Genomic DNA, 51,418 nt, shown 5'->3' on the forward strand with positions numbered 1-51,418 from the left:
GAGATCTTTGTCTGTTTTGCTATGGACACATCCCAAGTGTGGAGTGTGATGCCTGACACATAGCAGATGCTCAAAGATATTTGTTGAACAGGTGAATGTATACATAGATGTATACTATGCATATCATTAGAAACTTTTCACTTAATGACATATTCATTCATTCGACAAATATATCTTGGAAGTCTAGGAAGATTTTATCAGCACATACACTTTTTTCTCCTTTTTTATGGAAGCTTATTATTTCATTGGAATTGCAGCACTGGAAAGATGTACCATAATTTACATAACCAGTTCTATTGTTTCTAGTCTTTTGTTTTTACAGATAATACTGTAATGACAATCTGGTCCATATATTATTTTACATGTATAAGAGTATTTGTAGGATAAATTCCTGGAAGTGGAATTGCTGGGTCAAAGGGTATATGCTTTTTAATTATAATAGGTATTGCCAAATTGAATTCCATAGAACTTGTACTAATTTATGTTCCCTCCAGCCATGTACGAGAGTGTTTGTTTTCTCACACTTTTACCAGCAAAGTTTTATAATTTCTTACGTTTGCTAGTCTGATAGGTAGAAAATGAATTTTTAATGAAGTTTTAATTTGCATTCCTCTTATTTTGAGTGATTGGAACATTTCTTCATAAATTTAAATGATGTTTGATTCTTTTTCTATTTTCTAGTTATATTTTTCATCTATTTTTCTATTGGATTGTTGATCCATTCCTTATTGATTCCTAGAAGTTATCTATATAGTAGAGAAATTAGCTCTTTGCCTAAACAGGAAATGGAAATATTTTTTCTCTTGTTTGTGGTTTGTCTTTTGACCTTGCTTATGATTTTTGGCCTAGCAGATTTTTTAAAAGTTTTTAACGAAGTTGAATTTATCATTTTTATTAATACTTTTTTCTTCTGGGCTTTATGACAAACATAAAAGGCTATCCTCAATCTGATTTATTTAAACATTCTCAAATGACTTCTAATATTTTTGCAGTTTTGCTTTTACTTTTAAACCTTTGGTCCACCTAGAATATATTTTGATGAACTGTAAGATAGGATTCAATCATCTCTGCCCTCATTGACTATCTAGTTACCTCCAAACCATTATTTAAATGAGGCATCTTCACTATTTCAAGATGCCATTTTTGTCTTATGTTAAATTAATAAGTGACATTAAAGAGATCTGAAATTGAATGTTCCATATTTTGGAACAACACCCCTAAGTCTTCCCTATACCTTTACATTTTATTCTTAAATTGTATTCTGTGCCATTGATTCTTGTGTCTGTTCATGCCCCAGGACTACTTTTTCAGTTTCTAATGGCATAGAGTGAAAAGGCTAGTGCCCCATCATTGCATTTATTGTCAGAATATCCCTAAAAATTCTTGCTGCTTAATTTTACACCTGAAATTTATTTTTTTAAATATCTTTATTGGAGTATAATTGCTTTACAATGTTATGTTAGTTTCCGCTGTACAACAAAGTGAATCAGCTATATGTATACATATATTCCCTCCACCTGAAATTTAGAATCAGCTTGTCTACTACCTCTCAAACAATGCCAAGACCAAGGTCAAAAACAACAGTAACAACAGCAACCCTGAAGTATTTCGGTGGGTTCCAATTACATTCACACTCTCCAATTCCAATCCTAGCTATTACCGTTACTGTCCTGAAATCATTGAAAAAGTCTTTTCCTGTTTTGTCTCTGAGCTAATTCTTGCTGGACTTCTGGCTGCAGGAGCACGCATAGTTTCATCTTTATGGCTGCCCTGGGCTGTTGTCCTAGGCTCTGAGCCCCACGACCCTTATATCCCTTTGTTTTTTTCATGCTATAGCATAATTTAAAGCAGTTTGTTCAAAATCATAATTATAAGGGACTTACCTTAATACGCCTTTTATTAACTTCTTTCACATAGAAGTTTTATAATCCTGAAACTATCTTGCAGTCATTCCAATTCAAGTCTGTATGTTGTGATGCTGACCTTTAAACTTGTAAGCATACCTTCCACCTGAGTTTTTAAAGATTCAGACACACGGCTGGTTTCTATGCACCCACTCAGGTGAAGTACATATTCTATCTTGCAGCTTTCTGTTCCTTAGCAAAGTACTTAACATCTGTAGTCAATAAACATACGCCACAGGGTGCAAGAGAAAAAAGGAACTGAATAAAACAACTTTAAAATAAATGTCAGCAGGCCTCTCATAAGATTAAATTTTTAAAGCTAAAATAAAGTTCTACTCACCACTGACTAAATATACTTTAAAATCTACAAGCAGTAGACTATAATTCACATCCACGTGTATATATATATATATATATATATATATATATATCCATAAAATACTGAAGAAATAAAAATTAATAAAATTGGTACATTCTAAAAATTAGAATCAGTGGCTATAGGATCTGCATGAAAAACGCAGAGCCATATATGACTTGTGATCTCATTTCTGTAGGGATGAAAAATAAAAATAACTAACAGTTACCAAATACTACTTGTTTGTCAAGAAGTCTTTTCAGGCAATCAGTCTCATGTTGATGACTGAACGAGGCAAAGAAAAGGCCTGGAGATGAGACCCAAGGAGTGACTTGGTCACACCCTTCTAGAGTGTCATTCTCCCTGAGCAGCTTGCCTAAATTCCTCAGCAATAGAACAGTGAGGTTTATTCCCACAATGGTCCCATTACTTGGGGGATGCTCCCTGGCCAAAGTCCACTGAGTGTATCTGTGAGACCAGAGAGTATGAAGCCAGACCATGACTCTGGACTCCCTGGAATGGGTGACAGCAGTTGTAGCATTGTCTTTTGTGTCTTCCTGAGGCCTCTGACAAAGAGGCTGGAATTTCCTTGTATTCCAGAAAACTCAGAGATGGTATTTTGTCAAGTAGGAAGCTGTTGGCCTGAACCGACAGGGGAAACAACCATCTACTAGTGGCCACCTAACAACCTCAAGAAGAACAAAACCATATGAGAACTAGGGAAATTTATCTTTGAGATTGTAGAACCCACTTTGCTGAAAAAAAAAAATTTAAATCAAGCTGTTCCTTCACAAATGTGGACAGGACTAAGCACAAAGCAAGAATACCAGTTTGGCTAGCAGGCTACTGATGGCAGATATTACTGCCTTGGCAGTACAACATGACATGACGTCAGAAAATGATCTGTGAGCCCATTATTGCTACTTCTCCAGCCCTCGACAGTGTTATAATGTATGTACTCACTATCCTTCTACCCACTTAGCTGACTTCTCTAAGAGTAAGGACCACTACCTATTTCATGTACCAAGAACCCGAGCATCTAACACGGCACCTGGTATACAGTAGGTTGCTTCCTACTGCATGTTGAATAAACAAAATCAATAATTAATATCCCATACATCTCTATGATTTCTAGAGATGTAGATTCTTTAGAACAGATTGTAGAGCTTCTAGAGATATGTAGATTTCTAGCTGAAATGCATAACTCTATGGATACGTTCTATTATGTAATTAACTGATAATCCTTCAAATGGACCAATAATAGAAATAGCTTTCCTTGGGAATACTGAGTGGGGGGAGAGGGGATGGGAAATACTTATGCATAGAGTGATATGTCAAGGATACTACCTGGTCCTGGAGTTTGTTATGGGTCCTCAGCAGAGAGAGTCCAGTGGATCTGAAAGTCCAGTGGTAGGAAACAGACAGCCAAAGCAGATGGAAAGAGTGCTATGAGAAATAGGAAATATCACATATGGTTAAAAGTAAGGAAAGGCAGATCGCTAAACTCGAATCCTTGCTAATTTTAAGACTTAACATGCAGTTGCTATGTAGAAAAGGATAATTTGAACTTCATTCAATTCAATATTAAAGTGTTTCTATTTAGAACCAACTAGAGTAAAACCATTTGTTTTCAATCCTGCTAGCTGGAATCAGATGGTAATGCGTTGAATGCGTCTGCACTTTTCAAATGGAGTGACGATGCGGAATACCCAACCTCGATGTGCTTGAATTTTTTTTTTTTTTAATGTTAAACCCCACTTTACTAGAGTTAGTTTCTGGACACATTAACTCATTTTTTTTAGAGAAGAGGGACAATGAATCTCAGTTTGCTTACAAGCTAGGAGGTCACTTTGAATTCTGCATTTCTTAACTGCAAACAGATATAGCACTTGTAACAGGTTATAAATAAACTGGTTTTCAAGCACAGAGCCAGCCCCAACAGTAATAGTACACTATTTAAAAAGACCTAAGGCAATGAATTCCATTTCCAATGGAAAAAAAGAATCATATGGTCTTGGACAGACAATTCTGATGGTTTACTTAACAGTCACTTAGTAGTTCTTCCTTGTTCGTAGAACTTTATGATTTTTTTGAGGAGTGAAGCATTCCGCTTTAGTGGATAAATCCTTGTTAGGCTGAGGCAATCATTATCATATCCCTCTTTGCCATGAATTGTCTTATGAACGGTCATATCAATCTGTTTTGGCAAATAAGTAATTAGGGGAAGGCTGTTACTGTGCTTATGAGAATGATATTTTTCTCTGAAAAAAGATAAATATGCATTAGGAAAATGACCATTTGGGCTCTTTTTCTGCTTCCTCCTTGTTTCGTGAGAATATGATACTTGGTTGCCGTGAGGCAGGAGCTGAATAACGCAGGTGAAGCACTCACGCATGGCCTGGCTTCCAATAACTGGACACAAAAGGCAACGGTTTCTTCTTTCCTCTTCTGAGTGATCTCAGCCAAGCAGAAAGGAGAGCTTATTAGAGGCAGTAGAATGTCAAAACCCTCTGTTCTGTAAACAAACCTGTTTTGTCAAATAGTGTCTACATGATGTCAGTGAAAAAAAGGCCCCCAAAGCTAGAATATGCAGGCTGTAAATAGGTCAAATGGAATCAAGGTTAGAGAAAGACAGTACCAGAGTGCCTTCTTTGTCACATAAATGCCCAGTGATTACTAAATAGCCCGACCTGTGCTTTGTGACTGCTGTGGGGGTGAGGTAGCTTCTCCATCTCACCTAGGGATGCTAGGCACCTGTTTCCCAGCCCACAGGTCTCCCGTCTCTAAAAACAAGGTTCTTTTCTTGGTGGATTGACTTCTATAAAATTTAACTACAGTAATTTCTTAGGGTCCTCAAATTAAGTTCCCAGATGGCCTCCAGGAATTAACATAGCTTCCTAAATATCAGAAACCATGGGAGCTGCACAGACTCCTACTGTACAGGAAGCCTCTAAGACAACTAAGAAAAATGCACTTTAAGCTCTTTGTTTGTTATTGGCCGCGCCTCGCAGCTTACCGGATCTTAGTTCCCAGACCAGGGATCGAACTCAGGCCCCAGCAGTGAAAGCACCGAGTTCTAACCACTGGACCGCCAGGGAATTCCCTAAGCTCTTTTAAAAGTAACTTTCCAAAATGGTTACAATTTTAATAACTTGCATGGGGCTTAGTATCTAAGATCTAGAGTGGCTTTTCTAGGTATTGTACTCAGTAATTGGTACCAGGAGAGTTACTAAGTGTTCTCAAGACAAGTTATACTAAAAATTGGTTCACACAGGGAATCTTTCTTTTTGAAAATAGTCTGACTTAGTCTCAATCAGATTTTGTTAGAAAACGTAAGTGTCCCACTGAGATTTCAAAGACATACCTCACTTTCAATTTTTCACTTGACATTGCAATTCTCACCTTTGAGCTTCTGTCTCCAGAACCCGCCAGGGACTCTGCCCTTCTCGACACCTGCGTGGTGAGAGGGAGCTCTGGGTTATGCCCCTCCATAAATTCTTCCCTGGGCTCCGCATCAGGAGGGTTCCTCAAGCACATTCAGGGAAGGCTGATCAATTCTTGGCTCCCAGCCCATGCCCACTGGAAGAGCAAGGGTACTGCACAGTAATTCAGACTTGCCTGCTACAATTCCAATGTGTTTTGAAAGCAGTGCACCCCTGACGCCTACTCAGTGTTTACACAGGCACTAAATTAGGCTCTGTGCTGTAGCTGTGGAAAACACATGGCTCTGCAGTCAAACAATTTGTCATTTTTCAACAAGCGACTTTCCTTCTCTGAGTCTCAGTTTCCTAATTTTCAAAATGGGGGTAATAGGAGGCATCTTACAGGGTTGCTGTGAGATTTCAGTAAGACAAGGTTTAGTAAGGAATTTAGTGCCATAGCTGATACATAGCAGATGCTCAGTCAGTGGTCGTTGCTGTATTTTCCATTGTTTCTTTTTTTTATCCACAAGGATCATCCTTATCAGTGTCATGGAAACAAGAGACTGCTGAGGGCTTCCCTGGTGGCGCAGTGGCTAAGAATCCACCTGCCAATGCAGGGGACACTGGTTCGAGCCCTCGTCCGGGAAGACCCCACATGCCACAGAGCAACTAAGCCCATGCGCCACAACTACTGAGTCTGAGTTCTAGAGCCCGCGAGCCACAACTACTGAGCCTATGCACCTAGAGCTTGCGCTCCGCAACAAGTGAAACCACTGCAATGAGAAGCCCGCGCATCGCAACGAAGAGTAGCCCCCACTCACCGCAACTAGAGAAAGCCTGCGCGCAGCAACGAAGACCCAATGCAGCCAAAAATAAATAAATAAATAAATTTATTTTAAAAATAAAAAATAAAAGAGACTGCTGAGAGGCTCCGTACATGGGACTGTGGAAATACGAGGGAGGTCTCATTTTTAGTTTACTATCAGCTTTTTCTGCCCTTTAGAGCAGATTAGCCATTCACTTTGAACTTTAATTCTCAGGGGTATATCATCTTGGAGACATTCAAGCTAGAAAGAACTGTGCCTTGAAGTGATCAAGGTTTAGGATTTGGGTAAGAGTAAATAAAGATACTGTTTCTTCAAATTGGCCTTGGGGCAGGCAGAGCAGAATGAGAACAGAGGACAGAAGAGGTCCCCTCCCCTCCGTGGTTCGTGCTGACTCTAGGCTCTAAGGCAAAAAGCAAGTGGGGTTCTGGGATCAGGTCAATCTGTCCTGACAGAAACCCCTGCGATCACCCCTACAACAAGAGGGCTGATTAGCACTGTGGGGAAGCGGAGGGAGGAGTCCTCTGGTGGGCAGGTCAAGCTGGGATCAGGACAGTAACAAGATCTCTAACTCTGCCCTTATCGGAAGCATCCACATTACTTTAAAAACCCTAACAGAGCTAACGTTGGGATTGGGGTGGGAGCTGAGGGTGAAGTATCAATATAAACAAGGAAATACTAAAAACACGGATAATTTATTCCAATCTGGTTGAAGCCTGAGAAACTAGATTCCTTTTTCCAAACCAAAACTAAGTCGCCTGCTTTCTTTTTATGCTACGCACTGTATCACTGATACCAAAAGACACACCTTCACTGTAGCCATGAAGTGAATGTCTTCAGAAGATGCTTTCCTTCTGCTTTCCTTCCTTGTGCTCAGCTGCGAATCTGGTGAATGACTCCAATAACTCAGACACACAATCCTAGGTACAACTTCCTTTCACTTCTACAAGGGACAAAAACGATGCCTGACGTAGAGGACAGACCACGTCCTTCCAGTCCTCATTAGAGAAGCCACGAAGACACACACCTGCAGAGTCAACCAACCAGGCACCAAGGCCTTTACATCTGAACAAAAATAATGACGGAAGGCGTGGGCTGAAGACTGACTCTGTGGATTTGAAAATGGCTCTGACCCTTCCTCGCTGTATGACATTGAGAAAGTGACTTGACCTGTCTGTGCCTGTGTTAATGGTTCCTACCTTTCACAGCCTGCTGCGAACATGAATGAGTCCACTTGTGTACGCATGGCTGGCGCATGCTAGCACTCCCCAGTGCCAGCTGCTGTTCTTATCTATTCAAGTCTGCAAAACCCAGGTCTCTCTCATGTAACCATCTGCCTGTGCCTTGTCATATTCTGAATTCCCTCTCTGTCACTAGCTGTGTGCCCTGGAGAAAGTTACTGAATCTCCCTGAGCCTCGGTTTCCCTCCCTATAAATTGGGGGCAGTTATAATTACTTTCAAAAGTCATTGTGAGGATTAAATATTAAGGTTTTTAAAGTGCTTCCCATGTAGAGAAAAGGAAACCCTCCTACACTGTTGGGAATGTAAATTGATGCAGCCACTATGGAAACAGTATGGAGGTTCCTTAAAAAACTAAAAATACAATCACCATATGATCCAGCAATTCCACTCCTGGGCATATAACCGGAAAAGATGAAAAGCCTAATTTGAAAAGATACATGCATCCCAATGTTCACTGCAGCACTATTTACAATAGCCAAGACATGGAAACAACCCAAGTGCCCAACAACAGACAATTGGTTTAAGAAGATGTGGTATATACACAATGGAATATTACTCAGCCATAAAAAGAATGAAATATTGCCATTTGCAGCAACATGGATGGACCTAGAGAATATCATACTGAGTGAAGTCAGTCAGACAGAGAAAGACAAATATTATATGATATCACTTATATGTGGAATCTAAAAAATAATACAAATGAAGCTATATACAAAACAGAAACAGACTCACATAGAAAACAAACTTATGGCTACCACAGGGGAAAGAGGTGGGGGGAGGGATAAATTAGGAGTATGGGATTAACATATACACACTACTGTATATAAAATAAACAATAAGGAATTACCATATAGCTCAGGGAACTGTATTCAATATCTTGTAATAAACTATAATGGAAAATAATCTGAAAAAATATATATATATAACTGAATCACTTTGCTGTATACCTGAAACTAACACAATATTGTAAATCAACTATACTTCAACTTAAAAAAAGTACTTCATGCATGTAAATACGTACATAGTAGTTTTCATGTTATCATTTGTCAAAATGGGCTAACAACCCCCCCTGTCCTGCTTATCCCATTGACTGCTATGAGAAGAACGTGCTGGAAAAGGCAGTGTAAAGTACTGTATAAATGTTCTGACTTCCAGCCCCTAGGCAATCGATTAGTATGGACCGCAGTAGTCCTGCAGAATCAGGAAGCTAAGCACTAGGAGAGTGTAGTCCATTATGCAGTTGTAGACAAATCACTACTTTTATCATTAGGAAATCCCAGACCAGTCAATGTAGACAAATCCACCTAAGGCCTGCTTGACAATAGCACTTTTTAATTTACTGAAAACGGCTTTCCAGGTACTTAATTTTAAAGCCACCAATATAAGTTGGTGATTAATAATTTAAGGATGCTACATTAAAGTGGATAGATTTTTGGGGGGCAGTCTTTATGGCTTGGGTTTTCTTCCATTTTAATTCAGTAGATGTTGACATTTGTTGGCCCTGAGCACTGCGGTACAGAATGCTTTTCTGCATTTTGACCTAAAAGAGATGAGTTCCAAGCACTCCTGGGCTTGGGTATAAACATAAGGGGACTCCCCATCCCTGAGGCAAGGAATCTGACCTCTAAAGACATATTTTTCTTTCACAAATGGCAAATATAAGATAGTCCTTTCTGAATTATTTTATATAGGCTTCCCAGAATTTAAGTTTTATCCTATTGAATCTGAGAAACACTGCTTTTTTTCCTACAAAGCTATTGCAGTTCACAAAATAATAATCTTTAGACTAGATTACTAGACATACTGGATTACTAGACACACCTCTCCACAACGGAAACCATCTAAGAACATGTCCCTTTACTGTTTTTTAACTGCAACAAATACTAAAATAGTTAAATGTCTGATGTAAACGTGAGTAAATCCAGATACAGAAGCATGTTTAGACTTCCAAGAAATCTTTTTCCCTCCTAGTCAGTTTTGACCCCTCTCACTGTTATCTCTCCTCCATCAGACTTGGAACCTCAACGTAGCCTGGAATGTGCTTTTGCATATTTTGGTTTTCCATCAAAATGCTCACAGCTCACTAGTCCGCTGCACATAACCGGGGATCGATAAGTGGTTTTTGAGTGGATTTATTGAGTCTTTAGAACAAGGTCTTTTGTAGTGCCATTTCAGATGAAGACTTCTAATCAAGAGTTGCTTGGCTCTCCTGAGTAATAAGACTGGAAGGTATTTTCTTTCTTTCTGGCAGAATAAAATCTGCCTGTCCCGGTGAGAGCTTTGGAAACGTATAATTGATGTATTTTTGAAACGCTACCCTGGTTTCCTGTAACTCCTCCTCCAGGAAATCTTTCCAATTTGTCATGATTTCCAGTTGCTTCGCCATAGACAGCAGCTTCCCCTGAGTGCTAAGTAGTTTGTCCATCACATTTCCAAGCATGGCCTGATGTGTTTTCTCTGCTTCTTGAAGCACTTTCTGAATCTCTTCTTGCTTCTGTTTCTGAGCCATGCAATAGTAGACGTTCATTTCATGTTCTTTTTCCTTTATCAGTTGGCTCACACTGTTCTTTTGATCCTTCGTAACTGTGACACCAGCTCTCCGAAGTTCCTCCATGGCCTTTCTACAGAGAGGAACAAGGGTTGGATATTAATAGTTAGATGGATTAGCCACCAAGAAAAAAAGAGTTTGTCTTTCACCGCAGATGTAGGAGAAATGCTTTCATGGTTTACATGAGTCACCAGTCTGAGACAGGCTGGTGGAGATGAGCTTTGATTAGATGTTAACAATAAAAAAATATTTTTCAGAGCAGGGAAGGTGCACATTGATTTCCCCACTGTGGGCTAGGGCGAGGCCACTAGTCTAGCGTCTAACGCTAACTTTAGGGACTCGAGTCCACTGTAGTCAGAAAAATATGAATGCAGAGTTCTAAAAAAAAATGAAGAAATAGGCTCAGATTTCCAAACCCCTAGAGAAAGTATTTCTATATATCAACCCAGCTACTCACCTATAGCCAGAGGGGAGGAAACTGTCTCACAGGGTGAGTTTAGCCCTATTCTTGATTCTATCTGAGCAATACTCTAAGACAGAAGTCTCAAACTTTTTGGTCTCAAGATCACTTTTCACTCTTAAAATGACCAAGAAACTCAAAGAACTTTTGTTCATATGGGGTTATATCTAGTGACCCTAACAGTTTTAAAAGTTAAATGTCAGACATTTAACAAACATTTATAAATTCATGTGAAGTATCGATAAATCCATTAAACATTAACATAAAACACTTACCTCGTAGGAAAAATATTTTTGCTAAATCAAAAAACTTTTGGTGAGGGCTTCCCTGGTGGCGCAGTGGTTGAGAATCTGCCTGCTAATGCAGGAGAGATGGGTTCGAGCCCTGGTCTGGGAAGATCCCACATGCCGCGGAGCAACTAAGCCCGTGAGCCACAACTACTGAGCCTGTGCGTCTGGAGCCTGTGCTCCGCAACCAGAGAGGCCACGACAGTGAGAGGCCCGCGCACCGCGATGAAGAGTGGCCCCCGCTTGCCACAACTAGAGAAAGCCCTTGCACAGAAACGAAGACCCAACCCAGCCAAAGATAAAAATAAATAAATAATAAAAATTAAAAAAATAAAAAACTTTTGGTGAGAAAAGCGGCATCATTTTACATTTGTGGCAAAACTCTTTACTGTCTGGCTTAATAGAAAAAAAAAGCTAGATTTTCGTTTCATTTCAATCTGTTGAGATATCACACATAAAACCCTGGAAAACACCACTACATACTCATGAGATAGAGTGAAAAGGCAAATCACATCTTAGTATTATTAAGAAAACAGCTTCGACCTTGGGGACCTGCTGAAAGGGTCTGGGACCATACTTTGAGAAACATTGCTGAATGAATTCATAGGCCTCTGGTTATAATGTATACAATTATATAGAATTTATAGCAGCCAACTATAAACGCAACAGTAACTCAATGGTTAATATATTAACTCAAGGGTTACTCAAACAAGTCTACGAGGCAGTTCAGTCTATGAGGCCCATTTTATAGATGAGGAACTGTGGCTCAGAGAGGTCAAGCAACTTGCTCAATCTCACTTAATTAGAAAGAGTGGCAAAACAAGTGCTACAACCCAGGCAGTCTGGGTTCAGGGCAAATCTCTTAGCCACTGAGATACACTTCTGGTGGATATCTCCTCCTGACACCTAGTTGGAATAGAACCTCTAAAGATTTGAGGATTAAAAAACCTACAAATGTTGAATTCGAGTATTTATGGTTTTTAATAAAAACCCTCCCCTCTCTGCCTCCTAGTCTAATACAGTCCTTCCAAGACTTACCCCAGCTTCTACCCTCCAAGGTGCAGTTTTCTCATTGTCTCTGATTCTTTCAACTTGACTTTCAAACCTGACAGATTTTCCCAATCTGGAGGTAAACATCATTTGTCCTGAGCCTCTCCAGCTGCTATGCTAGTTTTCTCATTCCCTCTCCCACCAACTAGGCTATATCCGTTATTAATAAAAAGGGTCACCACTTATTGAGTACTTACTGTGTCCCAGGGACTGTGATAAGCAGTTTACATGCACTGTATCTCATTTAATTTTCACCCACTGAAGCCGGTTCTATTTGTATTTATTACCTCTTATTATTCCCGTGTAACAGGTGAAGAAAGTGAGGCTTGGGGAGACAGTTATTGTTCAATGTCACACAATGGAGCAAATCGGAGAGTTCCTGCCCTTCAGTAGAAAACACTGCCTGCTTCAATAGCATAAGAGATCACTGTACATTTCTTATCAGGAGGGCAACACACTGAAAATAACATTTTAGAATTGTTATTCTGATAATATCAGGTAAACTGAATCCGAGTTGGGTGAAGTAGAGAGACCAATTTGTACTATTTTGTAACATTCTGAGTGTACAATGATCTAAATTAATGATGAAAGAGAAAGGGATAGGAAGAAGGAGAGAAAGGGGGAAATCCAAGAAATATTACAAAGTCACAAGTGCCAGAATCCGTTATTGCTAGGATTTAGGGGCTACAGAAAGAAGAGGAATCAAAACCAAGTTCCTGATTCTCAGCCCAGGTCACAGGACAATAGAGGCATAGATAGTGTTCAGAAGGTGCGTCTACACAACCTTAGGATTCAGGCTGATGATTTATAACTTTAGGATGTTGGTGAGATTGTGGAGATGATGATCAGAGCCCATGGGGCTTAGATCAGAAGGCACTGGAAGGCATTTCCTTGAGCCGGCCCCAATTCCCCAAGGAGGAAGTTACACCCCTTCTCCAGAACCACGGCTCCATCACAAGCAGGTGTGAGCTTCCTACTAGGTCAACCTGGTTTTCTCTGGACCCACACAGAGGAGGTGTCCATCTAAGGGGCTGACTAAAAAGCTCCACCAGAGCTGATCTCAGGTACATCTGCTCAAAGTGTACCTTAGATGACACCAGCTCCCACCCTCCATGACAGCCCCCTTTAAACTCCTTACTACCGAAATCTGTTCTCGCTTAAAGGGATCTGATATTTTTTTAAATGTCCTTTCCAACTTTCGCCAGTTATTTTCCCAGTGTCGGTACAGCAAAAACCAACACTTCATTTCTCCATAGGCAATTCCTAAGTTACGCAGGGATCTGTTTCCAAAATTCATTTGTGCATCCAATGTTTGGAGAAACACTGAACGTAGCAGATCATTTGCCAGGTGAGCCCACAATGAGCTATTTCACTTGAACTACAGGGCTCTTAGCACTATTTTAATTAGCCATAACCAGTGTGCTTATAAGGAAAATATATTCTGATGTTCCACCCGAGATGCTGGGAACCTACTGCACCTGGTCTGCGGGAGGATTAGTGCTACCCAAGCTGGGGCGGTAGACATCAGACGGGGCGGGGAGGAGAGGAGGCATCTCCAGAGTCCAACCTTCAGCAGCGCGTTTGTATCTCTGGGGTATTAATGCTCCCAACTTCCCGTAGCTCCGCCTCATTAAACTCCCCACCTTCCCCTCCATGTGTTTGCTCATGCTGTCCCCACTCTTTTCAGTCCTTCACAAATGGGACCTCCTCCCTTCTCTCTAGGGCCCAAACCAAGACTAACTTCCTCCAAGAAACCCATCTCACCACACAGCCCACACACTCTTTGCTTGATCTTTCCAGGACCGAGAACTCCTCCAGCACCCATGTGTTCTTTGCACAAGTCCCTCTAGCCTTGCTCAAAGGGGACAGCTGTGCTTTAGTTACTTCACATAATATTGAGGCAAGAGCCTTATTCCTCAGTGCCCGAGCTCAGAACCACAGCCCCAGAAGGCACTTGAGGAACCCTGGTGAAGCGAGCAGGGTGGCATAAGGGAAGGTCACAAGCTTCGGTATCATACACACCAGGGTTTGTATCTTCTCCAGGTGACCTTGGGCAGTTGCTTAGTCCCTCTCTAAGACTCAGTATGTTCATCCGAAGATACGAAAGATGACTGAATCCCCCAGGAAGGGATATGAGGATTCAATGAGAAGCATACAAAGGGCCCTTGCATGTTCTAGTGTGGAATAAAGGGCAGCTGTCACCAGGAATTACAGCCATCACCACACACATTCCTGAGCAGCCACTTCAGTCATGCCTTTGCCTTGGGCAAGTAAATACTTAGAACCTTTCCGAGCAAGATGTTCATTTCTTTTTTCTTTTTTTTACCTTTAAGAGAAAGAGTACAGCGTCTCCTAGATAATCTGTTTAGAACTCAATCACCTCAACCCACAAAGAAAGTTTTGAGCATTTAACAAATTTGTCACAATATGTAAGTATTCTGAAGTCTTGAGTGAAAGTCTATAGCCAAGTAAGAGATCCACAGTGGAATTCTCAACAGTGGCCCTTCTCCATATATTAATTTCTGCAAATGCTCTAAAGAACACTGGAATCTAGCAATGTCTCGAAATAAGACCTGGTGTGCTGCAAAGTGGGTTCAGCTGACTGGAACAAGCTTGAACCTTTGATAACTATTTAAAGAACACCCACCATGCGCTAGGTTCTCCACCAGGCACTTGGAACATATCAATAACAAAATGGACATTCTAGATGGATATACTTAAATAACAGGCATGGCAGTTCCCTAATCTTAGTCAACTGGCTTAATGAAAGGTGGCTGTTGAACCTAACAGAGGAAAGGGCCAAAGGGGGACAAAAGCGAAAGAGGGAAGGAGGAAGCAGGAGGCTGCCGGTGTGTGTGAAGAGAGGACCCAGAGGCTTCTTCAGGATGGACAGAGCTCCTGCAGATGGAGGGTGGGAAGCAGAGGGAGAGGAGAGCCACCTTCCACTGCTTTGGACCACAACTCACACAGGAGCTACCGCCTTCTCTAACTTTCTCCTGAAATCCTCTTTCCTCTTCCTCCTCTGCCTCACAGTGACTTACAGCCTGCGTAAGAAGGGGGGACCACCGAAGAAGCCGCGGCTGCAGGCTTCATTCCTATTTATCTGCACCCCCTACAGAATTTTACCTTTGGCCCTATTCTAAACAGTTCTAACAAGGACAATTTTACCCATTAATTATATACAAATAGATTTGTTAACTCAAGTAGCAAAGCAAGAGACAAGTCCTAGCCCAGGAGGTGGAGTACAAAGGTTTCAGTTTTGGTCCTGCTGCTTCAGCTACATGAGCTTGGTCAGGTCTCTGAACACCTGGAAACCGAGGTTCTCTCTTGGCCACTAGGGCTCCGGACTGCTGTCCTGTTCAAACTGGCCAATTCCATCAAATGTTCATTACATATTATAAAATGGTTCCTTTGGTATTTTTCACACATATATATATGATCCAATTTACGTAAAAATTATTTCAGATTATGCACATATATAAGGCTGTAAATACATCAAAAGGGCACAGAAGGATACAGACCCCGTTCTTTAAAATGATTGTCTCTGGGAGACAGGGACGGGGTAGGAAGCAGTGAGTTGGGACTTCGCAATTTTTGCTCTCTATATTTCCATAAGATCAACTTCGTTTACAGCATTATGACTTGTGTAATAAGAAAAAGACCAAAAGTAACCCATCCACAGTAGCGTATGGTATGGGCTAGAGAATGTGAAGACTGACTTATATGTGTCTGTGGAAAAGTATTTCTTGATTCCTCTCTGTCCCTAAAACTGGAGATATAGAATGAAAAACACAATTTTTAGAACAGTAGTTATCTCGCAAGAGGGGGGAAAGGAAGGAAGTGTAGTTGAGGAAGAACATGGGACTTTTTAATCCCTTCAGATGGCTGGTAGGCCCTTGAGTATTCGTGTTATTTTTCTTTAAACCACACACACACACACGTGCGCACACACACACACACACACACACACACACACACATTCTACAATACACTATATATTGTTCTCTATGTTTGATATATTCCATAATAAAAATGTAAGAACAGGGCTTCCTTGGTGGTGCAGTGGTTAAGAATCCGCCTGCCAATGCAGGGGACACGGGTTCGATCTCTGGCCCGCGAAGATCCCACATGACGCAGAGCAACTGAGCCCGTGTGCCACAACTACTGAGCCTGCGCTCTAGAGCCTGCAAACCACAACTACTGAAGCCCATGCGCCTAGAGCTTGTGCTCCACAAGAGAAGCCACTGCAATGAGAAGCCCACGTGCCACATTAAAGAGTAGCCCCTGCTCACCACAATCAGAGAAAGCCCGCGCACAGCAACAGAGACCCAATGCAGCCAAAAATAAAAATAAAAAATAAGTAAATCTTAAAAAAATGTAAAAACACAAAAGCTGGGAAATATCCACCTATGTGCTTCAACCTTATCCCTTTCTCCAAGTTGATTCTGACAGAGTAAGACACTGATTTGCAGAGATGCCCCCTGGAGTACCTTCTCTGGGCCTGGATCTCCTCCTGGGCTATGTGCCTCTCCTGGGCCCGGGCTTCTTCCACGGCCTGGACTTTCTCCTGGTGGCACTCCATCATGATCCTCTGGATCCTGTGGACCATGCGTTGCTCGGCAGCCAGGCATTCTCGCTGTAGTTCTGCCTCCACGTTTTGATGCAACTCGATCTTGGTCTTAGATACCATTTCCTTAAGCAACAGAAAAACTAGGTTTAGGTGTTACAGCTTTGATGTTTAAAAACGTTATTCAAATCATAATTCATCTGCCTGATGGAATGTACGCCAGTTAAGCCTAATGATTTAAAAGAAGAGTGTATTTAAAAATGAAGCAGACTCACAGATATAGATTTAACTAATGTTTACCAGTGGGGAGAGGGAAGGGGGAGGGGCAATACAGGGGGTAGGGAAAAAAAGGGGATTATGGGGTTGTATGAAATCATGTGTGTGAAACTTCTGAATATTGTAAAGCACCATAGAATTTAGTCTTTCATTCAATAAAAAAATATTTTTTTAAAAAAAGTAAAGGAATACAGAAAAAAATGGAAAAAGAAAAAAAACTGGAATGGCATATCCATACCATGGAATATCACATGGCTATTAAAAGGAAAAAATAAAGAAGAGTGTATACTATATGGAAAAGTTTCATTTATAATGATGTTAAGTAAAATCAGAAATGCAAAAGCTAGCATAAAATACGTATATAGATAATATTGTAAAGGAATTGCAAAAAGAAGAGTAATTGGGTCACAGGTATTTTTTCTTGATTGTCCAAATATTCTATAGTGTCCTATTACCTTTATCCATGATTAGAAATACAGAACATGATACTGCTTTAGGAAGTCAGTCCTGGAAAATGGCAGAAATAATGACTATGAGAGTCTGCTGGGTAGGAGGACACCTGAGGCCCGGGCAGCAAGCACTGCACACAAACGCAGTCACAGGAAGCTGCCTGCCAGTCCCCACTGTCGTTCTGGAGCATTCCAGCTCGTTCGAGCTGAGGGGCTCTTCCTCGTTGACAAAGGGGATGGGAGCAAGGGCTCCACTGCGCCAAGGTAGAAGGACCTGTGGAGGCTTCAGCCAAGTAAAAAGAGGAGGCACTTGCCAAACCAGGACCTGAGGGAAACAGGCTCCCAAGGAAAACCCTGTATCGCTGGAAATGTCCACCGACAGCACGGTGTGACAGGCACAGTGCTAGGCCCGATGCTACAGACAGAAGGAGGCTGGAATCCGCCTCGGGACTTGCTGCCTAGCAGAGGAGACCCAGACCCCATCCTGCAACCAGTGGTTTAACAGAAACACATGCCAGAAAGGAGGGGCAATTAATTCCATCCAGGGGTTTCAAAACTTTCATTTAAAGGTCAGTTTGTATCTGTTTCAGGGATAAGAGAGAACATAAAGAAATAAAGGTGCTCAATATTCTGTGATAACCTAAATGGGAAAAGGATTTGATAAAGTACAGAAACATGTATATGTATAACTGAATCACTTTGTTGTACACCTGAAACTAACACGACATTGTAAATCAACTCTGCTCCAATATTAAACAAAAATTAAAAAAAAAAAAAAGAATAGGGGCTTCCCTGGTGGCGCAGTGGTTGAGAGTCCGCCTGCCGATGCAGGGGACGCGGGTTCGTGCCCCGGTCCGGGAGGATCCCACGTGCCGCGGAGCAGCTGGGCCCGTGAGCCATGGCCGCTGAGCCTGCGCATCCGGAGCCTGTGCTCCGCAACGGGAGAGGCCACAGCAGTGAGAGGCCCGCGTACCGCAAAAAAAAAAGAATAAAAACAAAAGAAAATAAGTTATTTCACAGAGTGAGTCAGTGGAACAAAAGCAGGATTCTCGCCCACCAGCTTCTCGCTTCATTGCTGGCTGTGATGCTGGGGTCTTTCCAGAGATTCATCAGTTTATTTTCCTTCCAGAAACGCCGTCCAGGCTTATAAGACAGTGAGGTTCCTCCCTCCCTCCTCCTCCCTATCTCCCAGAGACAATCACTGAGCAGGGAATGGAAGGTTCTGCTACAGGTAATAAGCCTGAGTCTCTATGTTGTAGTCAGAGGCCGTTGTTTAACGTCTTAGGGGATATTTTAACTTCTTAGGGATTATTTCTGGGTTTTCAAGTACATTTTCAGTAACTGAGATTGCTGAATGGTTGAACCTTAGATAGATGTATTATCATAATACATTTCTATTTGAATCACAGAATTTAAAAATGACACACCAGCCCTTTATTTTGACTGGGTTCTGAACAAGGATTCAGAGAATTAAACCCTGTCCCTCTTTTATGTAATGGTTTAGTAAAACCAAAATCATTTTACTGCCTCATACAGCATGTCCAATACCTATTTAAAGCTACGAAAAAATAATTCAATGACCTACTGTTTGGTGGTGTTCTTACTCAATGGAAAGCCTTCCAGTTAAATTACTTTTACTGAAATGCACTTTGAGTGAATCCGCCTCTACCTGGAGATAAGAGACAGCCTCATAAAATCCATTCTCTTTACTGTGCAGATGTTTGACAGACCTTCCTTTATTACACAATGCCTCCCCCATGAGAAGTTTCTCTCAGGTATCACATGGAGGAAGATCTGGGCCATCTGAGTACCGGATTTGTTTTTACCTCATGGACATGGTGATTCATAGCACTTTCCTCTGTGCATTGACTGTCAGAAAGCTCAAGGGCCAGCTATGGTAACTGCACAGGACCTTGTGGCATACAGACATTTCTAAGTTTTGGATTCACACCTGACTTCATTCTATTTCCTACTCTCATTTTCCCTTAGCTTCCATTTTATTATTTACTTTTTAATATTATTGTATTTGAATAAGATAATATTAGCACCGTTTCAAAATCCTATCTGTCCATTGGCCAAGACCTGGAAATTTTATTTAACAGCAAACATCTGACACCCAAATTCTTAACATCACAGAAGAGCAATACCTGGTGATTTCTACGTCCCAGAATGTAATGCTGTTTGGTTCTAGAAGAACTTGGTTTTCTGCTCTCTATACGGGTAATCTCAAACTTTAATATGAGAGAATATGTGTGACTTTATATGTGCTTATATCAAACTTTAATATACGTGAGAATCACACGGGCTGCTGGTTAAATATGCTGCCAATGACTCTGTAGGTCAGGTGGAGCCCAGGAATCTGCAGGTAAGTAGGCTCTAAGGAGGTGGTTCAGAGACACCCCCTGAGGAGCAATAGCGATGTCTGTCTGGGGACCCTACAGCTGAAACAACCCTCCACATCCCTCTTAGACAAATCACTCATTCATCATCATAATAAAAAAAAAGTCCCTGAGACTTTTTTAGAATAATTTGGGAAGGTCAACCTCCCTCTTTAAACTTTCTTAGGACTTCTTCTATTTTAACACTAAGTGCATCAACTCAACCCAAAGACTATATGGGGTACCATCAAATTACCTAGAGCAAGACTAGGAGGCAAGCTCCTTGCAACAGGCATCACATCTAAGCTACCCTTGCCTCATCACACCCTAATGCCAGGAGTGATATTTAAAATGTGGATCCTCTGGCTGCAGCACAGGACAGGGTCCTAGAGGCCCACACCCATGGAAACGGTTGCCCCTTCAAATTGCTGGGCTGCGGGAGGTCCAGGGTAGTGAAGGTGTTAGGGGTCCGGGGAGTGGTGATTTATCAATTGATAGAGGAGTATTTCACTATTCAAGAACCAGTGTGGCCGTTCCAGTCCCAGCTAGCTGAGCAGCAGGCCTATCTGGACATGCTGTAAACGCTCCTCCCGTTTCAAAGTGAAATCAGGGATGGCCGAGGGAGCCAAGCAGGGAGGATCAACCGTCCCTTAGGATCCCTGGGGTGGGGGTCCCTTTCCTGCCAGAAAGTTTTCTGAGGACAGTCTATTTAATCTCACCTGGTACAGAGCTGATACATGGCAGGTGCTCACGGCTGAAACGAGAGACAAAAGGGCCCATGGTCCCTGAACTGTTTATTCGTTATGTTCTTATTGAATTAGGCCAAACCTGGGTCCACACTTCTGCCACTTTCCCTCCAGCCTCTGCCCAGGAATCATCACACCTGCATCGTGCCCTGTCCTGTCCCTCCTGTGACCCACGTGTGAAAATAGTTCTGTTTTTTCCTTTGAGCAGAGTTTGGGACTGAACTGTGTAAGGAACCCCTGGGTCTCTCTGCCTGGACAGTTTACTGACTACCCAGAGTCGTGTACTGGAACAAGTTACAGGCTGGAAAGAGTTCCCCTCATTGTGTGACCTCTGGTCCTGCAGGAAATACCTGAGAAACAGAGGTCCCTCTTGGCATCGCGGTAAATGCAAACTTAGGAAAAAGGATGCAATCAGAGAGCTCAGGAGAAGGGAGAGAAGCGCCTGCTTCCTCTCTTCAGCCCGTTTTCACATTTACAAAGTCAAGGCACCGTGCTGGCACCGGGACAAGGGTGGTAGCGAGGCAGACACACCTTTATGAAGGCTGCAGGCAGATGGCGATCAGATATTCAACAAGTAATCAATCCTCCAATCTACTTACTATGCCAGTGCTAGGTGGTGATGCTGTTAAAGAGGGCGGGGTGACAAGGACAGTGTATGGCTAGCAGGACAGAGCTGATCAGGTAAGGTCTCCCTTGACCAGTGATGCCTGATGTCTGATGAAGTGCAGGAAGAACATTCTGGCAAAGTTCCCAAGGTGGGAAGGAGTGTGGTGCATACAGGTTTGAGGGTCCAGAAGAAGGGGACTGAGAGGAGGAAAGAGAGCCAGTGGCAAGGGATGTAGGGTCCAGCAGGCAGGGGTGCCTCCTTCATACCTTAACCCCATAAAGGTTTGGGTTCATTATATCAAAGGCCATTCATTATACTTCATTATGTCAAAGGGATTCTCTTGCACCCATGCATCACTGTTGCCACGGAGTCCAGCATACCTTGTGTGAAAATCCTGGGCCTCCCAACCAACCTCCATGGAACACGCCAGAGCTTTTTACTAAAGTACCGCTAAAAAGACAACAAACAAGCCACTATAAAAACCTGTAAATCTTTTTGATGTTCCTCTTTCAGAATCTGGATTTTCATTTTGTGCTTGTCATTTGCTTCTTCAAGGGCTTTCTTCACTGCTTCTCTTTGGCGTTCATCTGCCTTTGAAAGAGTTCATTTATTAATATGTATCAGGTTTTCATGTTTAATGAAAACTAGCAACCACCCTGGGGCCCCTGACTACTGGCTCTGTTCCCATCTCAAACCTCCCATAGCAATCTAGACCTCAGCCAGAGATGCCCTAACACGGCCCAAACCGTGGCTAAAATCACTGTTTCAGGAATTGCTAAGGAGAGCTTTACTGCAGGCTGCTGGGTTGTCTTTTTTCTTTGGCACTTTATTTCTTGCTTGATTGACTATCAAAGTCATGTATGCTCATCGCAGAAAATCTGGAAAATACAGAGAAGTGGAAAAATGCACAAAGCCTGAAATTACTGAGAAGGGAGGCTGAGTACCATCCCAGATCCCCTGCATCAGGGTCTTCAGGAAGAGGTTTCATTATTTTATTTCAAGAGAATGCCCAGAACATTAGTCACATTTAAATTGTATATTGTTATATTTAAATTGTACATTATTCACAAAAGCATTCTCTTGTGTTAGGGTAGTTAATGACTCACAATCAATTTAAATTTTATTATTATTGATAAGGATATATGTCTAGTAAGATTTTTATTTCTATTACCCTTTGCACTGAAGCATTTTGTACTTTCGAAGTACTTTAATACCAAGCTTTTGCTGGGACTAATGCTGGGCAATTCCAACACTCTTTGCTATGATGTTTACTTTATAGAGAAACCGAGAAATAATGTTCTAGCACTGTGGGTTGTCCCGCTCTCAAGGAGCACTAATTTTCTTTAGGAAGTCACGTATGGCATTTTCTCTCTAACTGGAAGAAGTGGGAGCTGGAGAATTGAGATTCTGCATCGCTGAAGTGTCTGGGATCTGGCCATGAGCCCCAAGACCCTCAAATTGCCTCCATGGCCCTCGGCAGTCGCATGGACAAGGTGTCAAGGACTTTGGAGCGAAGGGGAGCTGGGAGAGGGGGTGAAAAGGAGAGTCAGCTATGACGCAGCATTTGGAAAAAACAGGCACTTAGGGGCATTACACACTACACAAACGAATGGTCTACTATATATTAAGCAATAATAAACAACTACAACAAGAATGTCTTTTTTTTTTTTTTAACATCTTTATTGGGGTATAATTGCTTTACAATGGTGTGTTAGTTTCTGCTTCATAACAAAGTGAATCAGCTATACATATACATATGCCCCCATGTGTCTTCCCTCTTGCGTCTCCCTCCCTCCCACTCTCCCCATCCCACCCCTCCAGGCTGTCCCAAAGCCCCGAGCTAAAATCCCTGTGCCTTGCGGCTGCTTCCCCCTAACTATCCACCTTACTACGTTTGTTAGTGTGTATATGTCCATGACTCTCTCTCGCCGTCAAAACTCACCCTTCCCCCTCCCCATATCCTCAAGTCCGTTCTCCAGTAGGTCTGCGCCTCTATTCCTGTCTTATCCCTAGGTTCTTCATGACATTTTTTTCCCTTAAATTCCATATATATGTGTTAGCATACGGTATTTGTCTTTTTCTTTCTGACTTACTTCACTCTGTATGACAGACTCTAGGTCTATCCATCTCATTACAAATAGCTCAATTTCATTTCTTTTTAAGGCTGAGTAATATTCCATTGTGTATATGTGCCACATCTTCTTTATCCATTCGTCCGATGATGGGTGCTTAGGTTCTTTCCATCTCCGGGCTATTGTAAATAGAGCTGCAATGAACATTTTGGTACATGACTCTTTTTGAATTTTGGTTTTCTCAGGGTATATGCCCAGTAGTGGGATTGCTGGGTCATATGGTAATTCTATTTGTAGTTTTTTAAGGAACCTCCATACTGTTCTCCATAGTGGCTGAACCAATTCACATTCCCACCAGCAGTGCAAGAGTGTCCCCTTTTCTCCACACCCTGTCCAGCATTTACTGTTTCTAGATTTTTTGATGATGGCCATTCTGACTGGTGTGAGATGATATCTCATTGTAGTTTTTTTTTTTTTTTTTTTTTTTTTTGCGGTACGCGGGCCTCTCACCATCGCGGCCCCTCCCGCTGCGGAGCACAGGCTCCGGACGCACAGGCCCAGCGGCCATGGCTCACGGGCCCAGCCGCTCTGCGGCATGTGGGATCCTCGCGGACCGGGGCACGAACCCGTGTCCCCCGCATCTGCAGGCGGACCCTCAACCACTGCACCACCAGGGAAGCCCTCATTGTAGTTTTGATTTGCATTTCTCTAATGATTAATGATGTTGAGCATTCTTTCATGTGTTTGTTGGCATTCTTTATATCTTCTTTGGAGAAATGTCTGTTTATGTCTTCTGCCCATTTTTGGATGGGGTTGTTTGTTTTTTTGTTATTGAGCTGCATGAGCTGCTTGTATATTTTGGAGATTAATCCTTTGTCAGCTGCTTCATTAAAGATGATACAAATAGATGGAGAGATATACCATGTTCTTGGATGGGAAGAATCAACATTGTGAAAATGACTCTACTACCCAAAGCAATCTACAGATTCAATGCAATCCCTATCAAACTACCACTGGCATTTTTCACAGAACTAGAACAAAAAATTTCGCAATTTGTATGGAAACACAAAAGACCCCGAATAGCCAAAGCAATCTTGAGAACGAAAAAAGGAGCTGGAGGAATCAGGCTCCCTGACTTCAGACTATACTACAAAGCAACAGTAATCAAGACAGTATGGTACTGGCACAAAAACAGAAAGATAGATCAGTGGAACAGGATAGAAAGCCCAGAGATAAACCCACGCACATATGGACACCTTATCTTTGATAAAGGAGGCAGGAATGTACAGTGGAGAAAGGACAGCCTCTTCAATAAATGGTGCTGGGAAAACTGGACAGGTACCTGTAAAAGTATGAGATTAGATCACTCCCTAACACCATACACAAAAATAAGCTCAAAATGGATTAAAGACCTAAATGTAAGGCCAGAAACTATCAAACTCTTAGAGGAAAACATAGGAAGAACACTCTATGACATAAATCACAGCAAGATCCTTTCTGACCCACCTCCTAGAGTAATGGAAATAAAAACAAAAATAAACAAATGGGACCTAATGAAACTTCAAAGCTTTTGCACAGCAAAGGAAACCATAATCAAGACAAGACAACCCTCAGAATGGGAGAAAACATTTGCAAAAGAATGTTTTTTTAAAAAGGTTTTAATCCCATGAGAATAAAGGGAGCAGGCAGGAGTCATCCACACAGAGGGGCAATTTAGACAGAAGGAAGTGCCTGATGATTTCTACTTCTTACTTAGCACCTACTGTGTGCCGGGCACGTTATTTCATTGAACTCTCTCAATAATCCTACAGAGTATTACTGTTCCTCTTTTACATTTGAAGACGCCAAGACTACGGAATTGAAGAACTTGCTACCCTGGTCCCACAGACACCAGCATTCAAGTCGGTTCTGCCTGACTCCACTCTTTCATACAAATCCAAAACGTGAAAGAACCACAAAGATGCATTCAGGTTGATTTCCAACTTCCTTTACCTTAGCCCATATGTCAGCTTCTGCTTTTGCAATACGTTCTTTGAGTACAGCTTCTTGAAACTGCTCTCCTTTATTCAGAATATCTGTCCCAATATCTGTGTGTTTGAAGAGAAAAAAGAAATCACAAATATCCACAGACTGTTTCTTGGCTTTCCTTTTCACTGTTATCGAGTTATTTATTAGAGTTATCTAAGAAATATATCCTTTCAGGAAATGTCAGTCTTTAAAGATACCCATGAAAGGGGTAAGTTCTTCCCTAACTGATTAAGAGGGAACTCACAGCACTGTGTATTAGATCCAGTCCACAGGGAGGCAACTGGGGAAGTAAAATAAAAAGTAAAAAAAAAAAGTAAAATAAAACTACACACCAAAGAAAAAAAGTACATGTAAGGTTTGCACCTGAATTAACAGTATTGATCCAACACCAATTTCCTGGTTTTGACAGTGTAGCAGCATTATGTAAGGCATCAATGAGAGAAGCTGGATGGGAACTCTCTGTTCTATTTTTAAAACTTATCAGTCTTCAACTATTTCCAAATAAAAAACTATTAAAATATATAAAAAATATTTTAAAACTTAAAAGAAAACCCCACAAGCTGAGGGCCGCTTCTGAAGGTTCTAATTTACTGGGCTTGTGTTGGATTAGTATTGTAATAGGGAAGAACAAATCTGACTCCATATTAGATCTGTTTCTTTTACTTTAACCTTTGTATTCTATTGTTTTGCTTAGAGTTAAGAATGTTGCCTATAGCCTGAAATTTACAGGATAGCCCATTCTCAAGGTTCTGACCTTTAAAGGTGTTAACACTTCCCCATTCATATAGAGATAAAAAGTTGCAAAACAGAGAATAAAATTTGTCTTGCTGGAGGTTACAGTAACATCATGACCTGACCTACCCAGACAGCTGCAAGAACAAAGGATTCCTGCACCAAGAAGTCTGCAACAACCAACCACCCTCCGCCCCTTTTAATATAAAAGAAGCCTGATTTCTGAATGGGGTACCATGGTTCTCTAGGACATTAGTCTGCAATCTTCTGGGTCTGCTGGCTTTCCAAATAAAGTCCTTATTCCTTGCCCTGAGTCTCCTGATTTACTGGCCTGTTGTATGGTGAGCAGAACAGGTTTGGACTCGGTAACAGTATTTTTTTTTAATGGGTAAATTTGCTTTATCAGATAAATTCACAGTTAATGCAGAATTTCACTTTCTTAATTTATATTAAAGATTAAAGATAATGTATCTTTATTATACATTCTAAGATTTCAATTATTTTAAAACCCACTAATTCATTTAATATTGCAATTTGCATGGCAATAAACAATGAGTTCTAACTTTCTTAAAGGTGTCTATAGCAATTTAAAATACCATGAGTCTTCTTTTCAGTTTGTAGCACCTGACTTAAGACCTTTATAAAAACAGATTTTAAATTCATTTAATGTACTCATTAAGATTCATTGTCACTGTTTCTCTTGTAAGGAAAACAAATTTCAATTGCTATTTCCCAGACTATATTGAGCAATGGTGTATATTATTTTCAAATGGTTAGAATTTTACTCACATAAATTTATAGCCAGAAAAAGAACTCAGCCTCTCTCAATGCCTATCCACTCAAAACAATAATGAAAATAATGTATAAAATGGATTTGAGGGTCTGACCTCCTTTTTAACACTATCAAACACATTCCAAGTATTCCTAGAAAATATTTTAAAATATATGCAAATATTCTACCATATGACAAACCATCATTTCTTTAACCATTTCCCAATTGTTCATCTTTATCATTTGTAATTTTTTTACATCATGAGTAGCACTTTGAAGAACACCCTCAACCACAGTTTTAAGCCAGACATTATATCTTTAGGATAATGTCAAGAAGTGGGTCATGGGCTTCCCTGGTGGCGCAGTGATTGGGAGTCCGCCTGCTGATGCAGGGGATGTGGGTTCGTGCCCCAGTCCGGGAGGATCCCACATGCAGTGCCCATGAGCCATGGCCGCTGAGCCTGCACGTCCGGAGCCTGTGCTCCGCAACGGGAGAGGCCACAACAGTGAGAGGCCCGCATACCGCAAAAAAAAAAAAAAAAAGAAAACTTCAGTACCAAATGACCAAAATTTTTTATTTGACTAAATTCTATTTCATGCACAAGCATGACACCCTCTCCTGTTTATTAGACTTTGGAAATAAAAAAAAAAAAAAACCAGCCTTGTACAGAACAGTGAAAATGCCAGGGGTGAGGGTAGGCTACAGTTTTACTGTAGGATAAATATATATATATATATATATATATAATATATATACAAATATATATATATTTTAAAGACCTCTTTCCCTTTGGCCATATCAACAATCAGTTCAGATCATTAAATACAGACAAATTTTCAAAATCACTTCTTCACTTCTCCACGATCTTCAATGCTATCATCATCCACTTCTGGCCATTTTTCCTGAATGACATCACTTATGTCATCTGTAAAGTCTCCCTGAATGCTGATTTCATCCTCCCCTATTACTGAGGCACCCAGGAGAATTTCTGAGCAAAAATACTTTGTGCTTCTTCAAGATCGATTTCAAAAGTTGCAAGGCCACACACTCTTGTTACATATTTCTTCTTTGCTCTGGGAATTTTGGCTATCTAACCTTCTGTAGTACAGTCTTCTTTTTTTGTTTTGTTTGACCCCTTCCACCTCTCTTTTGTTTCTTCTCTTCCTCTTCCCCTGCTGTTCCTTGACCCTCACTTCTTGTTCCAGCTCCTTCGGGTGAATTTTCTATAGTAAGTTTTGCAAACTCATTTGAAAAATTCTTCTCTAACCATTGTCGACATTTAGCAACATCAGACATATATTCACAGTACTCTGTTGGTAATGAACAGACTCCGCAGTAAAGGATTCGAAGTGGGTAATCTGCATCTAACTTGGTATTGCTCCTCGGGTCTCCTTTGCAATCATGCCCACCGGATTCAGAAATGTCAGCAGCCATTTCAAAACCGGGTGGTCGCACAGTCTCCGCCATCTCCGCGCTCGCCACCACCGCCAGCTGAACTGACACATGAGACTCGTCTTCCCCGGCCAGAGCCGCCCAAGAGCTCGGTAACAGTATTAAATCCAATGAGGCTGTGTTTGGATTTAAAAGTTCTGTAGGACACTGCCAGGGTTGAGAACTACCCTATGCAATACTCATTAGCATTTATACAGACATTTCAATATGCTTTAATTTATTCACTTAATGTTTGGATTCAGATATCCTAGGAGGCATAAGGAATCAACCAATAAAAGCATATTAAGAATAGATATCCACTGCTCTGGGTGTAAAAGGTCAAATCATTATAGAGATAATAATTAATAAGTCATACTAAACAGTTACTAAAAGTTAAAATCAGTTATCAGTTTTGGTATTGATATTTTTAGAGGATGATCCCAATTTGATCTCCCGCTACATTTTAGCTTTTTCAAAACACCGTCTATTTTCTAGCTTCTTACATGTTCAAAGATCAGGAGTGAAATTTAATCACCACTGATTTAACATATTAAGGAAGAGAGGATATGAGAAGTATTTTGAGAGTTCTTAGGAAAACACTTTTAAGGCTTAAAGTCAGACTGAAAAATCTGACGGAGATGAGAAGGAAACCTGTAATTACAACTTGATTTGCTTACTAGAAGTGATATGGGGGGAGGGATAAATTGGGAATTTGGGATTAACAGATACACACTACTATATATAAAATAGATAAACAAGGACCTACTGTATAGCACAAGGAATTATATTCAATATCTTGTAATAACCTATGATGGAAAACAATCTGAAAAAGAACATATATTTATATAAAAGAATATATATTTTATATAAAATACATTTATATAAATTTTTATATATATATATAAAATGAATCACTTTGCTATATACCTGAAACATGGTAAATCAACTATATTTCAATAAAAATTTTTTAAAAATACAAAAGGATTTAAAAGAGGAAGAAAAATAAGTGTATATATAGTACATATTCTGTTACCCAGATCTACCTACTTTTATGTCACCAGCTACTAATATAGTTTTACCATATGCTAACGCATATCTATGGAATCTAAAAAAAAATGGTTCTGATGCACCTAGTGTCAGGACAGGAATAAAGACGCAGACATAGAGAATGGACTTGAGGGCGGGGGCGGGGAGGGGGAAGGGTAAGCTGGGACGAGGTGAGAGAGTGGGATGGACGGATATATACTACCAAATGTAAAATAGATAACTAGTGGGAAGCAGCCGCATAGCACAGGGAGGTCAGCTCGGTGCTTTGTGACCACCTAGAGGGGTGGGATAGGGAGGGTGGGAGGGAGACGCAAGAGGGAGGGGATATGGGGATATAAGTATACGTACAGCTGATTCACTTTGTTATACAGCAGGAACTAACACACCATTGTGAAGCATTATACTCCGATAAAGATGTATTAAAAAAAAGAATATAGTTTCTTTCACCCATGTATTAAGGTATTACTTAGAGATATTTCCTCTCCTATGTGTATGGAAGGTGCCCAATTATGAGGAAGGGCAAAAAGAACTATTATGTGCCAGGCTTTAGAATAGGTACAAATATTTCATTAAAGCCTCAAGACAAATCTGCAAGATAAGTATTAACATACCTATTTACATATAAGGAGACAGACTGAGAGACTAAGCATACTGTCAAGGCACACAACTGGGAAATGGAGAACTGGATTTCAACCCACATTCTTCTCATGCCAAAGACACACCCCTGCAGGACAAGCAACTTTGATCAGGAGGGCTGATCAAAGTCTACACATCAGGAAGAATGTCATATAATGCTATGAAACATGAGAACAAAGAAAAACAGCAAAGTCACTTACCCAGTATATCTTTGTGAGTGTAAAAGCGTGTCTTAAATGGCTTGTACTCATGGATCCGTTTGAAGATTTCCCCATAGGGGGCTGGTGGAATTATCTTATTACATACAGCACAGCAAACGAAGTTTGTGTAATTCGGATTTCTGATCATAATTAAATTTGTCTTTTACTACGTACAGTCAAAACACTCTCAGGATCAGAAAAAGTAATTTTAAGAGAAGCTAGATGTTTGAGAAAGCTGGAGGAGGTTCAAGGTTTGAAGATAATGCTAGAGGCTTGCAAGGATTAAATGATTTGCCATGATTAGGTAGTGGTTATGTGCCTAATGGTAAAGAATGGTAATGAAAGCCTCTGCCATATAAGGTCTGGGCACTGGATTTGGGAAGATTTAAGCAGTTGCTCCCTCCTAGACTCTAGATTAAACTGTTAACTTACTTAGCAACTGTTGCTAGGTAAGACAAGCTTTGCTCATAAAAGCGACTAGAAATAATGACTAAAGGGAACATGGTACAGCTGTTCATTTCCCAGATACCTTCTGTATTAGTTTCCTTCTGGGGGTGTAACAAATTACCACGTATTTAGTAGCTTAAAACCACACAAATTTATTCTCTTGCACTTCCGGAGGTCAGAAGTCCAAAATGAGTCTTATGGGGCTAAAATTAAGATGTTAGCAGCACTGGTCCTTCTGGAGGCTTTAGGGGAGCATCTGTTTTCTTGCCTTTTCCAGCTTCCAGAGGTCACCCACGTTCCTTGGCCCATGGACTCACATCAATATAGCCTTTTCTTCTTCCTCTGATCATCTGCCTCTCTCTTATAGGGACTTCTGTGATTCTATCAAGCCCACCCAGATAATAAAGGATAATTTCCCCATCTCAAAATCCTGAACTTAAATCACATTTGTCAAGACCCTTCTGCCATATAATGGAACATATTCACAGGTTCTAGGGATTAGGATCCAAACATCTCTGGGGTGGCTGGGGGAAAAGGAGTATTATTCAGCCTGCTATACTTTCTATTAAATGGTTTGCTTTAAAGAATTGACTTTTGGGGCTTCCCTGGTGGCGCAGTGGTTGAGAGTCTACCTGCCAATTCAGGGGACACAGGTTCGTGCCCCGGTCCGGGAAGATCCCACATGCCGCAGAGCGGCTGGGCCCGTGAGCCATGGCTGCTGAGCCTGCGCGTCCGGAGCCTGTGCCCCGCAGCAGGAGAGGCCCGCGTACCAAAAAAAAACCAAAAGAAGTGATTTTTTTAGGCCAGAAAAGGAGGGAGTTTAATTTTTTTCAGGTTATCTATAAATATGTTTTTGTGCCATGGCAATAAAACTGGGAAATATCACAAGTATCTTAAAGGAAAATTTACTTTCATTAAGCAAGCACTCAAAATTACTAAGCTTGGTTTTAAAAATCAGAGTTAACTAATTTGTTGTCCTTGTTTTAAAATGGAAAGTGCTACATCTTAAGAAGCCCCTCGATGCCTGGCAAACTGGGACAGATTGGTCACCCGATAAGGGTATAAAATAATAAGTAACTTCACTGTTTACGTCAGGAAATTCTTATCAACTTGTCAGTTGAACTGCTCGCTCCTCTGGGCAAATAGCTCTTCTATCAGAAGAGATTGCTTCCCTGGGCAAAGAGGTCGCTTACACCTTATCAAAGGTTCACTTACCAAGACTTGCTTCAAGACTGAATCTCTTATGTTACTGAGTTTGCCCAATCTCAACCAGATTCCTGCACTGGAAAACATTCCTCCTACCACTTGAACCCAGACTACAAAAGGCTGTAATTATCTTGCCCTGAGCATCCCCTCCTTAGACAACTGACTCTGTCAAAGTGGCATTTTCCTTTAGAGAAGGAATGAAAACATCAACACACAGCCAGGCAGCCTTTGACACTGCACACAGAAAGACTGTGCTACAGAACTTGTAACCACCCTGTAAATAGTATCACAGTTACTTGCTCCTAAAATTTAATGGGATTCTTCCCTTGCACTACTTTTCACAGCTGTGTGCCTTGCAGAATCTACTGCTACCCTGGTTCATTCACACACGTCACATGGCTTAAGGCCGCCCTCTGTCCAGTTCCGGATGCCCTTCTTTGCTGCAATATCTCCTGATAGCTCACTCAACTAATACCTCCCTCACCAAATAGCAACTTATTTTGTTGACTACTAGAACTCTAAAGACGATGTGACATTAAATGCGTAAGTTGAAAACAGAAGAATTCTAGTTCTTTAATAACCAACAGCAGAAGATAATACTTTAAATTAAAAGGCATTTTATACCTCCTAAGTGCATTTTAAACTACTTTAAGTGTACTATACAGAGACACCTAGCAAAGAAATATTTAGGGCTCAGTAGTAAAGATTTAATTTAGTTGCATGTAGATAATTAGCTAAGCTCTTTAATATTTACAAATCAGACATAATTACATTTTCATGTATCTTGCAAAACCACAATAATGCACTGGAAATTAAATATTACATTATGATGATAAACTCTGCCTATGCAATTATTTTACTTGTTAATAATAAATGAAACAAAATTTCAGAGATGAGATTTATTACTGAGCTCCAATTCCAATGATTTGGAGAATGTGGTAAATATCTAGAAATGAAACAGGTCTAGAACACTCATTAGAAAGGTGTATATATATATATATAAGGTAAACCCATGTTCTTATGGTTATTTTAAAACTAGACCTTCTTTTCTTATCTATTGAGTAGTTCTAGTTTTTAAATAACTGTAAGAACATTTGGTCTACATTTATAATATCACTGTAACATTTACAAAAGCCAAAACAGATAACGGTTATAGTCAAATAAAAACATCATACTCAGTATAACATACTTTCTTTTTAAAAAAAGAAAAACTCCAATTACTTTGGGTTATTCTCTCATTTAATCTTTATTTTAGTAGTTGAATGGGAGTATCTTTTCAATTAAAATTCTGGACCAAAATTAGCTGAAATGGAAAATCGAAATATAAGACCCATCTGTGACTCTGTCAAAACTATTTGTTTTTAACTGCAGGCTTTACGATAATTTACAATTGTTTTTTTCTTTACAAATATAGGTTCTATGCCAGGTAGAAAATGAACACTGTCCTTGCAAACAGCAAAACAAACTAAACACTCACAACAGTTGTAAATGCACAATTCCCCTTAAAATGTTAAAAATACCATGTAAATTTAAGAGCATCGGTACTTTTTATTACACAGAACTTAATTCACAAAAGTGACTTCCATTCTCATGGCACTTTTACAAGAGGATTTAGTCAAGAAAAAATATTGAGCAGCTCTTTCTGTGGAAAAAGAATGCGATAATGGCTACAGTTTTGAAAGGACAACTTTCACTATAGTGGCCTGGCTGCAACCGTCATCCTTCTTCCTCAGTAGCATCTTCTAGAACAAGAAACAAGATACTGTTTGGTGCTAATCTTCACCTGAAGATTTCAGAGTCCCCAGTAAAGCTCCATCTGCAGTAACCAGCACTGTTAATCCCACTTAGATGTTTTCCTCCTCATATAACTGTGTCCCTCACTATCAATAGCTTCATAGAGGTCCTTCTTATTCTCCTGTGTCGCATGTAGATAACCGATATAAGCCACACAAAGTGAAAGGGTTATTAATCCGAAAGCCATTACAGGTTTGTTCTGTCAAAGGAAAAAAATTATAAGACCTCATTAAGACTCATCATTTGAGGAGACTCAAGTATCTCTTGCACTTTTCTCTTGACATGCCAAGGCTTTAGTACCACACCACATCCCTATGGTATTAATTTCATTTATAAAAATTTACCCAGTTCTTTATTCAATTAACTCAACTCCTGATAATTTAGAGACTACAGAAGACTCTTGCTTCTTCTCTCCACAGCTGGGACATCTCCAACCTTCACCTTTAGGAAGGTGAGGCTGGAAGAGGTGCAAGGGAAACGAGAGGCATGAAAACTGGTCCAGTGCTCAGAGTTTTCAGTGTTATCTGTGTGATGTTGGAAAAGTTGCTTAACTTCTCTGGGCCCAAGCTTCCCACTTGCAAACCTTAAATTAGTTAATTTTATTAGGAAGTGAGGAACGAAGTATACATGCTATTCTTCTCACCTGAGTTCATGGATAACTGGCAGAAACCCTTTCATGTCATATACCAGGTACAGCAAAATATACACGCTCTTCTCTGGGAACTTATTCTATTACCTCAAGAAATTTAGTGATTGGAAGAGAAATGCTATTACAATAACCTTGATTTGCTGCTGTAAAATCCAAGACCCTAAGAGGCAAAGTGATGCAGCTTTGAATTTTTTAAAAAAAGCTTTTTAAATTTGTATTTTCTGCTTCTGTCACCATACCTGTTGTACTACTATTATTTCAAATCTTAATCATCAAAAAAAATAAAGGTCAAACCTCAGAGCAGTTTAAATTTACAATTCTTTTAAAAATATTTCTTATTTTATTTATTCATGCATTCATTCATTCATGGCTGCGTTGGGTCTTTGTTGCTGCGCGCGGGCTTTCTCTAGTTGCGGCGAGGGCTACTCTTCGTTGCGATGTGTGGGCTTCTCACTGCGGTGGCTTCTCTTGTTGTGGAGCACGGGCTGCAGGCGCATGGGCTTCAGTACTTGTGGCACATGGGCTCAGCAGTTGTGGCTCGCGGGCTCTCAAGCGCAGGCTCAGTAGTTGTGGCACACAGGCTCAGTTGCTCCGCAGCATGTGGGATCTTCCCGGACCAGGGCTCGAACCCGTGTTCCCTGCCCTGGCAGGCGGATTCTTAACCACTGCACCACCAGGGAAGCCCTAAATTTACAATTCTTGAAATGTATTTGGCAATTAAAAGAATACATTAGGGACTTCCCTGGTGGCACAGTGGTTAAGAATCCACCTGCCAATACAGGGGACATGGGTTCGAGCCCTGGTCCGGGAAGATCCCACATGCTGCGGAGCAACTGAGCCCATGCGCCACAACTACTGAGCCTGCGCTCTAGAGCCCATGAGCTACAACTACTGAGCCTGTGCTCTAGAGCCTAGGAGCCACAACTACTGAGCCTGTGTGCCACAACTACTGAAGCCCGTGCACCTAGAGCCCGTGCTCCACAACAAGAGAAGCCACCGCAATGAGAAGCACAGGCACGGCAACGAAGAGTAGCCCACGAACCGCAACGAAGAGTAGCCCCCGCTCCCTGCAACTAGAGAAAGTCCACGTGCAGCAACGAAGACCCAACGCAGCCAATAAATAGGTAAATAAATAAATAAATATATAAAAGAATACATTAGTTCAACATTTTTAAAACATTCTACTTTGATTTAATGATTTGATTGTTAAATTGACCTATTTAACTTTCAAACAGCTTATACTGGCAACTATGTTATTAAAATTCTAATTACATTCAATACATTTAAGTACATTGTATGATTTGAGTTTTAAAAAAGTAAAATTTATCATATCAAATATATTCAATAACTTGCTACAAAAATATGAATGATTAGCTAACTCCCTAACAGTGTACAAATGCATGTTTTGAAATTTTTCAAGATATGTTTGCACTATCCCCCTAGGTTAAAATATTAATAAAGCCTGGAATTGTAGACTATAAGAATGATCAGATTTTCAGTCTGTTTTCTTTGTTTCAATGGAAGATCTTATTTACTTAATAATACTTGATCAAACAATAAAAATTTCCTTAAAATTAATGCAGATATTAAAAGAAAATTTTAAACGGGAATTTGAAAAGTCAATCCATTAAAATCCAACCATTTTCCATTAAAATTCTCCAAATGTGCTCAAAATAATTAGTTTTATATGTGTTTTAAGTGAAACAGCATTTAAGATCTCCCTTCCACCTGCTTTTTATTCACAGAGAGGTCTTCCAAGATAAAATCAAATAATAAGACCTTTCTATTTCTGACAGCCTAGTTAAATTGAACATAAAGTCTTATCCTGGGAACTTCCCTGGTGGTCTAGTGGCTGGGACTCCGCACTCCCAGTGCAGGGGGCCTGGTTCGATCCCTGGTTGGGGAGCTGAATCCCACATGCAGCAACTAAAGGTCCCACATGCTGCAACTGGGACCCAGCGCAGCCAGATAAATAAATAAATATTAAAAAAAAAAAGTCTTATCATGGATGTATTTCTTACAGGTTTAATGAAGAGCTCTGGATTCACAGCTCGAAATAAGGTTGTGGTGCGGACCCCTCTGAGCCCTGGGTTTCCCAGGTCTTTTTCCTTGGGTGGCTCCTTTTTAAAGGCTGGAGGCTCAGGTGCTGAAGACATCTTGACTAATGATGATTTAGTACCTAAAAATAAAATGAGAGACTTTTTTTCCCTTCCAGATTATGTTCTTTTGATAATGCTCTTTAAGAAATGGATTCCGTATTCATTCTTTTTTGAATTCCAGTCCACTTTTCCACCAAAAGTGATGGTCAATTATTTTCTTCCTTTGTATAACACATACTTTGTAAATGGAACTTCAGGTTTTGCTTGGCAAAATGGCTATTTTATTTTTCATCTCTTAGACCAAACTAGTGAGGTATGCAAAAATTGTCTTCCTACTTTTCCAGGAGGCTAGATCATTTGTTGATCTGAGTCACACTGTATCTTGTTACATGAAGGGGGTGCTAAGGGTGGAAGTGGCCTGTGGGTTATCCACACCTTCTTAATTTCCTTCCATTTTCACTCTTCCTCACCTTCCAATAGCCCTTCAGGACAGGAGCATTCCATTGCTCCACTGCTCCCACCCCCTCTGCCTTCCTCCACCGGCCACCCCAGCACTAGCACCAGACAGAAGGGTGAGCAGCTGTCAGTCCTCACTCCCTCTCTGCCTATCAGCCACTCTCTGGAAACAACCACTATGCTACCTCCTTAATCTGAATACCCTTTTTTCTCTTAATTACTCAGAATTTATCCTATTAGATCCGAGTATGTCTTTTGGCTTCTGGTTCTCCCAGCTGGAATGTCATCATTTTGTGAATATTTTTCTCTTCTAGATACTATTAGGCAAAAGCTTATTCCTACCATTCCTGCCAAGGAATGCTTGGGGGCGGGGGCAGAGTCGCAAGGGAGAAGGTAGGGAAAGACACCTTCCAAAGAAAGGCTGAACTTGATGACAATAAAATTCTTCAGGGGAAATGTTGAACCCTCTCATATAGTAAATGTTATGAAATGAGAGTCAAACACTCACATTTAAACACTCATTGGGGCTTTGTTTATTCAAGTATTCTTTAAGTCTTCCATTTTATGGTCTTTATAAAAGAAATATTTTTGCAACTTTATTACTTATGGAGAAAGTTAGTTCAGTTTTTTCAAAACATACCGATTATTCAATGGGAAAGCTCAACACATGGGTGATCCAAACACAGGAGTGTGCTATAGGCACAGCAGGTGGCCATTAGCAAGAGGATCTTGGTTTCTACCCCTTCCATCCCTTTGCTAACCATTCTCAGCCATTCATTAAATAAACCTCCCATACTTTGGGCATGTGTATTGGTTTCATAATCACTGGGGAGCAAATAAACATTTCTGCAGTCCTGGGGGTGAGCTGACTTGCCAATGACAAGTGGTCTCATTTCTTCCGACCATGATGCATTACAGCAGAATAGAGCAATCATCAACCTCTGTTTACCTCTTCTGCGAAGTCTACCTTGGACACGAAGTATATGAGGTAACAACTCGTAAAAGACTGATTTCATCAGCATTTAAAACGTCATTCAAGCTGTAACAAGCAATTTTTTTAAAATTTCAACTGCATTCAAGTTTACTAGTTTTCTCTACTGAACAGTGTTTTTTTCACTACAGACAACTTCTGAATCATTCCATAACATGCCTGAAATTTTTTCAGCCAGCACACACTTGCTTGAAACTCATCATGCCCAAGGTTGGCAAAAAAATCCAACATTTTCTGCAGAACCAGGGGTCCACTCATATGCCCGACTCTTAAGTGAACTTCTTGAAACTCTCAAGTGAAGAAAAACGTGCAAGCTACAAGTTGCAAGTTAAGTTTTATTTGGGGACCTTACTGAGGACTATAACCTGGAAGACAGCCTCTCAAGCCTCTCAGATATATTAATATTTATATATATACACATGCAAGATTCTTTGGTCTCCTCTTTCCTAAGCCGAACCTACATTTGCTTTGTGACGAATCGAGCAAATAAGCAATCAAGGTAGTAATTTATTATACTGCAACCTCTAGACATCCACATTCTGTTTATGTTAAACTCTTTGCCAGAAATGACAATTAAAGAACACCTGGGCTAGAAACCACTGCAAATGTTTATTGAAAAGGCCTTTTACAATTTAAATTACCTACTACACTATATTTAAAAAGATTTAATATGCCACAATTTTCATTGTGATACTTTGGGGAATGTATGAAAATAATATTTTCCATTATATATCATTCTTTTACTAGGCCTGGAATAAGACAGCTCAGTTCTATAGCTGCTTCTCCTTTAATGAGCCACAGTCACTGAAGATGTTACAATAGTTCTCCCCAAACTGCATAACTTGTTTATGCCACTGATCAAACTAATAAAGAATTTTAACAACCTTCTGTACTTTAAGTAAAAAGAAACAGATTACTGAGGCCAAAAAGGGCCTTAGTAGGTAAGAATTTGTGATATATAAGAACAGAACAAAGCAGAACATTTTTTTCATGTAAGAGAAGGTTCTTCTGTATCTCCTCACATGCCCAGCACACAGAGCTGTAGGAATATGCCTGGGGCAGAAATTCAAGATGTGGTGGTTGAATAAATAAAGTATGTAAGATGCAAAACCTTAGCTGTTTCTTCACAGATGTGTTAATTGTCAGTGCTTTTGGGGAAAACAAGTCTCTATTTCAAAAGCAAACTTTTAATCTAGTAGTAAAAGCTGATTAGCTACTTTCAAGTGCAGAGCTAATATAATTCCATTTTAAAAAGCTGCTGCACCGTAAGTTCAAAGCACAGCAACAACCTATTCCAACATTACCACCTGAATCAGCAGTACCTAAGACAACAGTTAACATCTAGCACGTGTCCATAAGAACTTCCTAAGTCTCTCCGTCACTTTCTCCCACTTCTTCCCTTACTCTTCTTTTCCCACTGCAGGTAACTAGCACTTTCTTATTTGTACATGATACTGACGAATCTCTAGATACACTTGCTTTCAAGGTATGTTTATTTGTAAGCTAGGAACCTCATTTATTGCATTAAAAGAGGAATCTCCGGACTTCCCTGGTGGTCCAGCAGTTAAGACTCCGCGCTTCCAATGCAAGGGGCCTGGGTTCGATAACTGGTCAGGGAACTAGATTCCACATGCCACAAGCAAGACCCAGCAGCCAAATAAATAAATATTACACACACGCACGCACACGCAAACACACACACACGCACACACTAGCAAGGATGATGGGAACCTGGCACTGAACTGCTCCCGGCTAAGTAATTTGGTGATTAGTTTCTGTGTGGGCCCACCTGTAAAACGCTCAATAAATCAGGTAACCCAGGGCCACCACCTGGCTCTGCAATCTGTCCAGGTGCCCCCATTCTTATTTCTTCTTCATTTTTCCATCACCCATTTGTTGTTCCCTTAACAACTCATGAAAAGAAACTGTTGTATATAATTTTTTTTAAATAGAAGAGAGGAGAATTTTTCATACCTGCCTGTAAAAAAAGCTCTAAACTAAACTGTATTTACTTCATATGTCCCTCCTGGAGAAAAGACAGTCTCTTCAATAAGTAGTGCTGGGAAAACTGGACAGCTACATGTAAAAGAATGAAATCAGAACATTCTCTAACAACATACACAAAAATAAATTCAAAATGGATTAAAGACCTAAATGTAAGGCTGGATACTATAAAACTCTTAGAGGAAAACACAGGCAAAACACTCTTTGACATAAATCACAGCAATATCTTTTGGAATCCAAAAGGATCAACCTCCTAGAGTAATGAAAATAAAAACAAAAATAAACAAATGCGACCTAATTAAACTTAGCTTTTGCACAGCAAAGGAAACCATAAACAAAATGAAAAGACAACCTACAGAATGGGAGAAAATATTTGCAAACGATGCAATTGACAAGAGATTAATCTCCAAAATATACAAGCAGCCCATGCAGCTCAATGTCAAAAAGACAAACAACCCAATCCAAAAATGGGTGGAAGACCTAAATAGACATTTCTCCAAAAAAGACATACACATGGCCCATAGGCACATGAAAAGATGTTCAACATAGCTAATCATCAGAGAAATGCAAATCAAAGCTACAATGAGGTAACAGCTCACGCTTGTCAGAATGGCCATCATGAAAAAGTCTACAAACAATAAATACTGGAGAGGGTGTGGAGAAAAGGGAACCTTCCTACACTGCTGGTGGGAATGTAAATTGGTACAGCCACTATGGAGAACGGTATGGAGTTTCCTTAAAAAACTAAAAATAGGGGCTTCCCTGGTGAAACAGTTGTTGAGAGTCCGCCTGCCGATGCAGGGGAGATGGGTTCGTGCCCTGGTCTGGGAAGATCCCACATGCTGCGGAGCGGCTGGGCCCACGAGCCAGGGCCGCTGAGCCTGCGCGTCCGGAGCCTGTGCTCCGCAACAGGAGAGGCCACAGCAGTGAGAGGCCCGTGTACCGCAAAAAAAAAAAAAAAATCTTAAAAATAGAGCTACCATATGATCCAGCAATCCCATTCCTGGGCATATATCTGGAGAAAACAATAATTTGAAAAGATACATGCACCCCAATGTTCATTGCAGCACTATTTACAATAGCCAAGACACGGAAGCAACCTAAATGTCCATCGACAGGTGAATGGATAAAGAAGATGTGGTATATATACACAATGGAATATTACTCAGCCACAAAAAAGAATGAAATAATGCCAATTGCAGTAACATGGATGGACCTAGAGCTTATCATACTAAGCGAAGTAAGTCAGAAAGAGAAAGACAAATACCATATGATATCACTTATATGTGGAATCTAAAAAAAATGATACAAATCAACTTATTTACAAAATAGAAACAGACTCACAGACATAGAAAACGAACTTAGGGTTACCAAAGGGAAAAGGTGGGAGTGTGGATAAATTAGGAGTTTGGGATTAAGATACACACAATACTATATATAAAATAGATAATCAACCAGGACCTACTATATAGCACAGGGAACTCTACTCAATATTCTGTAATAACCTATAAGGGAAAAGAATCTGAAAAAGAATGGATATATGTATTTGTATAACCAAATGACTTTGCTGTACACCTGAAACTAACACAACATTGTAAATCAACTATACTCCAATATAAAATAAAAATTTTTTTAAAAAGATCTAAACTAAGCTGTGTTTACTTCATATGTCCCTCCTGGTAAAAAGTTCTTTACCTTTTTCTTCTGCCCACCCTCTGTTGAAGGCAATATGTGATACGAAAAGGAAGCAGCAGAGGTAAAGGACTGACTCTTTGCACCAATGCCACAAGGGTCATTCACACCCTAAAGTGTGAGTGAGAATGGTGCTCCCCTGGAATGAATAATGCACACTGTGCAAAGCTATACAAAGATGTTCCTAAGCCAACACAGGAACAGTCATTTTTGAATGATTTTCTCTCCTTTAGTAAAATTCTTACTCTGCAGGATGATCCAGAATATATTTGGCAACTGACATTAAACAATTCAGTGAAATAAAATTGGCATGACATGAAAATTAGACCAAGATATAAAGAATCTGAGTTACTTTGGGGGAAAACCTTTATCTTCAGATATTCATTTTTGAAATAAGTATCTCAGTAGAAGATAAATTTAGAAAATTATCAGAATCATAGAACATTAGTGAAAGGCATGTCAGCAATAATCAAAGCCAATGGACAAAATACTTTAATGAGATATAAATGTACTTGTTATTTTAGTTCCACATACCACACTATTTTAATATTTAAGAAAATCACTTGAAGTCTGGGGCAGGACACCTTAAAAATAATTTGAGGGGCTTCCCTGGTGGCGCAGTGGTTGAGGGTCCGCCTGCCGATGCAGGGGACACGGGTTCGTGCCCCGGTCCGGGAGGATCCCACATGCCGCGGAGCGGCTGGGCCCGTGAGCCATGGCCGCTGAGCCTGCACGTCCGGAGCCTGTGCTCCGCAACGGGAGAGGCCGCAGCAGTGAGAGGCCCACGTAGAGGGGGGAAAAAAAAAAAATTGAATTAGAATAAGCAAGTTTGGGACAGAATCAGAGGACTTCTGTCTTGAGGGAGTGTAGAATAGCCTCAAATTCCAACTTTGCTACAGATTAGGTGTATGTTTTTGAGTGACAACCTCTCTAAGCCTCAGTCTGCACCTTTATAAAAGGGATAATATTATCTAATGCAAAGAATTACTATGTGGATTAAATGAGGTAACATTTTTTATAGGACAAAACAGATGTTCAATAACGTAGCTACTGTCATCTTCACCATCGAATCCAGTCCCCTTTTTTTAAACAAAGAAATCTAAACCCACAGAGATTGCCTTTGCCCAAGGGAGAGGGAGATAATCCGGTCTCTCAATTTCCAGCCCACCCCTAGTCCACCACTTCACCCCACCTTACTCCTAAATTGATGAGACTCTGCATTTGTAAGTTATTTATTACAAGATTTAAGAAACATAAAATTATAATCACTTAAATTTTAAAGATGAATTCTGTATTTGCTGTTTTTAAGGTAAAAAACGCTATTAAAAAATCTCTTTCCATCTCTTGAAATTTACTGTACCTAGAAAAAGGAGAAAGATGTTGACAACGGTTGTTGCCTACAATCTGAGGGGTGTAAAGTACTACCTGGGTCCGCTGCCCTCCCCATAGTGTGGTACCTACACTACATCTGGCCCTACTCAAAGACTGATACCTTTGAAGCCTCCAGAAAAAAACAAAACAAAACAACTGCATTCAGTTAAGTTCCAGACATTGTCTTGCTGAGGGAACACACGACTTAACAGTTAAAAAGGAAAGAGGCACCTCATGTGAAAACAGTTACAAAACCACTTTCCCCTAATTAGGAAGTTTGGTGAGCTGGGATACCAAGAAACTGTCCAGGAAATGGCAGGGTTCCGGCGGTGGAAGTGTCCACGGATGGGGCGGGACACGCAGAGATCTCCAAGACCCGGCTCAGGGCGCCCACCGAGTGGCGAGGATTCGGGGGCCTTGAGAGAACGCCGCCGAGTCCACGCACCTGGGAGCGAGGCCCGCATGGCGGCCGGGCCCTCCAAGGCCAGAGTCGAGTGCGCTGTAGCGCGGCCGCCCTGTCCCCACCCGCCGGCCCTCCGCCCAGCCACCCCAGCCCCGCCGCTGCTCACCTGCCGCGGGGTCACCTCCGCTCCGCGCCCGCTGCGCTCCGCCTCTCCTGCTGTGCCTCGTCTCTCCCTGTAGGAGAGAGCGGCCCAGCGCGCTCGGCAAGCTCGGCGCCGCAGCGGCCCCTACAGCCCGGAGGCTGAGGCGCAGGGGCGCGGGAACGGAGGGGTACCAGTCTAGCGCCTCTCCTCCACCTCCCAAGCCCTACAGCCCGCCCGCGGGATGGAGTTTGCAAAGGGCGTTTTTGGTTTCTTCCTTTTTTACCTTAAGTTTTCAGCCTACTGGGTTCAAATAACTTTCCAGTTTCGCGTGTGTGTTTTGTAAAAATAAAAGGAGACATCACCTAGAATTACATAAATTTATTAACGGAAGGGGAAAGCTTTCTGATTTGGGAAAGAAGGCTCGGATCTGGTCTCCTCCTAGCCCCATTTCAGGGACACAGTCATTTAAATGTACGGTTAATCCTCTGACATTCTGTTAGTTCCCTGAGATTCTAAGATGCAAGATACATGTGGCTATGGTTGTGATAAGAATAGATATGGATGCCGGTGTGCACGTACTTTGCTGATTTGAACTTTGTTGGGATAAAAGCTGTGTTAAAACAAACAAAATAGAATATCAGGTGCCCAGATTTTGGCATGGATTTATGTACAGTTTTGGCAAATGGATTTTGAATTTAAAACTTGTTCTCTCAAGCCAAATTGACTTTAATTTGAGGTTTAATTTTTAAAAGTTCACTGACATCTGGTATTAGTAGGCAATCTTCTGACAAATAAGTTAAATTTTAATGAAAAAGCTGTTTGTAACATGATAAGGTGCTCAACATCACTAATCATTAGGGAAATGCAAAACCACAGTGAGATATCGCCTCACGCCTGTTAGAAGGGCTATCATCAAAAAGACAACAGGGGGCTTCCCTGGTGGCGCAGTGGTTGAGAGTCCGCCTGCCGATGCAGGGGACGTGGGTTCGTGCCCCGGTCCGGGAGGATCCCACGTGCCGCGGAGCAACTGGGCCCGTGAGCCATGGCTGCTGGGCCTGCGCGTCCAGAGCCTGTGCTCCGCGGCGGGAGAGGCCGCGGCAGTGAGAGGCCGGCGTACCACAAAAAAAAAAAAGACAAGAGGGACTTCCCCGGTGGCACAGTGTTTAAGAATCCACCTGCCAATTCAGGGGACACGGGTTTGAGCCCTGGTCCTGGAATATCCCACATGCCACGAAGCAACTAAGCCCATGCGCCACAACTACTGAGCTTGGCTCTAGAGCCCGCCAGCCACAGCTACTGAAGCCCGCATGCCTAGAGCACGTGCTCCGCAACAAGAGAAGCCACCGCAATGAGAAGCCCACGCACTGCATTAAAGATAGCCCCTGCTCACCGCAACTAGAGAAAGCCCGCACTTAGCAAAGAAGACCAACACAGCCAAAGATAAAAAATAATTAATTAATTTTAAAAAGTAATAAGGTAGCACCATCAATATTTAATAATATTTAACAGGACATTGGTATTTGCTAGAATTAGGAGCTTTTCTATTTGATGGGATTGGCTGCATAAAACAAAGTTTCATCTGTGTGAAAATGCATTCAGATTTATGAAAGACAACTATTGTAATCAGAATTTCCCAAAGTCTGCTCTAGGGACAATACTGGTGGTCTGTGAGCCTTCTCAAGGAAAGGGTACTTTTTTTTCAGGCAAGAATTAATAGAATTAATCTTTGCACGGGGTCTAGGCATGCAGGCTTCAGTAGTCGTGGCACATGAGCTTAGTTGCTCCGCAGCATGTGGGATCTTCCCAGACCAGGGCTCGACCTGTGTCCCCTGCATTGGCAGGCAGATTCTTCACCACATTGTTGCGGTAACTTTTATAAAATGACTGCTGGATTCTTTTCCCTAGCATCACGCCAAGTCAAAGTAGGTGACATAATTAATGTGGGTTCAGCATACAACTGTTATTTCAGCTGCAAATAACTGAAAGTAACTTGAGTGCAAAAGGATCTGTATTACCCCATGTAATTAAGTACAGGGAGGGGACTGGTTTGGGGAACAGTGAGATATGGGACATCCATAGATGCCAACAGGGCTCCCTTGTCTCATTTCTCTATGCGCTTCTCAGGTACACTCACTGCATGTCTTGGGTACATCCCTGCTGGCAGTTCCAGCATCCTACCACGTTAAGGTACATCCAAGTGGAAAGGGAGCTTTTCTAATCATCCATATATCAAATCTCATAAAAGAATTGTGATTGGCTTTCATGACCTTTGGGTCATGTACCCTTTTTCAGGACAAATTGTTGTGGACAGGAGGAAGGGATAGTAGGGCTGGCCCAGCCTGGGTCAAGGTCATGTTATCCCAGTTGTGGTGGAGACATTCTCTGGGGGTTGGGAGGGGGTAGAGGTGCTAGGAAGACAAAACAAGCAGACGTCCACCCCACAGGTAGACCTGCTTCCTGAGAAGTTACACAGAACTCCTGAAAAGCAGCAGCTGGCAGGGACCATAGAATAGAGCTTTTCCAGTGAGGGGTGCTGCTTTCCCATGCTCTCATGGTGGTGAAGGGATGCCTTCTACTCACGGTGGGTGACTAAATGAGGTGGCCAGAGTGGAGAAAATGGGTGGGCCTGGTGCTGAATGCACAGGAGAGACTCCTGAGGGACTTGAACAAATAGTGTCGTTACCTGCCATCATATAATTTATTTATTTATTGTCTTTCTTCTCCTTTAGCGTGTAAGTTCCATGAAGGTATGACTATGCCATGAAAGCTCCACGGAGCTTCATGTAAGCTGCATGAAGGCTCTACGTTTTGCCCGTAGCTATATTTCCAGACACATGAAGAGCTCCAGAAATATTCATAGAAGGGATGTTAAGTGGACAAGTGAGATGCTAAGGAGGAGGTACCATGATGAAGAGCGGGCAACCAACGCATAGGGGCCTCTGGACCATGAGAGACGCTTTCCCACAATGGAGTGAAAGTGAGATATTGTGAAAGGGGTCCTAGTGCAGGAGGTTAGAGCTGCCACGATGGGCCTGCAGGCCCCGCTTGTGAGAGGAAAATCTAAATGGAGTTGGTATTGCTAAGAGAGCTCTCTCACGTCGAGCCTGGAGGCCATCGAGAAAGTGTGACTTACGCATGTCTCAGCCTGGATGGAACCTGACCTTTGATCACTTACCATCTAAAGCAGGCATTCAGAACATCTGCCCAGTGCTCCAGAAACTCAAGATATGTGTTGGACGCTTACCCTAAAATAACCAGTGACAGCCTATCCCTTATGGACAAGTATTTCCTTTCCTGTATCAGAGTCAGTCATAATTCTTGAACAATCCTGTAGCTTTTGCTTTTATAAGCCCCTGACTCTTTCTCTTCCCCGGAACAGGCTTTTAGTTTTACCTGATTCTGTGTCACCCAAATTGCAATTTTTTAAGACCCCCCCCTAAAAAAGTTCTTTGTTCTTTGCAGCCTCGATACTGATTATTGTTGGACATCAATTCTGTAACTGCCTCTGACGGCACCCAGGGCTGCAGAAACAACTTCTGTCAACTGAGGCACAGATCTTTTATTCCTTTATCAACTTGTTCCCCTCATTGGATAAAAACACACAAAAAAACCCCAAGCCCACCCTTTTTCTTACTCTTCCACCTTTGCCCAAACCCAATTTCCAGAGAGGAGGGGAGCCCTCTGAGGTAGAGGGGGCCCAAGCAAGGCTTTGTGGCCAGCCCATTGTCAATAGCCACACCCTGGGGTGTGGAGGGCATAGGCCCTGAGGTTTGCCTGTAGGCAAATAAGTCAGTGAAATGTCAGTATCAATGTTCAAGTGACCTTATTTTTATCCAGATGCTAGAGAAAGTTAGGGATATTTGGGTTGTACCACTGAATAGAAACCGCTGTTCACTGTACATACCTTTGAAATAAAACAATTTTAATGTAGATGTAAAATGCAGTGTATTACCAAATTTACAAACGTTTAGAGAGAAGTCCCAGAGACTAACAGATGAACTCACAAGATGGCTTAGTGTTTCTGAAGTCTTGCCAGTTGGTCTGACATTCACATACCCTCGGCATTATCCTACATCGAGGGTTGGCAAACTTGAGCATGCGTCAGACTCACCTTTGCTAAAACACCAATTACAGGACCCCAACTCCAGCGTATTTCAGAAAGTAGGTCTGGGGTGGGGCCTGAGAGATTCCATTGCTGCCACTGCTGCTCCTTGGACCTCACCTTGAGAACCACTGACATTCATGATGGGTCACTTTCCTTCTTCATTTGCCAGATAAGACATAACTGCTTTTTTTTTTTTTTTTTTTTTGCGGTACGCAGGCCTCTCACTGTTGTGGCCTCTCCCGCTGCGGAGCACAGGCTCCGGACGTGCAGGCTCAGCGGCCATGGCTCACGGGCCCAGCCGCTCCGTGGCATGTGGGATCTTCCCGGACCCGTATCCCCTGCATCGGCAGGCGGACTCTCAACCACTGCGCCACCAGGGAAGCCCCATAACTGCTTTTCATTATATAGTTTCTACCCTGGGGAGAGAGATGTGTCACATCTTAACTCATCTTAAGAAATTCCTCTGAAGATTTAAATGTCTGACCCAATGAAGGCTCCAGCAAATCAGACAAAACAATCATTTCAGACGGTGGAGACTTAAATGCAGTTAGTGTTGATCATAGGTTGCATGGTTTGGGATCAGTGCAAATCTAATCAAGTGAGTAGGACAATTTTATTTGGAGGCAATGACATTTATCCTGAGAAGGTGCTTCCTAAGTTTCAAAAAATGCAAAGATTTGGACCTACTGCCTAGTACAGGGAACTATACTCAATATTTTGTAATAACCTATAAGGGAAATGAATCTGGAAAAAAATATGTATGTATGCATAGCTGAATCACTTTGCTGTACACCTGAAACTAATACAACGTTGTAAATCAACTATAATCCAATATAAATAAATAAATAAATAGAGATTTTTAGGAAGATTAGAAACTCTATTCTAATTATTTTTAATGCCTTCTTTTTAGGGCATAAAACAAATAACTGAGTTACTTAGATGCATAAAATGTAATAAAGTCCTTTATTGTAACGGTCCTAAAAGCATGTTGTGTCATGGCTTAAACAAAAATGAAACGTCTCTTTAAGTTCAAATAAGAAAGATTCCCTTGTCTTCTATTTTCTTTAATTTCTTTCTTTTTTCTTCTGTTCTTTCTTTAGTTTGAAAAAACTTGGAGCTTTTCCTCAGGTCATGTGGAAATCGTTACACAGCAAATGACACACAGGGCAGATTATTTGTGGCTTACAGTAAGTGTTTTTATTCTCAGGAAAGCTGTGAATGTGCTAAATTAAGGTTACCTGGTGACAAGCTAAGTGCTTTTCCGGATTAATGAGAACAGTTGTAAAAATCCACGGTGAAAAGGCAAATCTCCAGAAGAGGACAGCCTCCCTGTGAACAGGCGTCAGGGTTTTCTAATCTGAGCCAGAGGCTCGCTCTATTTCTCTTTTAGATCAGTCAGCCTCCACCTCTCACTCCAAGCAACCAAGAGTGTCTGTCTCTCTTCCAGCCATGCAGATGTAAAATGGAGCCTATTATAGATCTTACAAACATTTAGGGAGAGACCCCAGAGTCTAACAGAACAGCATATTGTACAATGTTTGTTTGTTTGAAGAAAGGGTGTAGAGCTTTGATCAATACAATTGGATGGGCAGGCAGGGAAAGCATGCTCTGCCATTAGGCCCTGGAGGCCTGATGGAGTAAAGCAAAGTGACACAGGCACAGAATAACAGAAAGCAGGTGAAACAAGGCAAGCAGGGTTACAGGATTGTGTAACTATGAGGAATTATTTTCTTTTGTTCAGATTTTCTTTAATATTGTTGTTGTACTTACTTTCAATACCAATTATTTAATATAACCTGGTGCTAGAATTTAAGCCTTTCCTTTACTCACCTCTATTTTTTAAGTAATCTTTTTGTTTAATTGAAGCATTTGTTTAATTGAAGGAAAGTATACAAATTCTAAGTGACCAGCTTGATGGATACTCACAGAATGTACACACTCAAGTGACCACCACCCAGAATAGGAGCTAGAATATCCCAGAAGAGCATCCCAGAACCACACCACACCTCCTCTCCGTCACTCTCCAACCCCTTCCCTGGCAACCACTATTTCAACTCCTATCACCATATATTAATTTTTTAACTATTATGTTTTAAAATTCATTCATATTGATGCATTTATCAGTCTGTGGTCCATTTCCATTGCTATATAGTATTGCATTGTCCTGAGAAGTGAGATTTCCTGCCTCAGCATGAACTTAACTGATGGGACTGATAGCTGAGATTAGCCAGATTAGGAAGATACAATAGCAGATTAATACAGAAGTTTACTGTTTGCATCAGGAAATTTTTGCCAACCGATTTCTATAAGCAAACAGTTTTCCAATCTGGGTAAACAACTCACTTATCAGGACAATTGTTTTCTCTTCATAAAACTCATCTGCAGAATGAGTTTTGCAGATTGCTTTGCTATGACCACCAATCCTAAAATATAGTGTCGTGAACTTGACCTAGTCCCAACCAGTTTCCTACCTTGAAAGACCTGGCATAAACCTTGTGAGCCCAGAATCCCAAACCCTACAAATACTCTTCCCTAATTTCCCCACTTAGAGACACTACCAAGACTGTAATCTGTGCTTGATCAACAAGGAGGTTGACAATATGAATACATCACAATTCATGTACCCATTCTTGTGTTGGTGGCCATTTGGGTGTTTCCAGTTTGAGACTATGATAAATAATGCTGTTATGAATATTAGTGTATTTTGATGCACATATGTATACAGCTGGGATTGGAATTGCTGAGTCATCAGTGGGTGTATGTTCAATTTTATTACATTTAACAGTTTCCAAAGTGATTGCACCAATTTATACTCTCACCAGCAGTATACGCACATTCCTACCAAAACTTAATATTGTCCGTCTTTTTAATTTGAGTCATTTTGGCGGGCGTGTAGTGGTACTCCCCCAACAATTTTTCTTCTCGTTCTCAAATGCCTGACAGAGGTCATTACACATGCTGGGTTTCCTTTTCAGATTTTCCGAAAGGCTGGAGATGCTGAACAGTCCCTGGGGTTCAGGCTGTGGCTGTGAAGCATTGGCTCTGGGTGCCATAGTCTTACTTCTATGTACAACCATATGCAGGCTGTGTGTAAAATTAACTGTGTTTATTATACTGCAAGGAGCACAAGGGAAGCATACGTAGGCATCAAAACTTAGAACGGTTGTCAATCCACAGACATTAAGCCCTGAATGGAATTTAAAGTGTGTACTTCTCTGAAGCACAAAAAAATATGTCCAAGGTACTTTTTAATCTGCGTTGGGTTTTGTTGTGATTTTTTTTTAAGTTTAGTCAAGCACTGGAGGAAGTATTTGACCGAATTATTTCATCTTCTATAGTTATGTATGTTTGTCTTAATATTTTTACCCATCTATTCAATTGAAATAACCAACAGCTCCTACTTTTAACCTACTGAGATCCCCTTTCATGAGGGAATCTCAAATCGTTTCATCAACTATTATTCATTACTTGCCTTTTCAATCCTAAATTTAACTAACATTTATTAAATGCCTATTACATGTCAGACACTGTTACCCAATACTTGCACACTGCTGCGAGATAATCGAGCTAACAATTACAAGCACATAATGAAGTCACAGTTGCAATGAGTATTCCAGCCACCGTGGAGTGGGAGATCCTTACTCATGTATGTATTTATTTCTATTTCATATTATTAATCTCTAGGGTACATTTACAGATTTCTATAGATTTTCTATACACAATGGGATTTTGTTGCCTATATTTGTGCCTCCAATCTAAAATTTAACTATTAAAATAATGTTATTTTTTGGAAGGGTGGGGAGACATGCAAATGATTAAATTAGGAACTATTTGGCAAAAATTGATGGAGAAGATACACATTTGTTGCTTATTCTCCAACATCTGCATTAACGTTTACATGCACACAAAGCCATTCATATTATTTTTTTTCTTAAAGAAAATTCAAATAATAAGGGAAGAGAGATGAAAACCTAGGCTTATCTGGCATACAAGTGTAATATTTGTTTAGAGGACATACCTTGATT

General features: G+C 41.0%; 2 protein-coding genes and 1 pseudogene across 2 annotated transcripts; all 3 read right to left on the reverse strand.

Annotated features, from left to right (window-relative positions):
* Window positions 1-9,864: 9,864 nt before the first annotated feature.
* Window positions 9,865-30,421, reverse strand: C12H6orf163 (chromosome 12 C6orf163 homolog). The gene is made up of 5 exons (XM_065889175.1): window positions 30,035-30,421; window positions 25,181-25,275; window positions 21,600-21,707; window positions 16,584-16,786; window positions 9,865-10,369 (listed from the first exon to the last, which is right to left on the reverse strand). The coding sequence occupies exons 1-5, from the start codon at window positions 30,180-30,182 to the stop codon at window positions 9,934-9,936; spliced, it is 990 nt and encodes a 329-aa protein (XP_065745247.1). The 5' UTR covers window positions 30,183-30,421; the 3' UTR covers window positions 9,865-9,933.
* LOC136132277 (density-regulated protein pseudogene) lies at window positions 27,563-28,154 on the reverse strand (annotated as a pseudogene).
* A 2,798-nt stretch (window positions 30,422-33,219) lies between the features above and the next one.
* Window positions 33,220-43,364, reverse strand: SMIM8 (small integral membrane protein 8). The gene is made up of 3 exons (XM_065889121.1): window positions 43,313-43,364; window positions 36,152-36,309; window positions 33,220-33,680 (listed from the first exon to the last, which is right to left on the reverse strand). The coding sequence occupies exons 2-3, from the start codon at window positions 36,284-36,286 to the stop codon at window positions 33,522-33,524; spliced, it is 294 nt and encodes a 97-aa protein (XP_065745193.1). The 5' UTR covers window positions 36,287-36,309; window positions 43,313-43,364; the 3' UTR covers window positions 33,220-33,521.
* Between the last annotated feature and the right edge of the window lie 8,054 nt (window positions 43,365-51,418).

The sequence above is a fragment of the Phocoena phocoena genome, chromosome 12, assembly GCF_963924675.1.
Source record: "Phocoena phocoena chromosome 12, mPhoPho1.1, whole genome shotgun sequence".
Lineage (NCBI taxonomy): Eukaryota > Metazoa > Chordata > Mammalia > Artiodactyla > Phocoenidae > Phocoena > Phocoena phocoena.

Bases quoted from the DNA above. Each gene is read 5' to 3' on its own strand.
- C12H6orf163 (XM_065889175.1), bottom strand. From the start codon at position 30,182: ATGATCAGAAATCCGAATTACACAAACTTCGTTTGCTGTGCTGTATGT. The intron at 21,708-25,180 runs GTAAAGGAAGTT...ACTCTTTCAAAG, and splicing joins AAGCTGACATATGGGCTAAG to GCAGATGAACGCCAAAGAGA. The intron at 10,370-16,583 runs GTACTCCAGGGG...TCCTCTCTGTAG, and splicing joins GAGATCCAGGCCCAGAGAAG to AAAGGCCATGGAGGAACTTC.
- SMIM8 (XM_065889121.1), bottom strand. From the start codon at position 36,286: ATGTCTTCAGCACCTGAGCCTCCAGCCTTTAAAAAGGAGCCACCCAAG. The intron at 33,681-36,151 runs GTAAGAAATACA...TTCCTTTGACAG, and splicing joins CAGAGCTCTTCATTAAACCT to AACAAACCTGTAATGGCTTT.